A 72,089-nucleotide genomic window follows, 5' to 3' on the forward strand; every position below is an offset into this window, starting at 1 on the left:
CTGCCCTGTCACTGTGCAGGGACTGTGATCATAAATGTGTGTTCATCATATTAATATCACCTCAGATGTGTTCTTGTAGAACAGCTTAATCCTTTTATTTTAGCTGGTGGCTCAAACAGAGCTGGGAGCTCATAAAAATATAAAATCAGAATTCAAAGAGCTTTTAATAACTCATAAATGCAAGGCTTCAAGGCTAAAGCAGCTGGATTGATGCTCACAGAAATCAAAAGCTTGAAATAAACATTATATGTTTTTTAAAGGTCACAAGAGGTCAAAGGTCCGACCTCCTGTGGGTCTAAGTGCGGCCTCATGTTGAAGGGGTCTGACCTGAGCCAGTGTTTGAGATGAACACATCTGCACTGCTATCAGTGTGCCTAACGACAGCCGTTAGCATTTTTCAGTGTTTTAGTCATTTAAAAGCACTTCCTGTTCCTGTGGTGGTTACAGTGACATCATGCAGTTTGTGGTTCGACCTCCAGAGGGCGACAGATCAGCACAGACAGAGAGCTCCATTCAAACTTTGCTGCTATCAGCAATAATTCTTGAAATATAATCATCAGTGTTTGAGCAGTTATGATATCAGGGACAATCTAGACACGTGTGATAAGACTGAACATGTCAAATGACACACCTTAAAAATCATGTGATCCACTTTCAGTCTGCACTTTCATTCATGACTTTAACATGTTGAAATGAGCTTTGAAGAAACATCAGTTTGATGCTAAAATATTCTAATGCTGCCAGAAGAAGAAGAATAAAGTGATGACAGATGTTTATGTTTCAAACAGGAAAATCAGCAGAAATAAATCCCAACCTGCAAGACATTTGGGAGTTTCCAAGGGCACCTGAATAGAGCACACAGTGTTTCGATGATCCTGATTGTGAATGTGCCCTTCAGTGAAGGTGCCTCTTTGCGTGTTTCCTTCCTGCTTAAAGTTTTTTTTATTCAAAATATTTGTGAGTATTTGTGAATATAGTTTACAAAGAAAAAAGAAAGACGGAGAACACAAACTGTTTACAATGAATACAAAATAGAACTTCTCATGTTGGAACATTGTTTTCCTCTCTTATTATTTACCAAACAAGCAACGAGGAAAAAAAAAACAGAAAAAAAACAAAACAAAAAGAGACAAAAAAAAATAAAAATGAAAACAACCCCCCCCCCCCCCCCCCCCCCCCAAAAACAAAATAACAAAAGCCACAACCCGGAGGGATTATGATATTAACTAGCCCTTTCCATAAGAACCACACAGAAGTTAGCTACAACATCACTGAGCTTCACGTTCCCGTTAACACAAACAGACATCAGACCACTATGGAGAAGCAAATCCATTAGTCAGCTGGAACATCCTTAAGTTGAAGTTTAGAGAAGTTTTCCAGAAAGAGATCCCAAATTTTATCAAATGTATCCTTTTGGTTCTGGATGGAGCAGTGGATCTTTTCCAGACTGAGGCATGACATGAGATCAGCAAGCCACTGAACATGGGAGGGCGGGGCAACAGTCTTCCACCTTATCAAAATGGCACGCCTAGCTAGGAGGGCTTCCTGCTTAAAGTTTACTTTCACTTCCTGAACTTCGTGTTTCTGACATCTCCATGTGAAGCTTCGTGTGAAGGTAATGGAAGCAATCCTTAATGTTTTCCTGGCTAACAACAGCAGACTGTTAAACTTCTTCTTCCTTTTTGTTATTGTGTGCATTGGATTAAACATTTCTTTCTACTGTGCCTCTATCTATAGCCTGTATACAAAAGATTGTTGCAGACACCAGGTTCATAGTTTAGTTTGTATGTAAGTATTAAGTTGAGTGCTTTGTCTTCAGTTTCTGCTGTTGTTTAGACATTGTTATTGTTTCTGGGTTTTAAGGAAAAAATACTTCACAGAGAGTCAGTTTAAATATTTTGAATGATGATCTGAAGAAAAATAACAGTGAAGACGTTTCAGTTCTCAGCACAGGGTGGAGTTTGTAGTTTAGCATGCATTTTAGATTGAGTTAGCAGCTCTGTAGACTGACAGTTTTATTTCTGGACTCATGTAAAAAGTTTTGCTGATGGTTTCTGTTGTCTAAAAGCTGATACTGCTCACAGATAAATAAAATGTGTAGAGATACAGGGGCACATTCACCCCTCCTCCTGGGGGAGCCCCTGGATCTGGGAAAGTACAAGGATACAAAGAGAAGAAAATAAGTCTTTTCTGGAGCTAGGAAGGAATCTACTTCAGTTTTTTTTTCAACTCAAGCATAAGTTCCAGTAAAGTCAATATTTGAAAGATCAGAAATGAAAATATCTAAACTGCCATGTGTCAAATGGACAGAATTAAGACCTCTGAACAAAGCAGGAAGAAGAGAATGGCCTGAAGTTTCTCTGGTCTATAATTCGCCTCATCCTGGTCTGTGTGACATAAACGCTAAACCGCTAACAGAAACATAGCTGTGATGATGAGACATGCTAGAGTTTGATGAAACCACTTCCTCTTCTAACACACTCAGCCATGCAGAGACAGCTTTGCTCTCAGTTTGTGGGTTTGCAGGTTTAGATCTGATTCAGACTTCCTGTCCAACATGTTTAGACCTGAATAAAAGTTACTTTCTACACAGCAAAATCTCCAGTGTTAAATTAACACTGGAGAGTGTCTATATGGGTCCACACCTCTGAGTGTTAAATACAACACTGTTGAGTGTTAAATTAACACTTTTGACAGTGTTATATGTTTAAAAGTAACCTAGTCAGTTTTGAAGATTAACAATGACTAACACTGAGCAGTGCTGATTTTCTAACACTGGAAAATAACTCAAAATGTTAGAAATATTTATATTTATATAAATAAATATATATTATATATATATATTTATCCTCATTTATCGAGGATACTTTTTAAAATTAAACTTAAACAACACTGATGATGCTTGTGTATTCTCTGTAACACCTGGCACTGATTATTTAAAAATTATTTTAATTTTCACAATAACCACTGAATGTCTCAGACTATCACCATTTAATGTGAGTGTGTTTACTGAATCATGATTGCGTTTGATGTCCAGTTATATTTTTCAGATCGGTGTCAGAAACAAATTATTCAGGTACACGCGTGCTAATATGATCAACCAGTCTTATTGATCATATTAGCAATTCAGTTTTATTTATGTAGTGTCAAATCACAAAAACAGGTCCCTGATGTATGTATGTATGTATGTATGTATGTATGTATGTATATCTATCTATATATATATATATATATATATATATATATATATATATATATATAATTCAATTCATTTCAATTCAATTTTATTTAAATAGCGCCAAATCACAACAAAAGTCGCCTCAAGGCGCTTCATAGATACAGAGAAAAACCCAACAATCATATGACCCCCTATGAGCAAGCACTGTGGCGACAGTGGGAAGGAAAAACTCCCTTTTAACAGGAAGAAACCTCCGGCAGAACCAGGCTCAGGGAGGGGCGGCCATCTGCTGCGACCGGTTGGGGTGAGAGAAGGAAGACAGGATAAAAGACATGCTGTGGAGGAGAGACAGAGGTTAATAACAGATATGATTCAATGCAGAGAGGTCTGTTAATACATAGTGAGTGAGAAAGGTGACTGGAAAGGAAAAACTCAATGCATCATGGGAATCCCCCGGCAGCCTACGTCTATTGCAGCATAACTAAGGGAGGATTCAGGATCACCTGGTCCAGCCCTAACTATATGCTTTAGCAAAAAGGAAAGTTTTAAGCCTAATCTTGAAAGTAGAGATAGTGTCTGTCTCCCGAATCCAAACTGGAAGCTGGTTCCACAGAAGAGGGGCCTGAAAACTGAAGGCTCTCCCTCCCATTCTACTTTTAAATACTCTAGGAACAACAAGTAGGCCTGCAGAGCGAGAGCGACGTGCTCTAATAGGGTGATATGGTACTACAAGGTCATTAAGATAAGATGGGGCCTGATTATTTAAGACCTTGTATGTGAGGAGCAGGATTTTGAATTCAATTCTGGATTTAACAGGAAGCCAATGAAGGGAAGCCAAAACAGGAGAAATATGCTCTCTCTTTCTAGTCCCTGTCAGTACTCTTGCTGCAGCATTTTGGATTAGCTGAAGACTTTTCAGGGAGTTTTTTAGGGAGAGTTTTTAGGACATCCTGATAATAATGAATTACAGTAGTCCAGCCTAGAAGTAATAAATGTAGTTTTTCAGCATCACTCTGAGACAGGACAGTTCAAATGCAACAAAGCAGTCCTAAATATTTGTTTAATATGTGCATCGAAGGAGCTATCCTGGTTAAAAATGACTCCAAGGTTCCTCACAGTGTTACTGAAGGCCAAGGTCATGACATCAAGAGTAAAAAAAGTATATATATAAAAAAAAAGAAAGTAAAAATCTGGTTAGATACCATATTTCTAAGATTGCCAGGGCCGAGTACAATAACCCCAATTTTATCTGAATTAAGAAGCAGAAAGTTAGAGGCCATCCAGGTCTTTATGTCTTTAAGACATTCCTGCAGTTTAACTAATTGGTGTGTGTTATCTTGCTTCCTGGATAGATAAAGCTGGGTGTCATCTGCATAGCAGTGAAATTGTATGTTGTGTCTTTTGATGATACTGCCTAAGCATAATGTAAACAGAATTGGCCCTAGTGCTGAACCCTGTGGAACTCCATAATTAACCTCCATTTACATAACTCTCCATTTACATAAACAAATTGGATTCTGAGCGATAGATGTGATACAAACCACTGCAGCTCAGTACCTGTAATATGTAATGCTCTAATCGCTCTAATAGAATATTAGGGTCGACAGTATCAAATGCTGCACTGAGGTCTAGCAGGAGAGGCACAGAGATGAGTCGACTGTCAGAGGCCATACGAAGAACATTTGTAACCTTTACTAAAGCTACTTTTTTGTGCTGTCATGGGCTCTTTTCGACAGAAAATAGAGCAAGTGCAATCATATAAATATCTTGGGACTGTAATCAATGAAAAACTGAACTTTGATGAGAATTGCAAATCGGCCTGTAAAAAGGGTCACCAGCGCCTTTACTGCCTCAGGAAACTTGCTCATTTCCACATTGACTTAAAAATTGTAACTTTGTTTTATCGTTCTTTTATTGAGTCTGTTTTATCTTTTTGTTTGGTAGCATGATTTGGTCAGACCTCTGTCACAGAGAAAAACTCACTGAATCAGATAGTGAGATGGTCCAGTCGCCTGATAGGTGAGTCACAGTCCTGTTTAGCCTCCCTGTACTCTACACAGATACAACAGATGGCTTAATCAATTCTTAAAAATGGTTCTCATCCTGTACGGGGTGAATTTCAGCTTCTTTCCCCAGGAGGGAGGTTTCTATTTCCAAGATGTAGAACAAAGTATTATAAAAACAGCTTTGCCCCTGTTGCTGTCACTGAACTAAATAAGGTATGTTTTTTATTTGATTCATATTGTTCAAGTACTATATATGTGTTTTTTGTGAGGTTTTAACTAGGAATGTGTGTTCGTGAAGGGATGCCAAATGCTATCATTTTTCTGCAAAGCAAATTTACCTTTGGGTATAAACAAAGTAACCTTAACCTCAAGGTCAGCTAAAAACAACTTTCACTAACACACTGAGTGTTTCTTTGATCTGTAGTCAAACCAGTTTAAAGTGTCACTACAACAGAAACTACAATAGAAACATAATTTTAATGCTTCGCTCAGTAACAGGACAGAAAGCCTCCAACAAACATTTTTACATGTTTCTAAATTGCAAACTTGAGAATTTCTGATATTGCTTAATCCCTGGTTCCCCACAAGCACCTCCCTTCCTGCTCTTCCTGTTTCGCTTCTCCTTGCTGATCTCCGTGTCAGACGACCTTCTTTAGCACAAACAGCACAGATCTGCCGGACTCACAGCTGGACCAACGAGGCAGAGTGGAACCAGACCAGCAGCAGGTTTGCATTCATCTTTTCTCTCAGACATTAGAGGCAGCTTGTGCTTCTGTAACTTAAAGCACTGAAAGTTCCTTCAGCACATTTCTTCTCTGCTCTCCTTTATTGACCGTCATTGTTCTTGATCAGGTGGAGGAAGTATGTAGTGGCACAAAGACATCATCGTGTCCAAATGACATTATTCCAACACATCTTCTAAAAAAGATTTTTAAGGTTGTCAGTTCTGACATTTTAGCTATTTTTAATAGCAGCCTTAGCTCAGGTGTTGTGCCAGCCTGTTTTAAACATGCTGTTGTACAGCCTGTACTTAAAAAACCTAATCTTGACTCCTCCGTCCTCACTAACTTCAGGCCTATTTCAAAGCTCCCCTTCCTGTCGAAAATTTTGGAAAAGATTGTGTTTGTTCAGCTGCAATCTTTTGTAAATGGACACAATGTTCTTGAGAGGTTTCAGTCTGGTTTTAAAACTCTTCATAGCACAGAAACTGCACTTTTAAAGGTTCTTAATGATCTTTTATTAGCCACTGACTCAGGTGACTCAGCTGTGCTTCTGCTTTTAGATCTGACCGCTGCCTTCGATACTGTTGACCACAGCATTTAAATTTCATGGTTGGAGCATTGTGGCGTAAAGGGCACCCCATTAGAGTGGTTCAGGTCATACCTGTCTGACAGGACCTTCTCTGTGAGCTTTGGCGATTTTATCTCTTCCTCAGCTCCCCTTACTTGTGGTGTTCCCCAGGGATCTATACTGGGGCCAATATTGTTCTCCATTTATATGCTGCCTTTAGGTCAAATTTTTAGAAAATACAACATTTGTTTTCATTCATATGCCGATGATACTCAGATCTATCTTCAATTGAAGGGAAACAGTCCTGCCTCACTAGAACCCTTACTTCAGTGTCTCGGTGAAGTTAAATCCTGGATGGCCTCTAATTTCCTTAACTTTAATGAGAACAAAACCGAAGTGATAATTTTTGGACCAAGCGGTAATCCCAACACTTCTAATTTTAACCTGCACAGTTTTGAGCCTTTTGTCAAATCACATGCCAAAAATTTGGGGGTTATACTTGACAGCAATTTCACCTTTGAAAAACAAATTAGCTCAGTTGTACAGCGGTCTTTCTTCAAACTGAGGCTTTTATCTAAGGTGAGATCATTTTTATCTTTTAAAAACTTTGAACGAGCGATTCATGCTTTTATTATATCCCAGCTGGACTATTGTAACTCCTTATATGCTGGAGTCAGCCAGACCTGCCTGGCAAGGCTGCAGTTGGTCCAGAATGCTGCAGCTCGTCTTTTGACACGTACTAAAAGATGTGAACACATTTCCCCGGTACTTGCCTCCCTTCATTGGCTCCCTGTCCGCTTCAGAATTAATTTTAAAATTTTATTGTTGACTTACAAAGCCCTGAATGTACAGGCTCCCGGGTATTTGTCTGACCTCTTGCAGACTTATACCCCCCTTAGATCTCTTAGATCAAGTGATCTTTTGCTTTTAGCTTTACCAAGGTCGAGGCTGGTTCATAGAGGCGATCGAGCATTTGCAGTCGTAGCGCCTAAGCTGTGGAATAATTTACCCCTACACATCAGACAGGCTCCTACTGTCAATCTTTTTAAATCTTATCTTAAAACGCATTTTTATTTACTGGCTTTTAATACAGCATGAGAGTTATTTGTTATTTGTTAATTCATATTTGGTGTTTGCTTTTAATACTCTAAGTTGTTTTATTATGTATGTTGTATTCTTGTACAGCACTTTGGTCAACGTTCCTGTTGTAATTAAATGTGCTATATAAATAATTAAACTATTAAACTATTCTTGCTTTCTAATGATGCACCATAATGTTTCGTAAAGCCCATCTTGTCGTCTTTCAGTAACCGTTTGAAATGTCCCTCTAGCCCAAATAGTCGAAGAGTTACATTAGTGCGAAGCGCACATTAAGTGCACCACTAAGCGGTGTTCACTTTTCTTTTTCCAGTCAGCTGTAGCTTGTGAACGCTTTGTGCTACCGTAATACACTAAATATCCCCGTAAAACTCAGTCTCTCTTCTTTCAGTAACCATGTGAATTTTTTCCCCTAGCTCAAATGGTCAATGAGTTACGGTAGTGCGAGGCACACATGGTAAAATCTAGGCGGAGTTGAGTTTTCCTTCTGTGTTTAGATTTTTTTAATGAACTTTATTGAACACACAATGAGTGTACAACATACAAACAGATGAAGTATACAAAAGAACAGAACATTTCTGTGTTCAGACAGCTGTAGCTTGTGAATGCTTTGTGCTACCGTAATACGCAAAATATCCCCGTAAAGCGCAGCTTCTCTTCTTTTCGAAACCTAGCTTTCTCTAGCATACCGTAAATGAAGAGTTACAGTCGTTTAAAGACTGCCTGTGAAATGGGCCCGTCGGCTGGCCATTGGTCAATAAAGCGTTAAGTTCTTCTGCTTTGTTTGAGTATTTCACCTTTTTCACTGATGCACTCACTTCAACCCAGAGGTCTCCTCACACTTTCTCCTTATCGTCTTTTTGATGGACATTATGGTAAAAACTCTCTCATGATGTCATTTTATCTCTATGTGAATCCATATTTACTATGAAAGTCATTTAACAACGTTATTATTTGAAAATAAGTGATGTACAGCAGAGTAAGCATTTCTGAGGCCACTGAGAGAAAAGAGGGACACACTGCCTGTGAGCTCACCAACACACACATTTACACTTGGTTTGTCTTCACAGCAAAAAAACACACTTCCTGCTCCTGATGTTCTGCAATTAAAATCTATTTAAGAATTGACACTGTGATTTGTGCTTTTAATTTGATTTTAATTCAACACACAGGAAATGTAATTTGTAGAAACAATGTAACGCAGTGTAACAGAGCAGAAGCACTAAAATAGACTGATGGATTATTCTAATATCAAGGATCAAGGACAGGTATGTTCAGTTCAGTTTTTCTTCTATAACATGTAAACGGCAGCTGCCTGTAGCTGTTAAGGTGGAACCTTTTCTGATATGCTACTTTAATATCAGTGTGACAGCTCTGACCATCAGTCGTTGTCTTGCCTGCTAATTTCAGAGGATTCAGCCTTTACAGAGCAATAAATCAAATACAAAAAACATCCTGTTAAAACTGTAACTGTAACAGTAACACGGTCATTATTTTTATTGATTGATTTATTGATTAACATTCAAATATCTTAGTGAATACAAAATAAAGATTACCACAAAGCAAGAAAGCATAAGACAAGGCTAATCAAAAGGTATTGGCTGAAGCATATGATTTACACCAACACTTTTAACAAAAGATCTTTTAGCATGCAGCTCATGTAGGGCTCAAAGCAAAGAATAAAACAAAACAAAGCAAACAAACAAACAAAAAACAAAACAAAACAAAAAAACTTTGCACCTTAGATTAGTAACTACATTAAATTAAATTTCATTAAAATAATCGAAGCAAAACAACCAAGAGTTTCAGTATTATTATTTTTGCTCTTTTCATTCTTTATTTATATATTATTTTTCTAACACTCTATTTTTAAACATGCTTTCAAACAAGGAAAATGAACTACACCTTTTTAAATCACTTTCATAACTATTTTACAAGTTAACTCCTCTAACAGAAACACATCTGTGCTTTATGTTTGTCCTTATCTTTTTTTTTTTTTTTTTTTTTTTTTTTTAAAGAATTCTGTTCCCATTAAGTCATATTGACTCTCTCTGACTTTAAACAGCTTCTGAGTACTGCGGCAAAGCAAGTTATTTTGTGCTTTATACAGTATCTGTGCCATTTTATATTCAACTAAATCATAAAATAGAGAGCAATAAAGTGTGTATAATGATTTCTTGTTCAGGACATGCTTTGTTTTGTAGAGAATAGCAACTTTTGTTTTCACATGGTTTATATGAGACTTCCAGCTAAGCTTATCATCAATTATCACTCCAAGAAATTAATTTTTTCGCACACGCTTTCAATTTCAATTCCATTAACCCTGATTTTAGATTCATTTTTCATTTGTCTAGTGCCAAAAATAATAAATTTTGTTTTGTTTATATTTAACGATAACTTATTTATATCAAACCAGTTTTTTAATATATTTAACTCCTTTTCCACTGTAGTCAGAAGCTGTTCTAGGTTTTTACCTGAGCAATACAGAGTGGTATCATCAGCAACCAATACACATTTTAACAATTTGGAAACACTACATATGTCATTTATATATAATATAAATAATTTAGGGCCCAGCACAGAGCCCTGAGGAAAGCCACAAATTACCTTCAACTGATTAGATTTTACATTATTGATTTCAACATATTGATATCTGTCATCCAGGTAACTTTTCATCCACTTGTATGCTATGCCTCTTATACTATATCTCTCTAGTTTATTCATTAATATAGAATGATCAATTGTACCAAACAGCTTTTTTAAGTCTATAAAAACACCAACAGTATATTCCTTATTATCTATTTCAGTAGATATCCCTTCTACAACTTCCATCACTGCCATCCAAGTGGACCTTTTCGCTCTAAAGCCATATTGGTTATCACTTAGGAGATTATGCTTCTTAATATATTTATCAAGTCTATTAACAAATAACTTTTCTAAAATTTTTGAGAACTGTGGGAGTAGTGATATTGGCCTGTAATTAGTAAATTGACATCTCTCTCCATTTTTATGGATTGGAATAATTTTTGCTATTTTCATTTTTGAGGGAAACACACCAGTTCAAAAGGACAGATTACAAATGTATGTGAAAGGTCGCAGTATATATTCTATAATACTTTTAACTAATATCATGTCAATACCAAAACAGTCAGTGGACTTTTTATTTTTAAATGTCTTCACAATGTTCATTATTTCTCTATGAGTTACAGGACCAATAAACATGGAGGACACATTCTGAGTAAAATGTTTATTTAGGTCGTTATTTTTTCTTGACTCTGGAATTTCTTTTGCTAAATTATAGCCAACATTTACAAAGAAATCATTAAATTCATTTGAAATGTCTTTAGTTTTATCAAGCACACTATCTTTATCTTTTTTAAAATTGTCTGGATAATTCTTATATTTTGAGCCCTATTTGAATATACTATTTAATAACCTCCATGTTTCTTGTGTGTTACTTCTATTTTGCTCCAATAATTTGTTATATATAATCTCTTATATAGATTATTTTTCTTTTTACATGCATCTTCTACCCCCTTTGTGATCCATGGCTTATTTGATCTGTGATGCTTTTTTGTGATTTTCATTAAAGGACAATGTTTTTCATATAGTGAAATTATAGTTGATAAGAATGCATCATATGCACTATTTGAATCTTCATTTGCAAAAACCTCATTCCAGTTGTGTTCCTTTAAGTCCACCTGGAGGGCAGCAATGGCTCTTGTTGTTCTATGTCGTATCATGTCAAATGTTTGATGCTTTTATTTAGTTTTAATCCCAAAATAATTTTGAAAAATTGCCAAAAGAGGAAGATGATCGCTTATATCAGTTATAAGAAGTCCACCTACTATTTCATAGTCAATTTTATTTGTAAATATATAATATCTATCAATGTAGCTGTATCAATTCATATTCTACTTGGTTTTATAATTACAGTGAAAAGGCAGTTACTATACATTGTATTGATGAAATCTGTTGTTTTCTGATGTCTATTTGGGTTTAGCAAATTTATATTAAAATCACCACAAATTATTTGTGCTTTTTTATCATTTAGGTGGCTAAACATAGCAGAAACTTTTTCATTGAATGTGTCAAGGCATGACCCTGGTGACCTATAGATGCAACTTATAATTATATTGTTAGCTTTTTCAACACGGATTTCAATAGTAACACATTCCAATACGTTATCTATGGTGCTTGACGTACATTCAATCAGACATTTGATTATACTCAGACTGACAGCAGCTTCAGTGCATTTACTTCATGTTTGTCTGATTAGACACAATCACTGCTGCATTTTAGTGTCTCTGCTCGAACTGCACCAAAACTCCTTCATTCACCATCCCAACACTGAGAGGGATGTTAGAGACACAGGGACACCTTCACCTCTCCCCCTAGAAGTTCCCCTGGAGCTGAGAAAGTACCAGAACACAAAGAGAAGAAAAGACGTCTTTTCAGTAGGTCAGAAGGAACCCACTTCAGTTTTCATCCACTCAAGCAAAAGTTCCAGCAAAACAAATATTTGAAAGATTAGAAATTAAAACATCAAATCTATCACATAGATCAGCGGTCCCCAACCTTTTTTGCGCCACGGACCGGTTTATGCCTGACAATATTTTCATGGACCGGCCTTTAAGGTGTCGCGGATAAATACAACAAAATAAAACTAGTACTGGTACCGAAAAAAAGAAAATTTATTCATAACACACGTGAAAAGACCAAGGAAAACCGAGTAAACGATAAAAACGATAACAAAATAACGCTGAAATCCAATAGAAACCCTGAAAACTATACATTTCACACCTGAGCCTCAACTCTCGCGGCCCAGTACCAAACGACTCACGGACCGGTACCGGTCCGAGGCCCGGGGGTTGGGGACCGCTGACATAGATGACCTTTGACCTGAGCAGGAAGAAGAGAACAGCCTGAGGTTTCTCTGGTTTATACTCCACCTTATCCTAGTCTGTGTGACATCAGAAACATAGCAACCGCTTAGACACCCCACTTCCTATTTTTTTTCACAGCTCTCTGAGCCACTAACAGTCACATGACTGTAACAACATGAAGTTGATGAACTTAATGAAACGAGAAACAAGTTCCTCTTCTAACACAGGCAGATGTGCAGAGACATCTTTGCTCTTGGCTCTGTGGGTTTGCACATCTGGTTTAGATGAGATTCTGCTTTCTGTCCAACATTTTTGGACCCAAATAAAAGTTCAGATTGTACTACAACACACAACACAGAAAAAAAGTACTAACCAGGTAATAGTAATTGTCACAGAACACGGAGTGTTCAGGTAACCGCAGCTCAGAACTATGTACAAGTTTTATTTAACTGAGGAATCTTTTAACAAAGCTAAGGAAACGAAAAACTAAGGCTCATGCCACGGGGGGAAACAAGGAGTGTGGAGCCCAGGAGTGCCGTAATCGGGACCGTGGGGAAACTGCAACAGAAAGGGGAGACACAGTTAACAGCATGCAGGTTCCCAAGAAATGAACAGCTAGACTTCATACAGTAAGTTGCCGAGGCTTACAGGTAGAGCAGGACCGTGGAGCTCGGACGGGAGAGGTGCCCGTGAAGGGAATCCTAGGGAGGGAGGCAGTCAGGCAGGAGGACAGGCAGGCCACAGGCTTCCACGCCGAATGCTGGTCACACTGGGAGGAGACTTACGGACTGGCGAGGAGAAGCCGTCAGAGCTGGCTGAAGTAGTCCTCTGGTGATTGCCTCAGATGAGATGCATGTGGTTTGGAGGCGGCACAGCCCGAGGGTGTGGCCACCGCAGCCTCCCACGGCTCCCTGGATGCCGAGCCACGGGTCGTGACAGCAATAATACCAAACGTGTTTTCAAACAACTTCAGTAAAGCATCCTGTTAAAACTGTAACTGTGTTTAACAGGAACAAGGTCATTGAAATCATCACTTGGTGCTGCTGTCTCTTGTGTCTGTACAGAGTTTGAACCAGAAGGCTGAACTCTTTTTCAGTCACATGATGTTTCTCTGTCTCTGCATCTGTTTCTCTGATTGCAGCTGCATTTGAACGAACTGGAACGTCCAATTCTCCAACACGTTAACTCTGCTGATCCTTGGTGTTTAAATAACATTTCTTTCTTTGACTCAGTCTGCTGTCACTTTGTTTTAGAGAGACAAAGAGATTTCAGATTAACTGGTGTTCCTGTTGCTCCAGTACTAAAGGACAATGCATGTCACCGCCAGAGATGGGCAGTTTCTGATTACTTTTTTCAAGTAACGAGTAAAGTAAGGGATTACTATTGCAAAAACGGTAATTAGATTACCGTTACTTTCCCGTAGGAACGCTGCGTTACTGCGTTACTAAAACGGTAATTTTTTAGCAAGAAGCGAGTAAGCGTAAGCGAGTGCGACATTCGTGACAACAGCTGTGTGCAGATCAACAATGGATCATATATCGAGTGCGGGAGAGAGTATGAGTGTGCAGCGTTTAAAGCTTGGAAGTACTGACCTTACTTTGAGTTTGATTACATAAAAAGTAACAAAAACATTAGTGTCCGTTGTGCGTGGGAAGAAAACCTCTTTTAACCGCGAAAAAAAACCCCTAAACTTCCAAGCAAGCACTGGGAGTGCGCTACCACGTAAAGGGAAACTTACAGAGAAACTCGCGGATTCTTCAACTGACCGCTGCGGCACAGCTGCACCAGGGTAAACCTACGCCTATGCCGCTCCTGCTTTACAGGTGAAAATAGAGCAACAGGACCACTAGTCTTTGATGTTATTTATTTTCTGCTGTGTTTTACTTGCATCTATTTGAAAGAGTGAGTGTAAACACACACAAAAAAAATATATTATGTGCTGGAATGTGCAGAAAATAAGTTTAAATGTTAAACAAATTTCTTCCAGTCAGAGAATGTTGCATAGAATTAAATTTTTGCTTGATGCATAAAGTTAAAAGGTTAAAACTAATAAAACAAGTTTTAAAAAGGGACTTTTCCATTTGATTACATTTTGCATGATGGATTATGCGTTACAAGTAACGCGTTACTGCCCATCTCTGCTGATTACTTTTTTCAAGTAACTTGACCAACACTGGTCACCGTGCTGATGCCTTTTCAGAATTGCAGCAAAGTTAATAAACTTTTGGCTAAATATTCTTAATTTTTCATATATATATATTACTGTAGGGGGATCACACTCCCATACCCAGTTTGGGTATAAAACTGAAGACTGACAGTATAAGTTAAGGATGAGGATAAGGATGCATTTGTGGTTTATAAGGTCAGATTTTTTATTATTACACTGAACTAATACCTGAAAAAGTATATAAAAAATCAACCATTATTACCTTATTATCATTACCACCACATTCACATGTCATTGATGTTTTATTTCAAACAGGTCCGTTTTGGATGTATGTGGCTGAGACACTAAAACCTTAATATCAATAAAATAATGTGACACATGACTGTGTTCACAGTTTCTTCTGTTAAAATCGTCTTCTCATGTTTTCATAGAGAGATGATGAAAGAACCTGTAGAAGAATCACCAACTAAAGCAGCTTCCACAGCAGGTAGGAGATCAATGGTTTGTCTGATGAGCTGTATGGATGTAAAGAGACAAGGTACAATCCTTTGCCTTTTTGTAACACTTATTGGAAAAAATTTGTCAGAGCACTTGCACATAGTTATCTATATACTGTCTTTAAAAATGGTCACAAATTCAAATCTGTTGCAACATGTCTTAATCTTTCTTTGGCACATTTTCATAACATGACAACTGTCAGTCTAAGGGGCTTGGAAAAGAAAGCAACTTCACTCAAAATGATCTCCTTGTCATCAATGTTTGAGGGGGATACATGTTTATGTCTCTTCCTTCTTCTTGTAGAAGAGGAGCTTGCCAGGGTGCGGTCAGCTTTTGTTTGGAGGGTGTCAACAGAAATCCTTAAACAGCTCCTTGAGGCCCTTGTAAGTGACGGTGTCTTAAATGAATTGGAGAAAGAATCAATACTGGAAGGGAACCCAGTAAGAGCAGATAAGGCACGTTGCTTCATTGATACAGTGAGGAAGAAAGGGGACAAAGCCAGCAGGATCATGGTCAGACATCTTCAGACTATAGATCTCTCCCTTTTCTCTCAGCTGCGTTTATACTCTGATCCATCTGCTCAACAAGGTGAGTCCACTTTTCTCTGTAGTTTGTTGAGATGTGAAGTGTAAAACCTCAGAATTTAATATAACGAAAAGCAGAAAGCGGGAACTTCATTCCACAACATACATTTGGATTTATTAAAGGGCTGCTCACAATGGAAAAAAAAAACCTTTCCCAAATGGCCATGACGGAGTGAAGATCATTAAAAGATGTATTGGTAGCAGAATAAACCCTGCAATTACCTCTTAAATCCATGCCTGCAAGACCACTCTAACGACAATCATCACATGTACAAACTACAGACTACTGGAGAATAAAAAAAATCTCTTAGAGACATGCTGAAAACAACTCCCTGAAAAGTAATGAGGTGGAATAAGAAGTATGTTGTACTAACCAAGGGTTTTAAGTGTGTTGTACTTACAGAGTAGTAAACTAAAGTATTAACTTGAGAGAAATTATATCACATAAGCGTTTAACTTAAAATAGACTGCTCAGAATTATTTTTTTTAACATAGATTTTTCTTAGCTCTATTTATGTGAACAGTAATCTTATTTAGTTGTTAAAACCGTGAAAAACTAATTGCTTTAAAAAAAAAAAGTAGTGTCACTTGTGTGACTTCTTGAGTGCTTCAGAAACCCATGAAGGAAAAATATTCCAGTCTTCTATTAGTCACAGTGTGCATAATCTCTTTTTGAGTTTATGGCAGGAATTTAATGTGAAATATTGAATTCCCCTCAGATGTTTATTTTAAACAGTGTGGGTAGCAGTTGAAAGACAGCATGAAAGTTCAGTGGGATTTTTTGTGACAAAATTTGGAGAAGTCCAGAGTTGAAAACCTGTTTAGTTTGTAAATGTTCCCATTGGTTACACAAGCCACAAAGCCAATTTTTTATTTTACATATGTAGGTTTAAAAACCTTTAGTGTGACTGCGCAGAAGTTCCATTTATTTAAATTATAACAGAACAGGAGCTTCTTTGGTTTGGTGATGATTTGTTGTATCTCAAGCTGAGCATCACTCAGTGAATGAAGCCAGATGTATTTTTCATGACATCAAGATTGAAGAAGCACAAATAACACAACAATCCAAACAAGAGGAAAAGTAATTTAAGTAACTCTTTGAGACCATTCATTAAAATGTCAGTGGAAGTACACACTTGATCAAAAAGAAAGAGGAAAAGATTTGAAGAAACAAGGCACCTCTTCACATTTGCAAAGTGATATCTTTGCCCGTCCTTCATCACAGAAGCCTGTTTAAAACCAAACACAAAGATGGTAAATGTTGGTATAAGTGATCAGTCGTCACCATGCTCTTGCCCTGTGTACAATCACTAAAAGACACAGATTTGATAATATAATAAAATGACCTAAAACTTGTTAATGGGAAAGCTGGTAAATATATGATCGTTATGTGATGGCTAATATCCATCTGCTTATGTCCAAGAAGATAGACTAAATCATTCACTGTTGAATATAAACAACGTCAGCAGCTGTTTGGTTCTCTCCCATTTCCTCATCATGCTGTTAACAGGCAAAATACTACCTGCTGTCTCTTCTCCAGGCAGATACCCTGAAGCGAAAAAAAACTACAAGAAATATGAATAAACATTAGAATGTAAACAATGTCCGGCATCCAAGCTTTTTGGTTTAGTACTAATGCAACTGAAACAATTTTCTCTTCACTTTAATAGCAGGATGGTGCACTTATAATTAATGAGATTTCTTCAGTATTGTAATTTGAGATCTAAGTACGTTTGAAGAAAAAATATGTAAAAATGCAAAACAAAAAAAGAAGACAAAGAAATAAACAGACTGTTTTTTTTTCTTGCTATTTTTAATGATTTATTTAGAGGCTCTTCAAAGTTGTCAGCCTCGGCTTAAATCTAAGTTGAAGAAGAAGTTCCAGTGTGTGTTTGAGGGGATCGCTAAAGCAGGAAACCCAACCCTTCTGAATAAGATCTACACAGAGCTGTACATCACAGAGGGAGGGACTGCAGAGATCAGTGATGAACATGAGGTCAGACAGATTGAAACCGCATCCAGGAAATCAGATAAACCAGAAACAACAGTCAGACAAGAAGACATGTTTAAAGATTCACCTGGAAGCGATGAACCAATCAGAACAGTGCTGACAAATGGAGTGGCTGGCATTGGGAAAACAGTCTTAACACAGAAGTTCACTCTGGACTGGGCTGAAGACAAAGCCAACCAGGACATCCAGTTCATATTTCCATTGACTTTCAGAGAGCTGAATGTGCTGAAAGAGGAAAAGTTCAGCTTGGTGGAACTTGTTCATCACTTCTTTACTGAAACCAAAGAAGGAGGAATCAGCAGCATTGAAGACCTCCAGGTTGTGTTCATCTTTGATGGTCTGGATGAGTGTCGACTTCCTCTGGACTTCCACAAAACTACAATCCTGACTGACCCTTGCAAGTCCACCTCAGTGGATGTGCTGCTGATAAATCTCATCAGGGGGAAACTGCTTCCCTCTGCTCGCCTCTGGATAACCACACGACCTGCAGCAGCTAGTCAAATCCCTCCTGACTGTGTTTCCATGGTAACAGAGGTCAGAGGATTCACTGACCCACAGAAGGAGGAGTACTTCAGGAAGAGATTCAGAGATGAGGATCAGGCCAGCAGGATCATCTCCCACATCAAGACATCACGAAGTCTCCACATCATGTGCCACATCCCAGTCTTCTGCTGGATCACTGCTACAGTTCTGGAGGATGTGCTGAAAACCAGAAGGGGAGGACAGATGCCCAAGACCCTGACTGAGATGTACATCCACTTCCTGGTGGTTCAAGCCAAAGTGAAGAAGGTCAAGTATGATGAAGGAGCTGAGACAGATCCACACTGGAGTCCAGAGAGCAGGAAGATGATTGATTCTCTGGGAAAACTGGCTTTTGATCAGCTGCAGAAAGGAAACTTGATCTTCTATGAATCAGACCTGGCAGAGTGTGGCATTAATATCAGAGCAGCCTCAGTATACTCAGGAGTGTTCACACAGATCTTTAAAGAGGAGAGTGGACTGTACCAGGACAAGGTGTTCTGCTTCATCCATCTGAGTGTTCAGGAGTTTCTGGCTGCTCTTCATGTCCATCTGACCTTCATCAACTCTGGAATTAATGTGCTGGAAGAACAAGCAACCTCCCAGAAGTCTGAAACGGGACAATCTACACTTAAGCACTTCCACCAGAGTGGTGTGGACAAGGCCTTACAGAGTCCAAATGGACACCTGGACTTGTTCCTCCGCTTCCTTCTGGGTCTTTCACTACAGAACAATCAGATTCTCCTACGAGGAATGCTCACACAGACAGGAAGAAACTCACAGAGCAGTCAGGAAACAGTCCAGTACATCAAGAAGAAGCTCAGTGAGAATCTGTCTGCAGAGAAAAGCATCAATCTGTTCCACTGTCTGAATGAACTGAATGATCGTTCTCTAGTGGAGGAGATCCAACAGTGCCTGACATCAGGAAGTCTCTCCACAGAGAAACTTTCTCCTGCTCAGTGGTCAGCTCTGGTCTTCATTTTACTGTCATCAGAAAAAGATCTGGATGTGTTTGACCTGAAGAAATACTCTGCTTCAGAGGAGGCTCTTCTAAAACTCCTACCGGTGATCAAAGCCTCCAAAAAAGCTCTGTAAGTAAAAATGTACTCATCCTTTTATTTTTGAAATATTGATTCTACTTAACAAAAAAACAATCAAGTGAGCAATTTAAGCAATATAAACATCGTGATGGGTGCTGATCCATTAAAAAACCTTAAAAAATTCAAATGAATGATCATCTGCAAGCATATGATCCTTTTGAATTGTCAGAGCAGCAGAAATTATCAGCATTTCTGAGACATCTGTGGGTTTATCACTTATCAAAGTACCTTCCAGAACTGTTTTCTTTGTACCAAAAACTCATCTACCAGTCCGGTGTTCTGTTACTGTTTACTCTTCAGTTATCATTCATTTAATCTCTGGTGTTCTAAAGTAATTTCTCTGCATTAGTGCACTGCTCAGTTCAATATGGGAGTTAAGTTTTTTCTATATTATTATTCTTTATTGCGCTGGTTTCCAAACTAGGGTACGCCTACCCTCGGGGGTATGGGAGAGGCTGTAGGTGATACGTGGGACGGGGTAATTACCAATTCAAAAAGCCTAAATTTGCACTAATACAGTTTAATGTGGCTATTACATACATGTGTATATACCACCCTCTGGTGTTTAGCAAAACAATTGCCCTGACAAAATACATGGGTGCGACTTCCCCAATTGACTGACGCCTGACTGTTGAAGTTGCACTGTTGAAGAAATGGACAAATGGTTAACCAAAAAAAAAATGCTCTGCCACCGAAACAGCGGCCACTACCACCAATCAGCTCATATCTGAAGATGCATTTGCCAGTGACCGCACAGGTGATTGTTCAACAATGTGTTTGTCAGATTGGGATGCCAGCGCAAATGTATCTGTGGTTACTAGCCAAGTATCTAGCATAGAAGGAGACAGTCATGTGGAAAGTAATGAAGGGTCTGATGTGGAGCCTCAAAGTGGGAGAAAGCATGTCACCTCTGACTGTAACACAAAGAAGCGCAAATATGATGACAATTATATTTCACTGATGTTCACATGTATAAATACTGGGGATTTTCCCAGCCATAATGTGATAATTGTGCAAGTATTGTTTCACAACTCAATGAAACCTTCAGTATTGCACAGAGATTTAGAGACAAATCATCCCCATTTGAAAAATAAACCATGAGAACATTTTGAGCGACAGCTAAAATCACTTTAAACAAGTAAAAGCTGCATTCGAGTGCCGGATCCTATGAATAAAAACAGACCACAAGCATCTTATATGGTCAGTTTTAGAGTGGCTAAAAACAACAAACCCCACACTATTGTGGAGGACCGCATTCTCCCTGCTGCTTTAGATATGGTAGTGAGAATGTTGGGGGAAAAGGCAAAAAAGACAATACAGTCCATTCCCTGTCCATTACAGTCCCTCCATCATCCCTGTGCCCAAGAACAGCAAACCCTCATCCCTGAACGATTACCGGCCAGTTGCACTGACCTCGGTAGTAATGAAGGTGTTTGAGAGGCTGCTGAAGAACATCATCTTCTCCTCCATCCCAGACACCACAGATCCGCTGCAGTTCGCCTACAGATCCAACAGATCCACAGAGGATGCCATCGCCCACGTCCTACACACCACTCTCAGCCATGTGGACAAGAAACAGGGTAACTATGTGCGAATGCTGTTTGTTGATTACAGTTCAGCGTTTAACACAATAGTGCCCTGCAGACTGTTCACAAAGCTGAGGGATCTGGGACTTAACAGCCATCTGTGTGCATGGGTGTTGGACTTCCTCACTGGCAGAACTCAGGTGGTGAGGGTGGGCAGGTGCTTCTCCAACAGCATCACCATCAACACAGGAGCACCTCAGGGTTGTGTCCTCTCACCACTGCTCTACTCCCTCTACACTTCAGACTGTGTGGCCACCCATGGCTCCAACACCATTGTGAAGTTTGCTGACGACACAGTGGTGTTGGGTGCCATCTCCAACAACGATGAGACGGCCTACATGGATGAAGTAAAGAATCTGGCATCGTGGTGCCAGGACAACCACCTCCAGCTGAACGTCAGCAAGACCAAGGAGCTGGTGGTGGACTTCAGAAGGGGTCAGCACAGAGACTACAAGCCCATTATCATCAATGGAGCTCCAGTGGAGAGGGTGCAGTCCTTCAAGTATCTTGGTGTCCACATCTCCTCAGACCTGACATGGGCTGCCCACATTTAGGTCCAGACCAAAAAGGCTAGGCAGCGCCTGTATCACCTACGACAACTGAGGAAGTTCAGGGTCTCTCCAAAGATCCTCAGGATTTTCTATACAGGTGCTGTGGAGAGCATCCTCACACAGAACATGACATCGTGGTTTGGGAACAGCTGTGTGAAGGACCAAAAAGCTCTCCAGAGAGTGATCCGTACAGCAGAACGCTGCTGCAGGATTGCTCTCCCCCCGCTTCAGGACACCTACGCCAGGAGATGCCGGACTAGAGCAGCGCAGATACTGAAGGACCCGTCCCATCCTGGCAACAAACTGTTCCAACTTCTGCAATCTGGTAGAAGGTTCCGCATCTTCCGGGCAAGGACAGAGAGACTCAAGAGGAGCTTCTATCCCCAAGCCATCCGTGCCCTAAACACACACACCCGCCCTCTCACATCATCTATAATTGACTGAGTCAGGACTCTTCCAGACACTAAACCAAGGCACAATGTACATTTCAATTCCTTTAATTTTAAATATGTTTATATTGTCTATCCTGTAAAATAGTCAGATGTCTATTCATAATAATGTACAGAATTCACCTGCTTGCTGCCACTACTGCACATTCACCCAATGTATATACTATATATATATATATATATATATATATATATATATATATATATATATATATATATATATATATATATATATATATAAAACACCCAGCACGCCCCTGCGGGCGGTTTATCCTTCAAGCTCGGGTCCTCTACCAGAGGCCTGGGAGCTTGAGGGTCCTGCGCAGTATCTTAGCTGTTCCCAGGACTGCGCTCTTCTGGACAGAGATCTCCGATGTTATTCCCGGGATCTGCTGGAGCCACTCGCCTAGCTTGGGAGTCACCGCACCTAGTGCTCCGATTACCACGGGGACCACCGTTACCTTCACCCTCCACATCCTCTCGAGCTCTTCTCTGAGCCCTTGGTATTTCTCCAGCTTCTCGTGTTCCTTCTTCCTGATATTGCTGTCATTCGGAACCGCTACATCGATCACTACGGCCGTCTTCTTCTGTTTGTCTACCACCACTATGTCCGGTTGGTTAGCCACCACCATTTTGTCCGTCTGTATCTGGAAGTCCCACAGGATCTTAGCTCGGTCATTCTCCACCACCCTTGGGGGCATCTCCCATTTTGACCTCGGGACTTCCAGGTTATACTCGGCACAGATGGTCCTGTACACTATGCCGGCCACTTGGTTATGGCCACTTGGTTATATATATATATATATATATATATATATGTATATATATATGTATATGTATATGTATGTGTGTATATATATATATATATATATATATATATGTATGTGTGTATGTGTATATATATATATATATATATATATATATATATATATATATATATATATATATATATATATATATATATATATATATATATATAATGTTCTTCCTCTACACCCCCCCCCAATTTTTTTGCACATGTTGAGGAGCGTGTCAGGCTACATTTCACTGTGTGTTATACTTGTATAACTATGCATGTGACAAATAAAGAACCTTGAATCCATCATCAAACAATGCTGTCTCATCAATGCAACATCAGAAAATGTTTTACAGCAGCTACTTCAGCACATACGCCACAGTGAATTTTACGCAATACAACTGAATAAGTCCACGGATGTGGCTCCTTGTATATTTGCACAACATTCATGAAGGAACCGTCAAGGAGAACATGCTGTTCTGTAAACCACTCGAAGAAAGGACAACTGCAGTAGATATTTTTCAAAAGCTGGACACATTTATGATCACACATGGACTCGTGTGGGACAGATGTGTTGGCATCTGCACTGATGGTGCATGGGCCATGACTGGGAGACAAAGAGGTGTGGTTTGTGTGTACAGGCAGTAGCGCCAGATGCTTCTTGGGTACACTGCAGCATCCAGAGAGGCTCTTGCTGCAAAGGGAATACCTGTCCATCTGAAACATGTCTTGGACACCACTGTAAAAATTATTAACTTTTTGAACTCCCACTTATTTGCTGCATTGTGCAGTGAGATGGGCAGCGAGCCTGAAACTGTATTACTCCACACAGAGGTTTTCTTGCTCTCAAGAGGGAAAGTGCTGCCCTGTTTCTTTGAGCTGAGGGAAGAACGTAAAGTTTTCTTCAGTAACCATCCCTTTGAGCTGTCTGAACATTTGCATGATGTAGAGTACCTTACGTGCCTGGCTCATCATCTATTTTCCCGTCTGAACGAACTCACTCTCGGATTACAAGGCATTTCTACAACCATATTCATTGTTTATGATAAAGTTGTGGCCATGATAAAGAAGTTAAACCTTTGGAAGAACTGCATGGTCAAAAACAACACAGAAGCACACATTATCAAACAGTGTAAAGCATGACTGTAACATGCACCTTCAGGAGCTGGCGGCGCAGTTATGCTGATACTTCTCATAGACGGGCAGGTTAAATGATTGGATACATTACCCATTCACCTCCGTGCCTACTTCGTCATCAGTGTCTGAGCAGGAGAGCCTAATTCAGATCACCACAGATGGATCTCCTAAAAGACCCTGCGCACTGAACAGCCTGTAACTTATTTATATGCAAATACAGAAGTGTAATTAGGATTTTAAGGAAATTTAAATAGTTTCCTTCATTTTATGACTTAAGAGATTTCTAGTTAACCATAACTTCTAGTGGACTCCAATATATTAGTTTTTATTGTTTAGGTTGAACAAATGCCATAAATATAATCTTTCTGTATTTTTTCTTATTTTTTTGTAGGCTAAGCATCTGTGAACTTTCAGAGAGAAGCTGTAGAGCTCTGTCGTCAGTTCTCACCTCCCAGTCCTCAAGCCTGAGAGAGCTGGACCTGAGTAACAATAGCATGGAGGATTCCGGAGTGAAGCTTCTGTCTGAAGCAGTGGAGAGTCCACATTGTAAACTGAGAACTCTGAGGTCAGATCAAATATATTCATTTTTTTTCTTTTGGTCTTTTTTTTCAGCTGACAAAATTAAACAGTTAAAAATTTAGCCCATAAATGTCAGCTTTATGAATTGTTGTTTTTACATTAGTTTTAAGTGAAACTGTCACATTTTTAACCTGTTTAACCTCAGATGATAAGGATTCTTTAAAACACACTGCAAGTAAATAGCGCTAAATGTAGTAGTAAGTAGCTCCTTACTGAACCCTGATTACAGTTTAACGAGTGTTGTTTCATTGTTCATGTTTTAATTTTCAGACTGAGTCTTTGTAATCTCTCATTGAGAAGCTCTGACAGTCTTTCTGCTGGACTGCAGAATCTGAACTGCAAGCTGACTAGTCTGAGGTCAGATCAAGACATATTTTGTTTCTCAAAATTAACCAATTAAAGTCCATCCATTTTTTGTTGCATGTTATGAGGTTTCCTGAAGTATTACTGAAAAAAAAGTGATTAAATATATGAAACATATTATTTATGTTCTTGATTAATTTTCAGACTGAGCGCCTGTAACCTCTCAGAGAGAAGCTATGAAGCTCTGTCCTCGTTCCTTAGCTCCCGGTCCTCTAGTCTGAGAGAGCTGGACCTGAGTAACAACAATGTGCACGATTCAGGAGTGAAGCTTCTGTCTGGCGCAGTGGAGACTCCACAATGTAGACTTAAAACTCTCAGGTCAGGATTCAAAAATGTTCATGCACTGTCATTTAAAATCTATATTGTTGCACAAACAGCTAAGCTTAGCAATTGTTAAGTGACCTTTTATTTACCTTTGAGTGGATGATTCTACTCTGAAAAACAGTCATAACATTTTTTATAGTCACGTTTTGTTTTTGTTATCGTTTCTTTTTAGAAAATTACTTTATGAACTGATAAACTTGCATATATATAGCCATTATGTGTCTATGACATACCAATATCCTTTCATGCTGGTAGGACAAAAACTTCCAAATGACATGTTTAAGATTCTTATGGGCATTAATGATATAGAATTTTGGGAAACATTATAGAAATGTCTTCATAGAAATAATCAGTATAGGAGGTTATTGGTGATATTTATTCACTGTTTAATTTTAATTTGTACAACATAATGTTACATTTCTTAAAATTGAGATTTTTATTCTTTCTTAAAAAAACAGAAGTCTTTATTTCAGAGGAACTTCTGTCCACTAAACATAAAATCCCAATTTCTGACAGTATTCTGAAGTTTCTTGCAGTATTGATTGTACATTACACAATTACACACACAAAAAAAAAACGAGAATTTTGAGCCTGACTTCATCATAAGAGGAAGATAGGACAGCTGAGTGAACTTCAGTGACTCAAAAAAGCAGAGAGAGAGAGAGAATTATCTCAAAAAACACCCATGGTTTGAAGGAGAAAATAAATCCTGCCCAAATATCAGTTCTAAGTCATATTAATACAGAAAGTATATTTTCGTTAGAAAGTAGGAAAAAACCTAAACATAATAAAGTTACTTAATTGTTATTCTAACCTTTCCCCTGCATTATGGGCAATGAAAAACTGATGGAATGTTTCATAAGACTGTAACCCATTTATTACAGGTGACCTATTTGTTAACAGTTCTCTCAAACTTTTTTTTCACTTTCTTTTTTCTCCACTAACAATTTTGGTGTAAATATTTCATAAAGGGGAGAAAACAGTTTTTTGGGGTTTTTTTGGATTATTATTTTCAATTAATTAAAAAATAAGACTCATGGTAGGCATTACTGAAGCAGTTCCGACCATGGGTTTGACTTCCCCAAAATACCAGACCAGCTTTTGCTCCTCCCACAAAACAGCTTTAAACCTGTGTGGTTACCACAATAAATGTAGTAGTCTTCCCCAAGTATATTTCATTTTATATACAATGCAGTGCCTCTTCATTCTTCATATATCCATGCATGACATTTTGATAGACTTGGTTTCAGATTTTTTGCAGTTTATTCCTCTTGTTTAAGGTCTGAAGTCCTTGTACATGTAGCAACCCACTCGTTATACTGAGTCTAACCCTGCTTGCCTCAGTTTCGACTTCCTAGTTGGGGTGTTGGGTTCTTTATAGCACAGATTCCACAAATGGTTGTCGTATGGACAGGAATCAGGGATACTAAGAGTAAACCCCTGCATAAACATTAAAGAAAGAATTGACCCCAGACCACTCTTTAGGACAGAAACTGAACATTTACTGAACATAAGGGTAGGACAGACAAAGTACAAAAACACACTTTTTTTTTTTTTAACTCAAATGATATTACAGTTTCATTCAGTAAATGAAATATACTCTTTGAATACCCTTTAAAATGATATTAAGTCTTAGTGGTTAACTCACTGATACCTTATCAGAAATACGCTATGTAAATATACTAAATGCGCTATACTCACATATAGGCCCCCGGCACACTGACATTCACACTCATTACAGGCCAGTTTGTCAGCTGGAAATCATTCTACAATTGGAACAGCAGTGTAGCTGGTGATATCTCAGCTCCAGAGTTTTACTGCCATCTCCCGTCAATTTAACTGTGATTAATATTTAGAATGGAAATTACACATGATGTGAAAAATTGCCACCTAGCAATTTTTAGTAGATTTCTTTAAGAAAAAAAGAGTTTAAAAAGGTATTTTAAGCAGTCTGACAAAATTTGCTATTACATATGTTTTGTTTTATAATGTCTAATAGGCTTTATACAGTTAAGTACAATCACGGCATGACAGAAAGACAAGCTTAATCTCTCTATTAAAACAAATACTATACATGTATGCTCGAATAATAACAAACAGGTGAGATGTTAGAACGCTTTTATTTTAATTTTTAGTAGACAGTCAAGCGACATGCCGGGAGTCCGCTGTTCTCACCAGCTCTAATGAGCCTAATGAGCCTTGACCTTCCAGTCAGCCATTGAGCTGGTGGGCTAACAGACCTCTCCAAAAATATCAGAGCACTTTTGCAAATATGATAAATCGAGCAGATATTATAGGTCTACACAGCTACATTCTCATCTGAAAATATCTTAATAGTTTATTTTGTGTCACAGAAACAATAATATTTAAAACTTTTAGCTGCTCTTCTCCGCTATTGCTGTGTTTGAGTTTTGGACAAAAGTCCATAGGAATTATAAGTACTTACTGCGGAATTCCTATCCGGGCTACATCCAGTACATACACTTCTTTAAAAGCTCTCCACAGCAGTGCAAGGCAAAGCATGCAAACAGCAGGGTAGTCAGGGTACTCTCTCAACTAATCTCTTAACCTACATCACATGGCTAATTTGCGTTCCTTTTCCTCTTTTAGCAGCACAAGGACCCAAAGACCTGACGTCTACTGAATCTCTTTATGTCTTTAATATTTCAACAAACAAAAGCAGGAAAATGCAAAATAAAAAATAAAATAAAAAATACGTACTGAACAAATCAATAGGATAATACATAATAAATAGTATTTGTTCATATATAATCTGTATTCATATGTAGCCTCTTGAAAACAATTTTGATATTTTTAAGCAATATTATACTTATTTTGGCCTTATTTACGCAATGCTATTAAGTAAGTGGGCTCTGGGTTCTTTTTTCAGTGTACATTCGTACTGTATAATTTAACTTACTTTTAATTCACTTGTCTGATTTGTAAAAGTAGTATTACCCACGAAAATGAACAGTAGTGATTAACAGTGCAGTAAATTACACCATACACAATGTAAAGTAGATCTTCGCAACAGTCCTTTAATTAGCCAAAATAATAAAACGGCATGTTTTAATATTCGGGCTAACCGAAAAACAGCAATATACTAACTGTACAATGAATCCCCACATACAGTGTAGACCACTGGTAATAGAAACAATTACTGACCCAAAAACTAAACATAAAGCTCGCACAAATACATCCTACTTTGCAGGCCTATGCTAAGACTTGAGAATTTAGCAATCCAATAAGATCTCCAAACTAAAGTCTTTTCAGTAAAAGGGCAAAAAATGCGTCAACAAATGCGTTTGCGCTGACAAACACCTCCTTCATTTCCCCAGATTTGAAGGATGGGTCAGGTTCGTGGCCCAACCTATTTCAGAATTCATAGCACGGCTCAGCCAGTTCCAGTTTCCGAATATGGTGTCAGCTACTTAGCTGTATTATTACTCTTTCTGGGTCACAAAATGAACTTTTAAGATATTTTCAGATGATAATATCCATCCATCCATTTTCTGCTGCCGGGTTGTGGGGGCAGCAGCCCAAGCAGAGAAGCCCAGACCTCCCTCTCACCAGCCACCTCCTCCAGCTTGTGCGGGGGAACACCCAGGCATTCCCAGGCCAGTCGAGAGATATAATCTCTCCAGCATGTCCTGAGTCTGCCCCGGGGCCTCCTCCGGTGGGTCATGCCCAGAACACCTCACCCAGGAGGCACCCAGGAGGCATCCTTGTCACATGCCGAAACCACCTCAACTGGCTCCTTTCAATGTGAAGGAGCAGTGGCTCTACTGATCCTGGTCCTGCTTTTTCTCCTGATTGGCCGAACTTTTCACCCTATCTCTAAGGGAGATGCCAGCTAACCTTCGGAGGAAGCCCATTTCCGCCGCTTGTATCCGTGATCTTGATCTTTCGGTCGCTACCCACAGCTCATAACCATAGGTGAGGGTAGGGATGTAGATCGACCGATAAATTGAGAACTTCGCTTTTACACTCAGCTCTCGCTTCACCACAACAGCGTTTGCACCACTGCGGCCGCAGCACTAATCTGTCTGTCGATTTCCCGCTCCCTTCTCCCATCACTCATAAACAATACCCCAAGATACTTGAACTCCTCCACTTGGGGCAGGAACTTGTCCCTGACCCGGGTTGGGCACTCCACCTGGTCCTCAGCCGAAAGATGAAAATGTAGCTGTGTAAACTTCAAATATCTGTTCGATTTATTAAGACATCACATATTGGCAAAACTGCTCTGATGTTTTCGGAGACACCTGTTATTCACCAGCTCGATAGCTGATCAGGAGGTCAAGGCCCACTAGAGCCGGCGAGAAAATCGGACTCCTGGCGTTTTCAGATCTGCCACGGTCTTTTGCTTCTTAGGTTAAAGATGACATATAAATCACTTAGATAACTTAAATATGTTGCTTGGCTTTTGGCTTATATTAAACAATGCACATATGTTTTTACTCATTTTACATGAATTTTGACTTTTTAATAAAATAAAGAAATTGAATAAATGAATTTATCTCTTTGCTATTCATAATCTTAGACTTTACTTATTTTTTACTATTTATGCATTTTTAAAATCTGGGTTATGTTATTAAATGTGTATATTCTCTGCACTTGTTATAGATGTTCACATGACCTATAAAAAATTGCCAAGTCCAAATTTCAAAAGGTGAATGTCATATTGACCTTCAGGTTGGGTTGTGGTTGGAAGTCCAAATTGTGGACCTAGTTTGGATGTCGTATAATGTCCAGAATGGACCCAATGGGATCTGCATGTCTGTCCTATGTCCAGTGTTTAGTGGGTTATAATAACTAACAGAAGAAAGAAGAAAGGTTTTATTATATTGACCATACATACAATACACAAACTTCACGTTAGGGAGACAGGAATGTGTAATGTGTAACACAAAAGGGCAGATCAGGAGAAAAAAACAATTTCTGCTCCAACTTATCCCCAAAGTAGTTGGCATGAGGAGAAGACAAAAAAACTTCAGCACATAAAAAGCACAAATATCATCACATCATAACACCATAAACACACAAGACAAGCAATATGGGGGAGTATGCCAATGTGCAAAGCTGCATCTTGGACGCAGCTTTCTCGCTAATATTGTAGTGTGTTGCCTTACTCTGTTAACTTGAAGTGACTATTGTTGTCCATTGGGAATTGTCTCTTATAAATAAAGGTAAATGAAATTGAATGGATGGAAATTGAAAAATGTTATTGTATCTGACAAACAGAAAATCATAGCTCACAGATGGAGTGTTGTGTGTTTTCAGTCTGTCAGGCTGTTTGGTCACAGCAGACGGCTGTAGTTTTCTGGCCTCAGCTCTGAGCTCCAACCCCTCCCATTTGAAAGAGCTGGACCTGAGCTACAATCATCCAGGAGACTCAGGAATAAAGCTGCTCTCGGCTGGACTGAAGAATCCACGCTGGAGACTTAAGACTCTCAGGTATGGGGAAGAGTGTTTGATTGAACAGGAAGAGAGTACTTGAACATATTTATTCTGGATTCAGCTGTGAATGTAGAGAACAGTTAACATAAAACCTACGCTTAAGCTGAGAATGATTTTTGTTGAACAAAATGTGCTTTGCTGATAATCATCCACAGCAGTTCACTTAGTATAGTGTTGTTAGCTACCGTGCTGTTAAATCTTTGTATATATAAATAAAATATTCAAGGATCAGTGTTTGTTGCCTTCTTCACATATTTAGGTTTGTATTACCACAGTCAGAGATCCTGCTGTTGTTCATTTTATTATTTTTAACATTGTATGCTAGCCAACAACAGTCGCAATTAAATTTTTATTGTTATATTTTGATGGAATAGAATATATATTTGAAAATGAATGATTTTCTAATTCTCTGTTTGTCTTCATTAAGTTGTCAGTAATCAGACAATAACTCAGACTGGAAGTAATCTTAATGACATATGATTTTTCCTCTCCCCTCCTCCTTCCAGGTTGGAGCCTGCTGGAGTCCGATGGTTAAAACCAGGTCTGAGGAAGTGTAAGTGTGTTTTTAATGTGATTTATTAAAACAAAGCAGTACACATCCAACCATCTTCTGTCAGGATGCCCGGCTTGTTGACCCAGTGTTTCCAGTTAAGCTTTGTCACCATTGAGTTTTCTATCCCCGTTTCCTGTTTTACTGTCTTAGTTATCTTTCTGTGTGCATTATGTTCTGTTCCACTTCCTATGTATTGTTAGTTAGATTAAGTTCAGCTATGTACTTACGTGTTTCTTATCATCCCCATTATCCAGTGTATTTAATCCGTCAGTTCTCCTCAGTTCCCTGTCTTGTCACAGTCTAATCCATGTGTGTGTTACCCAGTTCAGTTTAAGTCAGCTTATGTTCTGTCCATCCATTCCTTACAATATGCACCATCTACTTCCCCAATCTGCCAGCGAGTCCTGCATTTAGGTCCCCTCTTCTCTCTCACCACACCACACCACGATGCTGATAGAATGACGAGACTCGTGCTGCGAAGACATGATATGAACCCAGTGGACCTCGAATTATACCAATGGCAGCAGGCAGCATTCTTCTTTCTGGAAAGAGAGCTGGGGGTTAATCTGTGGCTTATGCTCCAACATGAGCATGTCTTTGAGGGGATTCATCTGGCTCTGGAGAGTCCTTGAAGGCACTGCAGTCCTCCACCTGCTGCCTCACCTGCACGCGAGCCTTAGCCATGGGAAATAGGCGCCAACCGCTGATCTCCGGCTGCTCGGTCCTCATGCGTCCACCTACTGCCTCATTCACTAGCACTCCCACCTTGTCGTGTCAAAGCGGTTCCGCCTCCCATCTCATCCTGATGGAGGTTACATCATTCAGCAGGTCTGTTGTTTCAGCCAAAGCTCCCGCTGCTGCTGCTGCCGCTGCTCTCGCAAGCTGCAATATCTGGTGGTGAGTGAGTCAGACATTTTTCTTCATTTTCACCATGAGCCAAAGACTCCTCCTCACCATAGACCAAATACCATTTCTTCTACTAAAAAAGCCAGTGATTAGTTATTGTCAACCTATGGTGGACTGTCAAAAAAAATGTCATTACCACCCTGCACCCATAAAAACTGTTTTTCCCTTTTTGGCTTCACAAAGGACATTCTTAAGTCCAGATCTGATCACTTCTCTCGTCCTGTCTCCATGCCAAGACCTGTCTCCCAGCCCCAAGACCTGTCTCTCAGCCTGCTCCTGTTCGCAGTGCCGTTAGGGCCCAGCCAGTCCCTGTACCACTCCCCGGGCAGATAGCACTCAGCATTTCCTTGCACCCTTGCCAGTTCCTCAGGTAGGGGCAACTGACGTCCAGCCGTCACCCATTCCCATGCCTGCTCCCAGGGCAAGGACAGCTGAGACCCAGTCCACTCCAGCACCCATACCTGTTCCCCGGGCTTGGGTGACTGGTGTCCAGCCAGCTCCTGCACCTGTCCCTACACTGAAGCCACTCAACCCATCCCTGCATCCATACTTGTTTCTCGAGTTGGGACGGCTAGGGTCTGGCCAATTCCTCCACCTGTTCCGGTGCCAAGTCTCCACCAGAGGTTTCCCACCTGTGGGTCCTGCTTTTTCTCCACTAGAGAGCTTTGCCAAATCACGCCACCAGCAACCTTCCCACCTGTTAGAGGTGTCCCATCACCTCTGCTGGTCCACAGTGGAGCATCGCGGGTGCTGCCGCTGGCCACACAACCACCCACCTGAACTGATTTGTCTTTGGCACTGGCCACACAGTTGCCCACTCGAACTGATTCATCTTACGTGCTGTCCATGCGGTCATCCACCCAAATTGAGTCATCTTAGCAACTGGTCACGCGGCCGCCCACCGAAACTCATTTATTTTCAACTCATTATCCAGTATATTTAAGTCATCGGTTTTCCTCAGTTACTTGTCTTGTCCTCTAATCTGCATGTGTGTTTTCTGGTTCAGTTCAGTCTACCAGTCATTCAGTTTCAGTCAGTTTATGTTCTGTCCGTCCAGTCCTTGCAATAAACACCATCCACATCGTCAATCTGCCTGCAAGTCCTGCATTTGGGTTCTCTCTTCTCTCTCACCACACCACAACACTGACATCTTCAAACTGTCACATCACTGATTTACATCTCCGATGTCAGTAGTCATCATCAAAGTGTTAATCAATGAACAGATGATGGATGACAGTTGGATTGTGTTTCTTCTCTCCATCAGATTCCTGTCAACTCACAATCGACACAAGCACAGTAAATAGAAACCTCAAACTGTCTGACAACAACAGGAAGGTGACACATAATATTATGGAGGTTCAGTCATATCCTGATCATCCAGACAGATTTGATGTTTGGCCTCAGCTGCTATGTAGTAATGAACTGACTGGTCGCTGTTACTGGGAGGTCGAGTGGAAGGGAAACATTTCTATATCAGTGAGTTACAGAAGAGTCGGAAGGAAAGGAAACAATGATGACTGTTGGTTTGGACTCAATGATCATTCCTGGAGTCTGCACTGCACTGATGGTGGTCCTCAGTTTGTCTGTCACAATTGCAGATCCACAACCATCCCCCCCTCCTCTTCCTACTCCTCCTCTGTCTCTAACAGAGTAGCAGTGTATGTGGACTGTCCTGCTGGCACTATGTCCTTCTACAGAGTCTCGTCTGGCACTCTGATCCGCCTCCACACCTTCAACACCACATTCACTGAACCTGTTTATCCTGGATTTTTATTGTCTTTTCATGGTGCCTCAGTGTGTCTGTGCTGAGTTGAGTATAAAGAGTGTCCTCCTGTTAGAGAAATACTCTACGCATTTTAAGGTTAATGGATTCAATGAGTTGATGTTTTAAACTGTTCTAAATGATTCCTTGTAAACTTCTTCCTCTTCACTCCTTTAAAGATGGAAGCTACAATTATTCAAGGATCCATTCTTAGGAATATTTTAATGTGCCTGAATAGCACTGCATATGCTGTGTTTCACTTTAGTTTGAATGAAACATGAAATCTATCACAAAGGGCCCTGGAGTAGAATCTGGTGGATTTTGGTAATATACATTAGATTTGTTTTGATGCTAATTTTTTTTAAGCTGTTTCATTGTTATGATTTCAGATCTGAATTTTATAAAATGCTGCATCAAAAACAAAGACAGATGTGTTTGTCCACAAATGACAACTACCTCCAAAAGCACCTTTTAAACAACCTTCTGTATTTTGAATACATTGCTCAGTTTGAGCTGATGTTTGATATCATTACTATTTTTCATGACTTTTTCAATCACTATCATATTTTACTGTTTCTATTTGAATTTTAGCTTAGAGCTTATTTTTATTGTATGCATATCTCTAATGCAGCCACAGCAAAACAGCTGCCGGATGTCATGATCCTGGGTCTGGTGACCCAGTGCTTGTGTTTTGATTATTTATTAATATTTAATCTTCTTTGATTTAATGTTTTTCATAGTTTAGTCTTTTGTATTTCTAGCTTCCTAAGGCTACACTAATCCGGATAAATTTTAAAACATTTTTGGCTAAAAACACTACGCGTCCACACTAGTGTTTTTAATCATTTCCGAACAGTTGTTCGTCAACACTGAAACACCTGAAACGCTTATGTTACTGTTTTGCGCATGAGTGAAATGTAAGATGATTCAACCTGCGTTATTTCTGTCTGCCGTTTATTTACTTTCCGGCTATTCATCGCAAAACATCGCACCAAAATGTTGAGGAAAAGCACAGAGTTTTTTAAATGGACTAATAATGAGATGTAGTTGTTGCTGTGAGTAACACAAAAGTACAAAGTTGCAAAACTGATTGAAAATTAAAGAATTTGAAGAAAAGCTATCTGAAGCATGTACAAACTGATATTAATTAATCTTTAATAGGGCTGTCAAAATTGAGAGCAAACAAAACAACTACTGTATAATGCTCTCTGCTATCTTAGTTTAATTAGTCACATGACTGCATCACATGACTAAAATGCGTCATTGTTTCCGAAAGCCAGTGGTTACGCTGTCCACACTGCGACAGCGTTTTCAAATGTATCCGCTTTGGAGAAAGGTTTCAAAAAGTTTTCCTTGACCAAAAACGCCATCTCAGTGTGGACGGAAGGCCAAAACAGAGAGAAAAAGAGTCTTTTTCAAACGAAAATGTATTAGTGTGGACATGACCTAAGTTATTTAGTATTTTGTGATTTCTAGTTCTTAGGTTTTGTTCCTGTGCCTTCCATGGTTTGTGTGTTATGTCTCTAGTGTAGGTTTAGTTCTTTCTCCATGTTTATTCCCAGTTCTGTATCTCAGTGTGAATTACACATATATATTTTATTGTGATAGTTCTGTTTCCCGTGTGATGGTATTCTGTTTGTATGCCATCGGAGTGCCATATGGCTGAGCACACACGGTCTGGGTTCAAGTCTAACCCACGACCCTTTGCTGCACGCCTTCCCCTCTGTCTCTCCTCCACTTTCCTGTCACTCTTCACTGCACATCTATTTGATAAAGGATGAAAAAATGTTGAAGGGCTTGGGTAACTGTTCATTTCATTATATTTTGAAAATGGGAAGCAGGCGCAGTAATTAATAGAAATGTGCGCACATTCATGGAAATGCAAAATATATGTCAATAACAGTTTGTACAACTCTGATGAGCCGTGGTATGACCACCTTTATTCTTCAACACAGCCTGAAATTTCTTAGGCAGGTTTCTTGTAATTTTTTAAAGTAGTCTTCCGGAATAGTTCTCCAGGATTTGTGAATGACATTCTGCTCCACCGTGTTTTACAAATGGCTGTAGACATTCACTGTTGATCCTCTCTCTTGACTTCCACACATACTGATAGTGATTTATGTGTTTTCATCACTCCATCAGACCTGTTGCCACCTGTTGATTTTGACACAGAGTTCCTGTGTAATTTGGCATACCCCGTATTTTTCTCCCCATTTCCCTTCCTTAGCAGTGGCTTCTTGACAGCCACTCTTCCACTGGGACCACCTGTGATTATTTTAAGTGAACAGTACAAGGATCAACTGAAAGTCCAGAGGTATATCTTAGGTCTTTGCTGAATTTATGTTGTATATTTATGTTTGAATAATTAATCATTCAAACATAAATATACAACATATATTTATGTTGTATATTTATGAATTTATGTTGTATATTTATGTTTGAATGATTAATCATATTTATGTTTGAATGATGAATCATTCAAACATAAATATACAACATAAATTCAGAAAACAAACAAAAAACATTTTTCTAAAAATGGTCAATTACAGGGACTGGACTAAATATGAGTGAAAAAAAGGTGGAATGTCCAAAGATAACTATTGCTTAAGAACACTTTTTAATTTTAATTTTTAAGAAGTCTGAACCCTATCCCTAGTTCTTGAGACATTTTATGATTCTACTTCATTTGCTCTCAACAACCTGACTGCCTCGGACTCTAGACTGTACCAAGATACCTTCTGGATTCAGTCCAGCGTGACATGTGAGAGAAACATCAGCCTGACGGTGTGTATGACAGTAAGTAAGAAAACAATGGATATTTGATAACCAAATAACCACCACTGAAACTTGCTGAAGTAGGTGAAAAAAAAAACCTATATAAAGAAATGATATCTGCTCAAACATTAAAGTGACACACTAATGAACAAATAGTTAGGATCAGATCAGATTCTGAATAATAAGTATTTGAAGCAGTTGGCATGATGAGGATCAACCTCTTTGTTAATATTTTTATATCTCTCCTGTCGTATTAACTGTAGAAAAATAAACAGAAAAAAATGAAATCAAATTAGAGAAATAAACATTTCTGATGGTTTTACTTTTTGGAAAATTAAAAATTAAAAAAACAGAGAGTCACTTAATGGAAAATGAGAATGAGGAGATTGTGCCATCTACTGGTAAGAGTGAGTCAGCTGCTGAAGACTTAGTGTCAAAATAAGGACATAAACAGCAAATTCATACAGAAACTTATAAACACCTGTTTGTATGTTGTGAAAAGTAAAAGGGAAGAAGACAGCATTATTAAATTGAGATTGCACCTTTAATTTGGTTTCTAAGCTCAGGAGACTTTGAAGTGCTCTCTGAAGGAGTGCTGCATTGATTTGGAAAGTGATGAGGACAAAAGTATTGTTCAGATCTTCCTTTAGAATTTAAGATAATTTAAGATAATTTTCATCTAAATGGGACAAAGTAACCATTCCCTGGGTCACTCTGAGGAACCACTGTCCATTTCTCTGGTGCATTAATGACAGACCTCTGTCATACTGTGACACTTCCTCCTTCATGTTTGACAGCTGATGTCACACACTGTGGAACCATCCTTTCGCCTACTTGACGGCCCACAAAGATCCTCCGTGATGAACCGAAAATTTAAAATTTTGATTTCTAAGTCCATAATACCTTATTCCAGTCGTCCAATGGTGGTGTGTCATGGCACAGGCAAGCCTCTTTGTCCTATTCTAATGTCTTAGCAATGGCTTTCTTGCTGCCACTTGTCCTGTCAAACCTACAGCTCGAAAATCTTCTCTTCACAGTTGAAACTGAGACTTGCTAATTACGACCAATATTAAACTGTGCTTGAAGCTATTGTCCTGTCAGCCACCTTTTATGCAAGCTGTTAACTTTCGAAAATTGTCATCTGATTCAGTTGTGGCTTTGGCTCTGCCAGACCTCTTCCTGTCAAAGTTTGTCCCAGTTTCTGAGTGCCTTCTGATGGTGAAGGAAACTGTACTCACTGACACCTTTACGTTATTTTCAATATCTCTTTAGGTGTTATTTTTAAGTGTTATGATGGTCTGTCTGTCTTTGATTGTTAATTGCTACTTTCTACAGTCCAATACTGTCCAGCTGTTGCTCACGAGGGTATGGTACCACAGTGGGTTCCAACACTGCTTTTATACAGACAGAGGAGGTTGTATATAATGCAGAAAAGTTGGAACACCTGTAGGAATTAGTAGCACCTTTCAAGGCTTGATCAACCTCCTGTGTTATAGAACAGCTTTCAATTGTTAACCCATGTTGTTGTGTCTCAAAAGGCCTTTTTGTATAATTCTGAAATGTACATTATGTTTCAGTTTTGACCTTACCTTACCTTTCTTTTAAACCTCTGGTATTTCAACACTTACCTTTGTACCATTTCAAGTTAGTCATTGGACTTGGACAACTTGAAATGCAACAAATAACTGGAAAAATTGGGGTATTCTTGAGAAACAAAAGTTTCTCAAAGGTTTAATTTTTGCCTCTGATGGTGGTGTTCTTAATGTCTTTTTTCTACAGATATCTGTTCTTTTTGAATTTTGTGTCCAGCAACATGTTTCAATTATTTGTCTCAGACCCAACAAAAGGCTGCATCGTCATTGGCTGACCTATCTAGGAAGCTTTGAATTGTGAAAGTACCAGATCCATAATGGATATTTACATAATTTCATTTATCTGCACTCATTTATAACAAAGTCTGAATAAAGTTCAGGTGTTGATGCTGCTCATTGATTGGATGGTTGGTTTCATCTCTGCTCTCAGTCTTTACTGCACAGGTGAAGGTAGAAAGTGTTACTGGATTTATAGACTGGAAACAGAGAAACAGACTGCTTTGCAGTAAAAATGCTATTTTCTAAACAAATAATTAAATAAAAACATTTTAAAGAAAGTATGACTGTGTCAGAGCTTAACTGTGATCAGTGTGTTCAAACTAGTTGCTACAACATGGATGTCTGCATACGTCAGCATGTGAACTTTACTCTGCCTCAGACAGACTGATCATTATATATCAAAACATGAATACACACACACACACACACACACACACACACACACACACACACACACACACACACACACACACACACACACACACACAGACAGTCCCTTTCACTGGTCCTGCTTCAGCATTCAAAGTGCTTTATACAACTTGCCTCATTCAACCATTCACTTTTTCTACATAAGTGCTCTAGCTAACAGTAGCATACATTCATACTCTAATAGATGGATCAGAGAGCACCTACAGGTTCGTATCTTACCCAAGGATATTTGGCTGATAACAAGGAGAATTTAGTTCCACATTGATGCAGGCACTGAGTGAATACATAATGTGAGGGTCTGTTCAGTTAAATATTTCTTGTTTGATGCTTGAAAAGCCCCTGGACTGGTTCGACCCTGGTCGCTTTTACACAACACTGGATTGAACCAAGGGTTACCAGCAAATTCCCTTGTCTGCGGAGTTCAAGGAAAAAACAACCTTCTCCACTCCGTAGTTTGTACCAATTTGTCACACTTTCATTTGGCTTGCTCAGAGGCCCTGCCACTTTTCAGTGCCTAATGGAATGGGTGCTGCATATGCTGCCACCTACTTAAATGACATCATCATCCACGTCAGGATGATGGAGGAGGAGGAGAGAGAGCAATATGTTAGCTGAAAAGCTGCTCAGACAGAGTGTGTCAAGCTCATAATCAATAAAGCATATAGCAAAGTGCAACACCGTGTGAACTTTACTTTAAATTAAATAAATCTGATCTGAATTATAATCTGTATAATTTAGGTATAATCTTTATAATCTGAATTAAAGTGTGAATCAAACCTGAATTGTCAGCCTTTATTTAGCTCTGTTAAATAACATGTTGTTACTGTTGATGCATCACAAAGATCAGGTGTAGTGCAAACTGAAACTATGCTGCATGCAGTTACTAGTTTTTCTAGTTTGCTGATGGGAAGTTCTGCGGAAGAACGTTTCTTGAGTGACAACACCCAACATAATAAAAAATACTATAAAAATACTTGAGACAATAACTGCGCGTGTCAAACACAGCAAAGCGAACCTCTGGTGAAATAAAAGAACTGTGACTGCCGCTGCCTTTTCTCCTTTAGTTGGCACCAGAGCAAAGAGGCGGACAGGACGTGTGAAATAAATTACATTTTAGAAACCTAAGTTTTATATTTTTCTATTACCTTTTTTCCCCCACTGCTCTGTCTGCTGTTGAAGGGTTTTCCTTCTCAGAGTAACAACTGGTGTCCATGTGTATTTGATTCTTCATCTTCAAACATGAGTCTTTAAACCCTGAAGAGTGTGACTGTTTTGCATTGACTGATCGTGACAGTTTATCTGAATCTGAAAGCTTAAAAGAGAAACACACAAAAATCTAAATTTCCTGCAGAGCTTGTAACTCCATCACAGTAGTTAGTACAAACTAACCTGTTTATCCTGCACAGTTAGTCTACCTCTGTTTGTTTTGCAACACGCTTCACAATATGAAAAAAACCTAATGGTAAATGGCCTGTATTTATATAGCGCTTTACTAGTCCCTAAGGACCCCAAAGCGCTTTACACATCCAGTCATCCACCCATTCACACATTGGTGATGGCAAGCTACATTGTAGCCACAGCTACCCTGGGGCGCACTGACAGAGGCGAGGCTGCCGGACACTGGCGCCACCAAGCCCTCTGACCACCACCAGTAGGCAACGGGTGAAGCGTCTTGCCCAAGGACACAACGATTGAGACTGCCCAAGCCGGGGCTCGAACCAGCAACCTTCTAATTACAAGGCGAACTCCCAACTCTTGAGCCACAATCACCATAATGTCACATGTACAAACCCAATATCTGATTTAAAAACATGAAGACTTCCATGTAAGCTTTACATGAGCAGTCCTTACCTTTGACTCTAACGTCTCTTCTTCCTTTCCTATCTTTGTTACCTTTCTCCATCTCTGAGTGAAGTTAGCTTTCTTTTCTCTCCCTGTGAAGTATAGCAGCTGGACCATTGGCTAGCAACACACTGTGTGAGAAACTTTACACATACAGTTGTGCAAAAAAAACCCTGTCCCACTTTTAATCCCTGGGTTTGGTGCCCGTCATCTCTTTTTATGGCACATTCTCTGCTAAATAATAAGTGAACAGGACTGCCTTTCATGTGTTCCTGGTACTCTCAAATTGGCTCGATGTTTGGAGAACCATAACCTTAACTGTGTTAAACCAAAAGTGAAAATATAAGAAGTAGAAAGTACAGATATTTGTTTAAAAATGTAGGAAGTAAAAGCAAAAAGTATTTGTACTTAGTTACTTCCCACGTGTGAGTAAATGTAACATCCATTGAAAGAGCATTTCTACACTCAAGCACTAATCAGGTTCAGAGGAATGACTGGAGAGACAGCCGGCTGAAATCTGTTTTCCTAATATTTCTGCTCTGAAGTGTACTAATATAATCAAAAACAAAACAAAAAGGGATTCCCAATAACAAAAGCGAAAAATCTTTTTATGTTCAGATTTATTTTTCTGAATCTCCACAGCAGCAGGTGGAGGAGGTGGTGCCCTCAAGCAGCAGATTCTGTTTGCTCCTTTGACTTTGGTTCTACAATCAGAAGGAAGTTGGTTTACAAAGAGGGAGGAGAATTCAAATGGCTTTCGGACAAAGGACAAACTATACTTTAATAAACTGAGGATGGATGGATTATGCCAAACTTTTAATTTTGTTAAATGCTGAAGCTTAAAAAATGGATTCAGAAGTGAGTGTAAGAGGTTATTTTGTTTGTTTTTGAATGTCACAGCATATCTGAGTGAAAAACTCAAGTCAAAGTTTGTTTCTTTAGCATATTTAAAATAACCTCAACTGACCAAAGTACTGCACAGTCTAAACAGAATGTGCCTAATTAACTGTGATTAAAATGACAATTAATACTAGAGTTGTAGTCAAGATCGCCTAAACCGAGACCAAGACAGACCGAGTCAAGACCAAGACAAAGGTGAGATGAGACCAAGACCGAGACAAAAAAGTCTTTACAGTTTTTCTCAGTCGCTTTGGTGCGTTTCTCAGATCAGAATTGAAATTCTCATAACTATTAGTTCAACCTCCACAACACTCAGTCATTTGTGCACATCATAGTAGCAATTTCTCCTCTCTCTGAACAAACTGCAAATGATTTTGGACATGAATCAGTTGCTTCCATACATTTCCCTGCTGCTTTCTGACATTTCCATTTGCTTATGTCATGTCAGTCAAAAGTAATCATACCTATGGATGCTGAATAGTCGTTCCCAATAAAACTAATAGTCATGCATCCATTGCTTGAGTCATCACACACAAAATTGTTGAACTAGTTATCACATGCCAAATATTGGCCATCTGTCAAGCAAATCCTATACCTTTCTGTATCATTTTTCCTGGAAATGTCTCCGAAATTGAACAATTGATCTCAGGTGAATTACAGCTGTCACTCATGAGGAGGCATGTGAAAGTTTAGTTGTAACCAATGACAAACAACTTGTTCACTGTCAATTATGGATGAATCCTGTGAATCCCCAATTGGCAAGCATATATAAACTGTGCAGGAGCTAGTGTGTACCATTTCTACATTTCTGTGACACAAAATGGAAGGTCAGCACCGTGGAAGAGGGGTGAGGATGGGGGGAGGAAGGGGAAGGGGAAGAGGGAGAAGAGGCAGATATAGGCGGATTCCTAATGAAATAAGGGCTACAATTGTGGACCATGTTGTCAATCACGGCCTCACCATGGAGGAGGCTGGTCGAAGGGTGCAACCCAATATTGGAAGAACTACTGTCAGTTCAATCATTCAAACATTCCGTAGGGAAAACAGGTATGCAAACAGTAATACACTGTACTGTACTGTGCCATCTCAGACACATCACATGTTACTGTACTGTATTTGCAATTTCACAAAAAGTTCACTCTGCACCACATAGGATTGTAAGACAACCTCGCGGAGGCGGAAGAGGGCCCCTTCTTACCCCACAGCAAGAAGAAGCCATTTGTGCAATGGTCATTGCAAACAATGCAATAAAGCTGAGAGACATACAAAGCGCTGTCATAGAGAATTACACGGTATTTGGCAATATTGAATCTGTTCCAATTTCAACAATTGACAGAGTACTCAAGACAAATGAAATCCACATGAGCAAATGGCCCTGCTAGCAGCCATGGATGCAGCATGTGACGACATCACAGCAGGGTCCTGCAGAGGATGGATTCGCCACTCCAGGAGATATTTTCCTCGCTGCATTGCGAGGGATAACATCTGTTGTGATGTAGATGAAAATATGTGGCCAGACAGACAGGAGCGTCTGGATGTGCCAGAATGATTTACTGTACTGTTACATGTGCTGTTTATTGTTCACATTAGTGCACAGCTCTACCAAATGGGTGATTTTATGTTTACATGTATTCTACAGTGCACAAGTGACTGTAGCATATTTTTCTTTTGCACAATTCTGTAGGATTACAAACACTTCTACACAATGGAAATGTGAAACGTACGTATTCAGTGTCTCAGTTACTCCCAAGACTCCCATAACATCTACAGTGACTTTACTGCACATTTCAGATGGCTGTACAGGTAGGCCATAGTGCTGTCATCAGCATTTTCAGGTGTCACCAATTTTTTTTTGCAATGGGAAACACTGAAATTATAAACTATTATAGTGGAAACATGACAATGTCATTTGACTATCTTGTTCATAAAGATGGTGTCAAGACTTTTCATTTTGATGGCACTGACAGTTTCATTGACATGGATACTTGGTTTTGAGGTATGGATAATCAATTCTGTGCATGTGACGTGCTTTTGCAGGCTATCCACTAGGTTTTGCAGTTTGCACTAATTGTTTTGGGAAATGCACTAACTGCTGTGCAAATGTTAATGGTGTTCTGAGAAACGCACCAAAGCGACTGAGAAAAACTGTAAATTAAGAGGGGATGGCAGTAAAAACTCCGGAGCTCTGATGTCAATAGGAGACTGCCATTCTAATTGTAGAATGATCTCGCTGCATTCTTGGGAAGTCTGGTCTTCCGTGTGAACTTACGAGGTCCAGACTAAATAAAACGTGAGTATGGACTCGCGTACTTGAGTATTTGGAAATGGCCTAACAGTCTGCAGTTTATGAACTAACCTCAGCTAACGCCAGCTAACTATGTTAGCTCGTGGCTAGGTAACATACACTCTTAAAAATGCTGGGTTATTTTCATAACTCAACTGCTGGGTAAAAGCCTTGGGTTAGTAGGTTGGGTTATTGTGACCAAATATTGGTTCTGAAATCATGACTCAGGAGTTGGGTTGGTAATGTACCGAGTTCTTCAGTTCACTTCATAGCTTGACTAACTCTGTTAGGTCAAAATTTGCTTGGGGTATTTGCTATTTAGAGATCACTGTATACAGAACAAATAAAGTATGAGATTGGGTGTGGCATTTGTAGGAAAAAGGTAAAAAAAAAAAAAAAAGAAAAAAAAGAAAAAGGAACACAGTCTACCTAAACTGTTTAATTTAATTCAATTATTTAATTTAACCTAAGTGACCTCTGCGTTGATAACAATATCAGTGTTTTTCTTTTCTTTTGTTTAAAAATTACAGGATGTGTGTTTCAGCCCTTGCAGAACTCATAGGCCAGCATAGGTCTACACAATGTCAGGAAAAGGCTTCATTCTATCAGGAAAAAGAATTCAGCACCAAAGGAACCTTAAGAAACCTTTCTTAAGAACCTTAAGAAAATGTTCATCTTGCTTGGTACTAGAAGATAGATTTGTTTCTGCTTTTTGCAGCAATCGAAGGTCTTTTGATGGGTGCTTCAAAGCATTTTTTGTTTTTGATGCAAGTTACCCAAAGTCATGCCCACAGGTTCGGGAATGCCTTCTCACTGTCATCTATCCCAAGAATAGATGAATCCCAGGGCATGAATCAAATATGGTCAAATGAATGAGGGCTCATTTAGCTGTTGTGCTGGCTATGGGTCATTGTGTAACTGATGCCTCCAACATTAACAGGACTCTTACATTAGAGCCTCTTATTGCATGTTTTGTTTGGGCTTCCGGCAATCAGAATCAGGGAAACTTTATTAATCCCAGATGGACATTGAGTTATTTAATTAAAAAAAAACAAAAACAAAAAACAGGTTATACTCGAACCCAGACCGGCTGCTCTCAGTCATGCGATATATGATTACATGCTAATCCAAGTGAGCTAATCGTGCGCCTAAATGTGATTAATCATCAAAATTCGAGAAGCCATAGAGAGGGGATAGCCTAACACAGTGGTTCCCAAATTTTTTTTGCTGGGCCCCCCTTTGTTTTACAAGAAAAATGTTCGCGGCCCCTTCGCGCGCACACGCACACGCATGCACGAACACATCCTCCAACCACACACTCATATTTTGCTCCGTTGTGGTTTATTTCACACCTCAAACATTTAGTAAACAATTAAGCAAATACAAGTAATCTGCAATAAATTACAGGTAGTAAGAAAATTAACTACTAACTCTCTTACGCTACGTCCGCACCTACACAGGTATTTTTGAAAACTGTTTCGTCCACACGTAAACGGCATTTGGAATCACTGAAAATGGAGATTTTTTAAAACTCCTTTTTTGCGTTCACGTGTGGACGAGGAATACAGAGTTCGTCACGCAATGTCAAAGGGATGGCTGTGTGCCATGATATTGTTTACATGAGATGAATTGCAGAATAGCAGATAGAGACAAAATACTGTTAATCTGACTATCGTCAGGTTTTACACGCTTACATATACACACGCAGTTACCGTCCCTCCATTTAGAAAGGCAGAGGCGTCACGGTGTGATTATTTTACGTGTAGTTGTTTTTTTCCTGTGTAATAATATTCAACATTGCTATCAATACATTTTTCAAAAAATGTCTCTCTGTGCAAAATGGGTTCAAAAACATAAACAACTGTTGGATGCTGTTTGTCCATGATTTGAACAGGGGGAACAAATTGCGGCAGGATCAGCCTAATATTATTTGTATCCCACTGTAACTTTACTGTATAAAGAGCTAACATCTCCAAATTTTCATTATAAGAAGTGTTTGTGAACTAAAAATTAAAAGAGTGACATACAAGAGTGACCTGTCCATCATGCTAGCAGTGTCCAAGCATTCATTTGTCTTTTTCTTTCTTTTTTTTTTTAAATTCATACCCCCCCCCCCCCCCCCCCCCCCAAACACCTGCTATAGCTGATGCTATTCCAGGGATGGACATATGAAGGATTTTATTTACTTTTTTAACTGATCCCCAGTACTAACTGCAGGTAAGGTGAAGCTAACACAGCCTGTTTTGGTTTCCAGAGTTAGAGTACATTCATCAAATTAAAGTGGCTGTCATAAGTTGAAAAGATGTTATCTCAGAGTTTACTTTTAAAGTCAGAGTTTGTGAAGCATCATTCCTAGAATAGGGCCCTGGTCAAATATGACTCCAAGATTCTCCACAGATTAACTGGAAGCCATGGTAATGGCAACCAGAGTAAACATCTTGTTAGATATCATACTTCTAAGATTTTTAGGGTCGAGTACAAAAATCTGAGTTTTATCTGAATTTAGAACTAGTGATTGTGATTATGTCAGACTGCAAACAGAGGGTGAAACAGGTTGTTTGCATGGTGAGCAGTGAGTTGATCTTGCAACTGTTCATTTAGCTAAACTTTAAACTCTGTGTGTGAAACACTCATTCTTTGTTTTAAAACTCAAAAATATGAATTCCAGACAAATCCAGTCAGATGTAACAAATGAGTTTTAGTTTAACTGCCTAAAACTAATGTGTGAAAGACTTATTTATTTCATTTCTTAAAATCTTAAAATCCCAGTTTTTGTAAGGTAAAGACCGTACAATAACACTGAGAAAACCCGAACAATCAAGCAGACCAAGGTCTTTGGTGACAACGGCAAGAAAAAACTGCCTTTTACCAGGAAGAAAATGTCAGGTTGCAAATTTTGATGTCGATATGATAACCTTATCCATACAATGCTGCAGAAAGACAGCAAACAGCAAAGAGATACATATCTGTATGGGCATATCTGACCCTCCTTTCTTGTCCATAACACATTATCCAGCTGCTGGATAACTTTCCACTCTTTGTCTTTTGCTTCGTCAGTTATAAGTTTTAACTATGGGTATTTTCCCAATTTTCCAGATCTCAATGATACAACAGGGATTGATTAAACGTGTCACGGTTCTGGGTCAGTTTTGATCCACTATTTTGAGTTCTTATGTTTTGGTTTATTTTTTTCATTATGGATTGTTTTTGGTTTCTCTGGTGCTTTGATTATTATGATAAATCTATGTTTTAGTTATTCTGGTGAGGGATTAGTTCTTAGGGTTGTGTCTCAGGTTTAGTGTAGGTTTAGTTCTGTGTCTAGTCTGCGTCTTTGTGTAGTGGTTTCTTGTTTCCTGTCTTATTGTGAAAGTCCGGGTCTTATGTGAGTGTATTTAGTTTTGCCTCCCTTGTCTTGTCTCGTCTCGTCAATTACTTCCAGCTGTGTATCTACCGTGTGTTTTCCCTGCTATCAACCATCATCTACCCTCATCTACTTTCCTTCATGTTCAGGTTTGCAGTTTTGTAGTTTTGTTTTTTCCCAGTATAGTTTAGCTTTTGTTCCATTCTTTCATTGTTCACCGTGTGCTTTATATTTTCAGTAAACCACCTTCACATATCAGCGAGTGTCTGCATTTGGATCCTCCTTTATTTTTCCCTACACGGCTCATCCCACTTGCCGTGACAAAATGTGTTTGTCAGACTTTTACTCCAATCAGTATGTCAGTGTACACATTGGTACACCTGGTGCAAGGCCAGGTGCACAGTAAAAACAGTAAAAACAATTAATCCTCCTGACAGCTTTCAGAATCAGAATCAGATTACTTTATTGATCCCTGGGGGAAATTATCTTTTGTTACAGTGCTCCATTATAAACCAACATTAAGACAAGACAGACAATACGCTAACTAAGAATAGTACAATATATACATATATATACATACTTACATAAGTCACTCATAAATAAATAGCTGGAAAAGAAACATGTGTAGTTGTAGCAGTAACCAGTGTGTTAAGTGGATGCGTTGTACAGGGAGATGGCCACAGGCAGGAAAGATTTCCTGTGTCGTTCAGTGGTGCTTTTCGGTAATCTCAGTCTCTCACTGAACGAGCTCCTGTGACTCACCAGCATGTCATGGAGTGGGTGGGAGGTGTTATCCAACATTGTCTTTATCTTGGACAGCATCCGCCTCTCCGACACCACCTTGAGGGAGTCCAGCTCCATCCCCACAACATTGCTGGCCTTACGGATTAGTTTATTGAGTCTGTTGGCATCTGCTACCCTCAGCCTGCTCCCCCAGCATGCAACAGCATAGAGGATCGCACTGGCCACAACAGATTCATAGAAAATCCTCAGCATTTTCTGGCATATGTTGAAGGATCTCAGTCGCATCAAAAAATAGAGACGACTCTGGCCCTTCCTGTAAAGTGCTGTGGTGTTTTTAGTCCAGTCCAGTTTATTGTCAATGTGAACTCCAAGGTATTTATAGTCCTCCACAATGTCAACACTCACCCCCTGGATTGAAACAGGGGTCAAGTGTTTCCTGGTCTTCCTGAAGTCCACGATCAGTTCCTTGGTCTTTGCCACATTGAGCTGCAGATGATTCTGCTCACACCACGTGACAAAGGAGTCGACCACAGCCCGGTACTCTGTCTCATCATCCCTGCTGATGCATCCAACCACCGCAGAGTCATCAGAAAACTTCTGAAGATGGCAGGTCTCCGTGCAGTGGCTGAAGTCTGTGGTGTAGAGGGTGAAGAGGAAGGGGGAGAGGACAGTCCCCTGTGGTGCCCCTGTGTTGCTGACCACCTTGTCAGACACACACTGGGAGACGTACATATTGTGGTCTTCCTGTCAGGTAATCAACAATCCAGGACACCAGAGAAGCATCCACCTGCATCGCTGCTAACTTATCACCCAGGAGGGTCGGCCTGATGGTATTGAAAGCACTAGAAAAGTCAAAAAACATGACCCTCACAGTGCTCGCCGGCTGGTCCAGATGGGTGTAGACATGATTGAGCAGGTAGATGATGGCGTCCTCAGTTCCGAGACGAGGCTGATAAGCGAACTGAAGGGGATCCAGATGTGGTCCCCTTCAGTCCCCTTCAGTCCCCTCTGTCATGTTTCCTGCCAAAAATAGGCTATAAAATTTGTTAATGAGGGTTTTTTGGAACATTTTGGATAGTAGGCTGTCAGAGAGAGAGAGTCACGGGTGCAACAACACCTTCACCCATTGACCGTAGGTACTCAGGTGATATGTCAACAATTCTCAGAACCACCTCAGCTAGCTTTATGGGTGGCTTTTTAAAAAATTGTTGGGATTGAGGGAATGCAGTTAAATCAGCCCTTAAAGAGTTCATGATACTAACAGCTCACCTCTCTGCAGCAGACACCTGCTGGGCTTTTTTTTTTTTTTTGTGTCCCGTTTGGATCTTCAGACATCAGAATTGTTGTCTTAAGGCCAAGAAAGATACCAAGCGGATTTCTTTTACCAAGTGGATCATCATGGCCTTGCCATTTGGTCCATTTGATTGACCTTTATTATAATTATGAATTTATTTTATTTTCGGTTGCTACAAACGGGACAGACATGACTGGGGGATAGGACAGGGAGAAAGAATGAAAGAAAAAGAGGGAGAGAAAGAAAACCAAAGGGGAGAAGAGACGGTGAGAAAGGGGGGAAGAAAGAAAGAAAAACAAACAAAACACCTGGATCACCTGTATGGAGAAAAAAAAAACAGAAGAGAAAGCAAACAAAAAAAAGAGCAACATAATACAAAAACAGCACCATCACAATAAACTAGCTAGCAGTAGATAACAGTAGATACTAAATATTAAATGATATTGTGCAGCACGCAAGATAGACAGCGCACAATGTGCTTCGAGGCAGCAGCCAAGAAAGGTGTAGTCCGCGTCTGTGAACACCCGTGTGTACACCTGTGTGCATACCTGTGTGGATCAGCATGCTTGTATTCCAAAGGTTTCTCAGTGTAACGATCTGCTAGGGAGTGTGGGGAGCCATAGCCCCGTCCACCAGGGTATGAAGCAGGCATGGAGGAGATCCAGGCCCCAGATATCCAGAGGCCCCAGAGTACAAGGACCCGAGGAGGACCACCAAAAGGGGGGGAACCGTGCCAACCTCCTGGGAAGAGCTGAGTAGAGCCCCAAATCAGAGGTCACCCAGCAGCTACTGAGCAGAGGCCAGAGGGGGTTGCAGTGGCATGCCCGCGGGCTCTGCCGACAGCCAGCTGTGCCAGAGAGGACCGAGCTTCAGGCCCCGAGGCCAGAGGCCTGAGGGCATCCCACCCCCCGGAGGAGGCCTGACCGAGCCACAGGCGCTAGGCCCTGCCAATTGGCCACCAGGAGTGAGCCGGTACATACATGAGCACCCAGACGCCAAGGACCACCAACACACCAATGTCTGAGGGCATCAGCCACCGGCAGGGAGTGTGGTGAGGGGAGATAGGCCTCCGTACTTTGGAGGGCCTGAGATGTACCCAGAGAGGTTGAGTCTAAGACCCAACCTGACATATAGACACAGACGAACAGGCACACGCGGACACAAACGTGCATTCCCACCCCCTTATACACAACCAAATACTCGGCACTCACCCAATGTGTAGACAGACACAAATAGACACTGCACAGACAGTCGCACTCCCCAAACATACTCTATATCCCAGGTCCAGGTACCCCCGCCCTCAGAGGGGCAAGCCGCACCTAGAACCAGGAGATGTAACCCTTCTCTCTGGGGTGGAGGCAAGCGGACCACCTCCTTATCTGCAGTAGCAGGGAGGCCCCGCATCCCAGACCTCAATCTGATGGCCAGAACCTCCTCCCAGCCCCTCAGCCCTGACAGCTAACAGAACCGGGGTGAGTGAAGACCGCAAACCTCCCTACACCCGCTCATATGTAGTGTTGCTGTGTGCTGTTCTAAAGTGCATTTAAAACTCAGGAGAGCATGGTACTTACTTCCTCTCAGAGAGCAGCACAGCTCCTCCCAAAACCCCTTAGTGTCTAAATGCATTTAAAATTGAGGGTAGGGCACCAGCGCCAGAGGTGGGTTGGAATACACCGATCATCCTCTGGATGCTGTAAAACGTGTCCACCCCCAAGGCCCTATATGTATGTGTTATGTGAGAGTGTGAGTAATGTGGATGTCTAGGTTGCAGAATAAAATTGAGGCACAGGCGGCCAGAAGGGGACAGAGGGGGGAGTGCCTCCCCTGCACCCTGGTGACATACCTGCACCTAGGGTTGCCAACTCCCTGAAAAATAAATAAGGGACACCTTGTGGCCAGGGCCGGGCAACCCAGTTGTCTTCACCCTTCCCAGTGTGGTAGCTCTTTTTTTTGTGTGTGTGAAATTATTTTTTAACCATTTGACTTGAATTTGATTTAAGCAGATGCATATTCTTTGTGATATGACCATATGGGAAACAAATGATCATTTAGCCATTTATTTTTAGCTCAAAATGACAACATTAACACAGTAAAACAGGTCTCTTTCTTAAACAGAAGCCTGTCATGCTTAACTTTTGAGAATACAAGTGTTACAGGAAAAATGATTCTATGTTTCTTTACCTTCTTTTAAATGTACAAAGATGCCTTTTGTCTGCCCTCTCCCTATGGTTAGATTAGTTTAGAATTATCTTTTTAGACTTTCCCAGCAAACACATCTTGTTTCTGGGACATATTGTTTTAGATTGTTTTATCTTCCCTAGCTCTCTGCTGACGAGACTAGCACCATATATGGAGTTGTTTTATTTTATCTGTTTATTATTTGTTATCCTGTTCTCACTGTCTCTGTGCTCTGTGCCTATAAAAATTACCAAGCCACTGTGCATGGTGTGAGTTGTCCTTAGCAGCTCACCCGTGTACACGTTTGATAAAGAAAGTAACTTTGTCTCATTGTGTCTTTATTTCTCCTGGGTCTTTTACAGAGTTTTCCCCCAACATTTCTTGGTCCTTCGGAGCCGGAGCGCCTCCATCGTGTCCCATCTCCGTGACCAGTCCACGTTGTTCGTCTGTCGACAGCCCACACACTAGGTGTGTGGTCAAAGACCAAGGGCGTTAAATTCGAGTCTTGGCCAACGTTCTTAGAAAGCGACCCACGGTGGTGGGGCCCGATCGAGGTGAACCAGACCCGGCGACACTGACCAGGTAGATACAGACACACTGACACAATCTTGCGTAAAAACGTATTTTAAATTCAGGGAATTTAAAATAGCGAAAGTAGCTCGTCGCGACTGGAAGCTCCCCACTTCTGTGGGTTTAAAGTAGCTCGTCGGCTGGTAGCTTGGAGCTCGTCGACTGGAAGCTCCCCACTCTTGTGGGTTAGGTTTGGAGCTCTGGGTAGCTCCCCCAGCTGGGTCAAGGGAATAAGTAGCTCGTCTACAGAAAGACTGGCAGCTCCCCTTTATTATAAGGGTTCCGATCGCGCGAATAAGTGTGAATGTGAATGTATGCGTGTGTATTGTTGTAACTAACGGAGCAAGCTGAATTTTCACGGTCCGATAAGAGACTGAGCTGCTCCTACTGTTTTTTTCTTTTACTGCTATTCACTGACGTGCTGGTGAGTTGAGAGAACGGTCGAGTTCCGTCTCGTAAAGTTCACACCGCTTTTGGAAATAGTCCGAAAGTAGAAGGGCGTGTGAGCAACCACTCTCGTCTCTAATACCAGCGAAGGTGATAGCAGCTGTATTGTGTATATATTACTTAAACAAAAATAAGTAAATACATAAATAAGACGGGTAATCAAGCAAGTGAAATTAAAACTCACTCCTGCTGACGAGCAGTGGTGAGAAAAGAAAAGTCCAGACGCCGGACAAAAACAGTGTCTGTAAACTGAGAGATTTAAGAAAACAAAATATAAACAGTCGGGAGAACAGAATCCAACTGCCAGTTTAGTAAAACCAGAAGACGAGACACTGTGCAGTTCCCACAATCCTTTTAGTAAACCATCACCCATTCCTGCAGCCGCATCTGCAGCAACACCCATATCAGGAAGAACATAATAATCCCTTATTAGGTGAAAACTAGAGATCAAAGTAGTTTGAAGTAGTTTAAAAGGGTTGAAAACAGACCCCACTGAGTAGATATAAATATAAAAAGTACGAAATAAAGATAAACAAAGGGAAAATTACAGTAGAAATTATCTTTAGAGTATTTGAAATTAATAATAGCAAGGATAACAACCTGTAAAGTGATATTAACAATGAAACACAGTTGGCATGATGACCATGCCCAGCATGTATAAAATGAATATAAAGCAAATAATTCACACGAAAATATTTTAATAAAATAAATAAGGTATATTAAGGCTGTGTCATTGTTCAGCCAAGGACAGTGTGTGAAAAGGTAACTGTCTCCACCCTGGGAAAAGGATGATTCTGCAGGTCATCTGAAGCCCTTGATGGATACAAAATAAAATATAAATAATATATTATAATAGACCTGCCTGGTCCGCCATGCAACAGAGAGAACAAATGTGACCGCAGATTGGATGAATTCTAAATTATCTGTTTGCTGAATAAGATGATCCTAACTAACAAATTGGCTCAGGAGTAGTATAGTGGTACACACTGATAAAATATTATAATATGCTATTGCTGTTATATAAGACAAAGAGGATAATATTAACAATGACATAATATTAATATGAAGAGGCACCTTAATCGGTTATGATGTGAGGTGGATAATTGTTAAGCAGTAGTCTGCATCAAGCTTAAGGTTTGCTGAAACTCAGTGTAATGACATGTGAGATGAAGACAATACGGAGAATAACTAAACTAATGAAGTGCATAGAGGCACTTGACCAGCTTGAAGCCTATCATCCTAGAATGACACATTGCTGAGATATAGAGCACACCTATAATAACAACCAATAAGCAAAACCCTGTAGACAACAGCTAAAACTACAGGATTGAGAAGCTGAATTAAATATGTAGACACTGCTAAGCTGATGAGCATGTTCCACATTTTCTTTTCTTTTTATTTATTTGTTTCTTTTAGAGCAGAAGCTGCTGTAACACACCCAAAGAAAGACTCTAGGTCTGACCAACCGTCTCAGTCGTGGGCAAAAAGATGTCAGTCAATAAAATTCTAAAAGATAATTTGTTGACAAAAAATATATCAAGAGATAAAAGATAAAACAGTCCAGTGTCCCACTTATGAATTGTATAAAAACACACAGTCCCAAGGCCAGAGCCAGCTATGCCACACAGCCAAGTTGCACTCCACATGTTGCCTTTAACAGGGTTAGAAGTTGTCCTTGGAGACCCACCACCCTGCAAGCATATAGTCAGTGGTCACTCAAGCCTCTGCAACCCAGCTGCCTTTAGGCTGTGGCATATAATAGGCCCTGGCCTGCACAAAGAGACAAAACAACACACTTAATATAAAATTCATAGCGCAAAACCCATCCATCCCAAACATATCTGATTTCATCACATTACATACCTGCACAGAGAGACAAAACAAAACAGCAGTGTTTGTAGTGTGGGCTATAAGAAGACCAGTGTATCAGTGCAATCAAGTACACCTGCCTCTAATTAGTCCAACCCCATTCCAGCCATTGGCTCACCAAAAATGTGACACACACAAAACCACTCCCAACCCAGTGCAACTTCACACAATAATATGGAGCTGAATTAACACAGGCACATTAGTCTACCATGTTACAAGCTGCATGCTATTACAAGCCAACATATGGAGACTTCTGCCTTGTTCGGGTGGCAGCATTTTTCTTTTTTTCTTTTGTGTCCTGACACGTTTATGTTTTTTGGTTTTGTTTGATTATTTTGTTGGTTTTGGAAATGAATTTAAACGAACTTGTGACCATACTTGAGAATCACAGTGACACATAGTGATTAGGCATATGATTGAAAAATGCCTAGGTTTAGAGCTGTGAGCTATGAGCTGTGAGCAATGCAAAGTTAAATATATATATTTGTATAAATGGGAAACAACCGTAACTTGAAAGTTTGAAATGTGTGAGATCCATGCATTGTTTGAAGAACTAGAAATTATCTAAAACTGCCTTAAGTGAAAATGTAGAGTTGCATCTATTCTCCCAAACAAAAAAACAAAAAACAAAAAAAGGGAGAAGCATTCTGTAACTTAAAAATAAGGCTGACTGTTGACAACAGACTAAAACACTAATTCGCAGGTGGCTATCAGGAACAGAGAGGCGAGCAAAGTCACAAACACCAAGGCCGCAGACAGCCACGCAGAAACAGCAGATAACATAGAGACAACGCCTGCTAGAACCGTGGAGAGGAAGGTCACTTCACACGAGATTGTTGCGCATGTGAAATACACAAAGATAAACAAATAACCATTTATATAGACAGCCAGTATGTTTTCTCTGCTGTGCATCATTTTGCAAAAAATCTGGAAAACCAGAGGAATGATTACACCAACTGGCAAACCAGCATGCCAACCTCTTACAACGCCTACTGACTCTTTCATTACTACAGGCAACAATTTTGCTGACAGAGCAGCAAAATAGGCGGCACAACAGGCAAACATCACATTGATGGCAGTAAACACACATCAGATTCCACTGGATGTGTTGAAAAATGAACAAAAAGCAGCAAGCACAGCAGAGCAGGCAAAATGGCTAAAACACGGTGCAGTTCTGACAAACGACTTAATGATGTGTTATGGCAAGCCAGTGTTGCCAAAATTCCTCCACAAAATGGCGGCATTAGTGACTCATGGCTGTACGCATTTGTCAACGGGGGGACTGACCAGTATTGTCAACTCTCATTTCTACACTGTAAATTCTACACAATACTCTCATTTCTACACTGTAAATTCTACACTGTAAATTTTGAAACCTCAGCAAAACAATTTGTCAGAATATGCATGACGTGTCAAAAATGTAATGCTCAGGGAAACCTGAGACCACACAATCCATATGGACTTTATTGAGCTAAATGAATGCCAAGGGTAAAAATACACCCTAGTGGTTATAGATGTATTCTCAAAGTGGCCAGAAATCTACCCAGTGAAAAAGGCAGATACAATTTCAGTAGCAAAATGTATGTCTAAGTTGTAGGAAAATAAAGAGATGATTGTAAATGACGAAGAATGTAATGATGTCTATCAAGTGTCTTGCAGATCACAGCCCGGTGACTGGGTTCTGATCAAAGTGCTCCAAAGGAAAAACTGGAGCTTGCAAAATAGCGGAACGACCATCTTGCATCCATCAGAGCCAGTAAGTGAAGCCATCTAAACACAGCTGACGGCAGGCTTGCCCACTTGTTGTGATCTCGCCCGGTGGAGGGGTCAGCTTTCCTGGCCGGGGGGTCTACTCGCGACAGGAGGGTGTGTCCCGTCGTCATGAGGTGGTGGCTCTTAACAACTGCAGCGGCCCTGACCATGGCCGGGCTCCTCACCTTTGCTTCCGTGAGGGACAACAAGTCACGTTATATGGAGAAAAGGCAGACACTGTATGACAAAGGAAAGTACACCAAGTTTCCCCATGGCTATGCCACTAATTTCTGGTGGCAGTTTATGAACACTACAGCTTACTTGAATAATAAAACTGACTGCTATGCAAATACATATACACTTTCTGCCCACCAAGGAACGAGAGGAAGTGTATGGACTGTTCACTCAACGAAACCTGTGCCAGTAACGCGACACTGATGAGCCTCAACTGTCGCTCCAACTACAGCTACCGAATGATACTACAAACAAAGACTCATTACCAGACAGGATGTGCACGGACGGCACCAAGCAGTAAAGGAACCAGAGTTTCGCATCTGAGGAGGAGTGAAATTCTTACAGAGCTTGATCCCCGGCATTGGAGTTGCCGAGGTGCGGGATCATGTGGAAATCAACCGATATGCTCTGCTACGACACATCAACTTGACTAAGACCCTGGGAACCGCCTTAGCAGGAGAACAGCAGGCCATCAGAACGATGGTGCTGCAGAACAGACTGACACTAGACCTGCTAACAGCATCACAAGGAGGAGTTTGCAAGCTGATCGGGGAAACATGTTGCACTTTTATCCCTGATGGATACGAAACTGGAGGAGACATTTATGAAACTTTGCAGAATTTGTCCATTCTGCAAAAATATGTCACTGACCACACATCTGGAGCAGCTACACCGCCATGTCTAAGAGTAATGATTTCAAAGATGATAACAACTACAATGACTGCTTATGTTGCCGTGCCTAAAGAAGAACAGCATCCCGTTGCAATTCTGTTAGAGGAGAACTTGTAATAACTGCTAATGAATGACGTGGTGATTAAAAATGACTTCTGCCTTTTTCAAGTGATCATGCACTGATTAACACATTAGTAGTTTATGCAGGTACAATATAAGGTTTTCATCCTTTTATTTTTTGAAGTTCTCATCCTTTATTTTTTGAAGTTTTCATTTTAAATATGAAGTTTTCATTATTTTACATATAAAGTTTTCAATTTAAGGTTTGCATCATTTTAAGTATAAGGTTTTCATCCTTGTATTTTTTTTGAAGTTTTCATTTTACATATGAAGTTTTCATCATTTTTAAATACAAAGTTTTCATTTTAGTTTTCATCCTTTTATTTTTTGTAGTTTTCGTTTTAAAATATAAGGTTTTTATCTTTTATTTTTTGTAGTTTTAGTTTTATTATTTTTTCTTGTTTATTCCACTTGTTATTTCAATTACTATGATTTTCATTTACTATGTTTTTCTTTTTATTATTTTCTTTTGTTTTATTCTTTAGACCAGATGACTTCCATTTCTGCTATGCTGACATTTTGAAAATTAAAAAATTGCTTAAGATACTTAATAAATAACCTTCACAGACAATTGTTGTATACATTTAAAATAAGTTAAAACAGGAGGGAATGTTACAGGAAAAATGATTCTATGTTTCTTTACCTTCTTTTAAATGTACAAAGATGCCTTTTGTCTGCCCTCTCCCTATGGTTAGATTAGTTTAGAATTATCTTTTTAGACTTTCCCAGCAAACACATCTTGTTTCTGGGACATATTGTTTTAGATTGTTTTATCTTCCCTAGCTCTCTGCTGACGAGACTAGCACCATATATGGAGTTGTTTTATTTTATCTGTTTATTATTTGTTATCCTGTTCTCACTGTCTCTGTGCTCTGTGCCTATAAAAATTACCAAGCCACTGTGCATGGTGTGAGTTGTCCTTAGCAGCTCACCCGTGTACACGTTTGATAAAGAAAGTAACTTTGTCTCATTGTGTCTTTATTTCTCCTGGGTCTTTTACAGAGTTTTCCCCCAACAACAAGTAAATCTTTCTTTAAAAGAACTCTGTCCTGCTTAACTTAAAATTATATAAATTAATAGAAAGCAATAGAACGAAAAATATTCTTGTAACTGTGCACATATAGTGCATTTAGTACAATTGGCTTCAGCTGAGGTATTATTTCAGCTTTTCTAATGCTAATCAGCTGCTCCTGTTTGTAAACCCGCTTGTTCCCATGATTACGCATCTTAACTCATCATCATTATTCATCTATATATTACTTTTATGTATTAGTGATCTATTTGTTGTAATCATCTATCCTTGCAGTTGTTTATTACACAAAATAAATTTCATTATCACACTTCTGGCCACATAGCGCTGATATTCACTGCACATGCCCATATTAACCTTAACCAGAGGGTTTAAAAAAAACAAACCAGTGTTTACATACCATAACTGCTTCTGCCGTGGCCTGGTGGACAGAAAATTGGTTAAGGGTTCCCCGAGCTTTCACGCCCCTCATGTTCTTCATGTGCCCACCACTAGAAGCATGCCTATGGAAAAAGTGCGCCGGCACACAGTGCAGTGCGCTTTATAGGTGTTATCATGCACTTTTCCAGCCAGGTGTTTTCCTTTTCCCATTCCTCCCTGTACTTTTGCAGCCTTTTTTTTCTTTCTCTGAACGAACAAACATTGCTGCTCTAATGTTGGGCTAATCCTGGGCAGACACTGTGCGATTTTTTCAGTCGCGCGATTCAGCTCCTGCTCAAACTGTACGATTGACTCGCAGAGGTTAGAAGTTCATAGGTCACGATGATCTCACACTATACGGCCCAATGCTCTGATGCGACCTCAGTGCTCACACTGTGCGTACATAAAATGAAGGTTATAACAGAAATTCTGTCGCTCGCTCTCCCTCTCTGTCTTTCACTCACACAGACACACCACCACCATCAACTTTGCTAAATTGCTAATGAAAAACATTGATCAGGCAGTTGTGATTGAGCATCAGTGTAGATCCAACTATTTTCAAGGTTGTTGTGGTCGTGATAATTTTGTGAGGCCACATCGAAAAGGCTCGGATGAGCTTTCCAAAGTTCTACAAGTTGTGCCTCCATCGCTTGTGTGCAGATCACACGCTGCACTGCCGTGCTGCGCCGTCTTTTTCGCTGACATTTGTGTTTGCGCGTGCGCAGTGTGACAAACTGCGGTGACACCCTCACGGCGGTCGCGACCAAGCGATTGATGATCGGGAGCTGGTCGTGAGGTGTTAATCACGTCTCGTTACCCCACGTATACTACACGATGCACGACGCACGATGAAGGCCAAAATCTGGCCGATCGCCAAAACGGTCGCACGACTCAAAAATCGGCTCAAAATGGGCCAAAAATCGCACAGTGTAATGCTGGGCTTACACTGTGCGATTTTACATAAACCTATAACAGCCGATGTTCTGACACAGTAAATAAATCACATCAACACAACACAGAACAAAGAAAACAAAAGTAGAATAACTGAAAGTAATGGTCAAATTAACAAAGTAGGACTGTTTTTTTAACAGAATGAGATTTTGGAGCACTGAAGCCCCGATTTTTGAGTCGTGCGACCGATTTGGTGATTGGCCCGATTTTGGCCTTCATCATGCATCGTGTAGTATACGTGGGGTAAGGAGAAGCGATTAACACCTCACGACCAGCTCCCGATCATCAATCGCTCGTGAGGGTGTCACCACAGGTGCTCACACTGCTCACGCGCAAACACGTAAACGTCGGTGAAAAAGATGGCGCAGCACGGCTGTGCAGCCTGTGATCTGGACACAAGCAATGGAGGCACAACTTGTAGAACTTTGGAAAGCTCATCCGAGCCTTTTCCATGTGGCCTCACAAAATTATCACGACCACAACAACCTTGAAAATAGTTGGATCTACACTGCTGCTCAATCACAGCTGCCTGATCAATGTTTTTCATTAGCAATTTAGCAAAGTTGATGGTGGTGGTGTGCGTGTCTGTGTGAGTGAAAGACAGAGAGAGGGAGCGACAGATTTTCTGTTATAACCTTCATTTTATGTACGCACAGTGTGAGCACTCAGGTCGCATCAGAGCATCGGGCCGTATAGTTTGAGACCCTGCACTCTAAAAAATATTCGTTGTGTTTGTCGGTAGAACTTAACAAAAAAGCATTTTTCTGCTAAAAAAAGTAAGTTGCCTACATGTACACGTTTCAGTGAGTTGAATAATCAATGTTAGAAGTCAGTGCAACACAAAAATTAAAAAACAGCTCCTTAACTTAAATGTTTGAGTATATTGAATAAAATACTTTTGTCATCAATCAACAACAGAAAATATTAAGTTTGTGTAACATGTAAAAATGAGTTTCAACATCCTTCCTGTTTGAATTGAGACCATTCAGACAGACGAGGGCAACCCCGTAGCATATGTTCGTATCGTGCGCAACAGTTTCTGGATTCTTGTGGCTTCGTGGGAGAAGAGGTGTGTTTGCCCTCGACTGTGTTCGGTGAGTTAAGTAAGTACTGAATTCTAAATAGATGAATTACAAGTTATATTTGTACACTCTAAAATGTCATATTAAAAAAAACTGAAATTTGATGGTTTTAATCGTAATTTAGCAGAGTAGAGTTGTTGTTGTTTTTTTAAGTTTAGCTAGCCGTTTCTTTTAGCTAGCAAACGTTCCTCACAAATAAAAGAGTACAGATACAATTAAAACATGTCACTTGTCAGGGTACATTTGGTTAGCTGATAGACTATGCCGACAGCAGAGCATGTTCAATTTGAACCCGTATATGTTCAAATTAACCGGTCAGTAGCTGCCTGCATTTTTATCATGGTGTCAGAGTAAATTCATGTTTCCACAAGATGGTCTCGGGTGAGGTAACTAATTACTGACAGAGTCAAATGTGGTGAATTTATCCCTGACTAAAAGTATTTCTATCAATTGTGTTGATGTTCTAAGCTCGACTGGGAATTCTGCCTGAGATTAAAGTTGGTTGACCTAGCAAAAAAAAACAACCAAAAAACAATATTGTGTGTGTGTGTGTGTGTGTGTGTGTGTGTGTGTGCGCGCGTGCATACGACTTGCATTTGCTTTCTGTAATTGTAAGCATAATGTAAAGTGTGGGATTGTGGCATGTCCACAGTGGTATTTAAATAGTTTAAAAGAAATTTCTCTTGCACATTTGGATTTGACACCTTATTACAAGTTTAAACTGCAGTCTGTAGATGTCAATTTTAAAATTCAATTTTGTTCAGTCTTTATGATTAATCTTTTTCAGTGTTGCATTGTAGTGTTTTAGAGAAGGTTTTATACTTAAAATAGCTTGTTAACTCAAAAGCTTCAATAATTCTTTGCATTACAAAAGGTCGCAGTAAATTTCAAAATGCATTGGACTTGCAAAATTTGCAAGTTTGAAACATCAAGAAGGAATGAGCTCTTAAAGCATTACAGGCTTAAACATAGCCATGGTGGACTGTTTATACCTTGCCTGTACTGGGATTGTTACTGCTCATTTGAACATGTGCTTCTCATAGGAACCGAAAACACACTCCTCACTCATTGGATGACTTCAAGCCTGTGCTGATACAGAGGTGTGTCAGTCGTTTGAATGCAGGAGATGATCCTCTTGAGGAACATAATGAAAATCCATTGTGTGAAGATGTAGCAAATGAAGAGGATGAAGAAATTGGGGAATTGCCTAATTTAATTGAGAAACATTTAGCCCACCTACTACTAAAACTGGAAAGTATATATAATGTACCTCGCAGGTGTATTGATGAATTAGTTGTTACAGTTACAGTTATAGTTCATGTCATTCTCTGATTCAGGTCCTATTCATCAAAAGCACAATTGTGCTGTTGATGAAATTTAGGTTACATTTACTTTTAGTCACTTTATCCTATTGCTAGCAAAGTGGGCATTTAAAGCAGGCCAGTGTGTAACAGTTTAAATTGAAGTTACAAAGATTAAATCTTTATTTCTTTTAAAAACATATTTAAAATAAATATTTGGCACAATGCAAGTCACATAAATGTAATAGTTTTGACTTTTCACCTAATAAACTGTAAGTTTAAGTTTTGTTTTGCTTTTTTTATTCTCCAGAGTTCGGTGGAAATGAAGAGAGAGGTCGCAATCCGTTGCCTGAAGGTGTACCTGAAAGAGAAGGAAGAGGATCTCTTCAGAGAACAGCTGGTAGGTGAATCTCGCATTCTTTTGTGTTTTATTTTTAAATGGCACATAAAATGCTGACATGTTTCCATTTAAACTACCTACTTGCCAGGATGGTGAACAACAGTTCCCAGAAGAAGTGGTAAAGATTGTAGACACCAGACGAGCAGCAGTGTCTCTCCCAGCTGTCGCTAAAATTGTGATTGAAGGAACAGCAGTACTGGAAGACCTTGATGTGCCCAGAGTGTGTGCCTTAATGATGGGGCTTATATACACTCTCAATCTGAGCTACCCAAAACAAGTAAAGAACACTCTAGAGGTATTTCTGGAACTTGATGGGCTTAAACCAGTCCACGGGTAATGTCTGTTAAGTGCAAACTTCTGTCATGAAACGAATGTGAATTGGACTGTAGTATTCCGATGTGCCTGTTACGTTTTTGTATGCAGTCCCAGATGAGTGTAGTTTTGAGAAAAGTTTGTAATACATATAATCTTAGCTTTGGATTGTTCTGTTGTTGAACATTAAAATCTTTTGTCATTTCCTTGATTCTGCGACAAGTTGAACAAGTTGATACCAATTTAAGTTAATGTTAATGTACATGAAGTACTTTTTTTTTTTAGTCATTTATAATTAAAGGGCTGCTGTAATGTCTCATTTATGTTGTATTGACACAGAAGTGTATTACTTTGAAAATGTTTTGTAATAAAATAATCAATTGGAATAAGTGAAATGGCTTTGTGTGATTTTTAGAAAAGCTACTATAGAAACCTAAACTAATTGGCATGGATAATTGTGAGTAGGATACATGTAAAAAAGTTCGTTGGTGTAACTCAACTAATGTAATTTCTCAACTTAATTTTACCAGAAATTTTAAATTAATATTAGGTTGCATAAACTTAATTATGCTTGTGGAGGTCAAGGTAAATCATGTTGGTTTGTTAAAGAAGTTGAGTTAGCCAAACCTAAAAATTACTTGCTGAATTTACTTAATAATATGCAAAATTTGTAACTTAAAAAGCTGAGTGGAAATTGTTACCTTACTTTTTTAAGTTGAGGCAACAAAATATTTTTTAGAGTGTGCATCGTGACCTACCAACTTCTAACCCCTGCGAGTCAATCGTGCAGTTTGAGCAGGAGCTGAATGTACTGTCATCCGAGACTTGCACCGCAGTGTCGGCGTTTGTTTCCCTGTTGGCCATGCTTCTTGTTGTGGTCATCTGTTGTCTTCCGGTATTTTCTCCGCAAGCGACCTTTCCTCAACCAATGAGATGAGCGGTAATCTGAATTGTCATACTCGAATTGTCATAAGTGTGCTGTCAGCTCATTGGTCACAAAGCAGGAGAGGGGCTGGGAATTATGTTTTCAAACAAAGCGTTAATTCCATAAACATTTATAGACTACTTTTGATTCTCACTGTATTACGGGACAAAGTGCGTCCCTTATTAGCTCAATACGGGACGTGTACTTTTGTTTCGAAATACGGGACAATTCCGTTTTTTAAGGGACGGTTGGCAACCCTACCTGCACCCCAAGCCCTGCGTGTGTGGGTGGGTGTGGTAGAGTGGGAATAGGGAGGCAGCTGAGGATGGAGAGGGAAGAAAGGGAGGGGCAAGCGGCCCCTCTCTGGGGCCAGCTCCCCCGCTGACCCCAGTAGGCACCCCACACTCTGGAACCCAATAGGGCAAGGGGGCCCAGGCCCATCCGGACCGAGGGCCCGCAGCAGCAGCAACGCCCAGCCCCACAGAGTCTGAGGCAGCCCACCTGACTCCACCCCAGAGAAGACTGCACCCACCCCATCATCCAATCATCTCCCAAACTACACAAGACAATAGACACCCAGGTTGAGTTCATTCTCCACCTCTCCTAAATCTCTCCCCCCACCTCCAGAGTAAGCTCTTGTAGTGAGGAGACCACCTGCAAAGACATAACAACCTCCCCACCAGTTAGAGAGCCCCCTAGTTGGGCCGATGAACCAGAGGTCCCCTGCACTGGGGCTGAGCCCCCCTGCACCCACCCGCCCACTGCTCCGGCGACACAACAGCCAGGACCCAAGCCGCCAAGGCCCGGCCAGCACCCCAGACCAGGGGGCGGAGCACCTCCAGACCCCCAAGCCTCCACGCCCGTCCCGGATCCTCCCAGGCTACCAGGCCAGTAACCAATGTCCACCAGCACAGACCCTCCCCCATCTCCGCTGTATGCCTGCTGGGCTTTAAAATTACTGAGATCCTTTAAGACCGGTTACCCTTTAGGACTCACAGTAGGGTTCACTTTCAGGTTGGTTTCTGTCAAAAAAGGAGGAGCACAGTTTTAATTGAAATCAGTTAAAGGTCCATCTGAGTTGATTAATAAGTTGAAGATGATGATTAGGAAATAAACAGTTTTTTTTAGTTTTAGTACATCACCACTGTAGATTAAAAACCACATAATCAATGTATGATTCAAGCACAGACTTTGTCTTTAATGGGAAGGGATTTATTAAAAAAGTTACCTTACCTTTCACTAATAGTCCTTGGATAAACTGAAATCATCTTATATGCAAAGAATATCTGTGGTGCTTTTCCATGTATCTGCTGACTTAATGAAGGCCCAGTTTAGATAACCACATATTTTAAGTGCTGTCTTATGCCAGTGGGTGGTGGGGGTCAAAGAGTAGCTACTGGTCTGTGTGTGTTGTTTTCTTTAACATTTGGTCTTCAATCCTCCAGAATGAGCACACCACAGTACAGGAATAATAACCTGTTGTCTTTGGTGTCCTCCCCTGCTGAGCTTGATGTTTCCATCCAGTGTGTTGATGTGTTTGGTTAAAGCCTCTGCTTCTTCAGTTTTGATTTTAAATCATCTACATGTCTAAACCAGTGGCTATATGCTGTGTCTTTGAAAGAGCCTACAGCTTTAATTTCCTCTCCCTCCTGCAGGTTGGCTGCAGTAGGGGACACCTCGTTACTTTTGCCTGTGGAAATGTTTGTTGTGTTTGTGGTGGTAAGGAAGAGGTCTAACAGGGTGCAAAGCTAAACAGGGGTGAAGCTGAGTCTTCCGTGTAAGGAGCTGTCTCTCTGTAGACACTTTCTGATGGTGGCTACTGCCTCAGTTGTGAAATGTGAGCTGATAGTTTAAAATGTGGACCTTGCTGATGAAGTCCGTGGAGAGTGATGAGTAGTGTTTCCCATAAGTAGAATTTGTGGTTTATAAGGTCAGATTATTTTATCATTATACTGAACTTATAACTGAAAAAAGTCTAAACATAAACTGTTATTACCTTATTATCATGTCATTGATGTTTTATTCCAAACAGATCAGTGTTGGATGTATGTGGCCGAGACACTAAACCTTAACATAAAGAAATGAATGTGATGTGATACATAACTGTGTTCACAGTTTCTTCTGGTAAAATCATCTTCTTCTTGTTTTATAGAAAGATCATGGGAGAACCTGTAGAACAACCACCAACCAAAGCATCAGCAGGTAGGAAATCTGTGGTTTGTCTGATGAGATGTATGGATGTACATGAGGTAGATTCCCTTTTTGTAACATTTTTTTTTTTTTAGAAAAAAAAGATATTCTGGCATTTGTTAGAAAAAAAATGTCAGAACATTTAGACTTCATTATATATATGCTTGCCTTTAAAACAAACAGTCTCTATCATTATAAGTACATCAAAATCAAATGTTTCGAAACATGTCTTAATCTTTTTTGGCACATTTTTATAACATGAGAACTGCCAATGTTGTCTGCCAAGCCTGGCAGAAAAAGCAACTGGACTTTTTTTTTTTTACTTTGAACCCACACACCCTAAAATTCAGTATTTGAATATGAGATGATGAAGTTTTAATTCAACAGATTTAGAGTATTTTTCACATGATTGAGATTGAGATGCATGTTTATGTCTCTTTATTCTTCCTGTAGAGGAGGAGCTTGCCAGCGTGCGGTCAGCCTTTGTTTGTAGGGTGTCACCAGAAATCCTCACACAGCTCCTTGAAGCTCTTGTAAGTGACGGTGTTTTAAATGAATTGGAGAAAGAATCAATACTGGAAGGGAACCCAGTCAGAGCAGACAAGGCACGCTGCTCCATCGACTCAGTGAGGAAGAAAGGGGACCAAGCATGCAGGATAATGATCAGACATCTTCAGAGTATAGATCTCTCTCTTTTTTCTCAGCTGCGTTTATACTCTGATCCATCTGCTCAGCAAGATGAGGTCATGTATCTCTATAAGAATGGTCACCACCAGTTTGTTGCGATGTGAAAGTGTGAAACTTCAGAATTCATTGTAAGAAAAGGGGGAGGAAAAGAAAGAAAAGCCATAGTTGTTTGACTTGAATGCTTCAGGAAAAAAAATGAAAACAAAATGCCATATTTATATAGAATAATGTAAAGCATTTATTTTTGTGTCCAGAAATGGTTTACATTATCTGTCTCCTTTCTAATTTACAGCAGGAATTATATTTGAATACTGAATGTCTGTCAGGTGCTTCTTTTAAATGGTGAACATAGCAGTAGGGATACATTATAACACTTGAACATTGTACTATTTGGAAACAAAGTTATTTCTTTTGGTTTTTTTCTGTTATTTCTTTCTTTTCTTTTTTAAATTCAGATGTTCTTCAGGATTGTCAGCCTAAATTCAAGTCTAACCTGAATAGGAAGTTCCAGTGTGTGTTTGAGGGGATTGCTAAAGCAGGAAACCCAACCCTTCTGAATCAGATCTACACAGAGCTCTACATCATAGAGGGAGGGACTGCAGAGATCAATGATGAACATGAGGTCAGACAAATTGAAACAGTATCCAGGAAACCAGACAGGCCAGAAACAACAATAAGAAAAGAAGACATCTTTAACGACTCACCTGGAAGAGATAAACCAATCAGAACCGTGCTGACAAAGGGAGTGGCTGGCATTGGGAAAACACTCTTAACACAAAAGTTCAGTCTTGGCTGGGCTGAAGACAAAGCCAACCAGGACATCCAGTTCATATTTCCATTTACTTTCAGAGAGCTGAATGTGCTGAAGGAGGAAAAGTTCAGCTTGGTGGAACTTGTTCATCACTTCTTTACTGAAACCAAAGAAGCAGGAATTTGCAGCTTTGAAGACTTCCAGGTTGTGTTTATCTTTGATGGTCTGGATGAGTGTCGACTTCCTCTGGACTTCCACAAAACTACAATCCTAACTGACCCTTGCAAGTCCACCTCAGTGGAAGTACTGCTGATAAACCTCATCAGGGGGAAACTGCTTCCCTCTGCTCGCATCTGGATAACCACACGTCCTGCAGCAAGCAGCCAGTCAGATCCCTCCACACTGTGTTGGCATGGCGACAGAGATCAGAGGATTTACTGACCCACAGAAGGAGGAATACTTCAGGAAGAGATTCAAAGATGAGGAACAGGCCAACAGAATCATCTCCCACATCAAGACATCACGAAGCCTCCACATCATGTGCCACATCCCAGTCTTCTGCTGGATCACTGCTACAGTTCTGGAGGATGTGCTGAAAACCAGAAGGGGAGGACAGATGCCCAAGACCCTGACTGAGATGTACATCCACTTCCTGGTGGTTCAAGCCAAAGTGTAGAAGGTCAAGTATGATGAAGGAGCTGAGACAGATCCACACTGGACTCCAGAGAGCAGGAAGATGATTGATTCTCTGGGAAAACTGGCTTTTGATCAGCTGCAGAAAGGAAACTTGATCTTCTATGAATCAGACCTGACAGAGTGTGGCATCGATATCAGAGCAGCCTCAGTGTACTCAAGAGTGTTCACACAGATCTTTAAAGAAGAGAGAGGACTGTACCAGGACAAGGTGTTCTGCTTCATCCATCTGAGTGTTCAGGAGTTTCTGGCTGCTCTTCATGTCCATCTGACCTTCATCAACTGCAGTCAATCTGCTGGAAGAACAACCTACATCGTCCTGGTGGTCAAAAATTTTTAATGCACCAAAACTACAGCATGTCCACCAGAGTGCTGTGGACAAGGCCTTACAGAGTCCAAATGGACACCTGGACTTGTTCCTCCGCTTCCTCCTGGGTCTTTCACTTCAGACCAATCAGACTCTCCTAAGAGGTCTTCTAACACAGACAGGAAAGAGCTCACAGACCAATCAGGAAACATTCCAGTACATAAAAGAGAATCTCAGTGAGAATTTGTCTGCAGAGAAAAGCATCAATCTGTTCCACTGTCTGAATGAACTGAACGATCTTTCTGTAGTGGAGGAGATCCAACAGTACCTGACTTCAGGAAGTCTCTCCACTGGTAAACTGTCTCCTGCTCAGTGGTCAGCTCTGGTCTTCATCTTACTGTCATCAGAAAAAGATCTGGATGTGTTTGACCTGAATAAATACTCTGCTTCAGAGGAGGCGCTTCTGAGGCTGCTGCCAGTGGTCAAAGCCTCCAACAAAGCTCTGTAAGTACAATTGTACTCATCCATTTAACATCCAGTTGTGTCAGTAACTTATTTCTGACATATTTATTTGGCAAACAATAGCTTTTACTTGGGTGGCGTGTCGTGCATTAAACAAAGCATTTCCATTGTGACTTAGTTATAATCAAATTATTTGAATTACTCAGTGAATCATTGCAGCCATAGAATCATCCTTAGTTACATTTTATTAAACTTAGAATTCTGAGTGCTTCTTTGGATGTACTTAGAATTGCTTCTTCACTCACCTCTTTCCACTTTCTGTGTGTTCATGCACCACTGTTGAATGTAACTTACTAATAAAATCCCTACAAAATCTGTCTACTGCACTGTGCCTTGGTGTTCCACATTGTGATTTTTGTTTGTATTTTGTTTGTTTTTTTGGCCTGTGCTTTCCCCTCACTTCAAACTGGTTGAAGCAGATAGTCCAGCACCTCAGTTTATCCTCAATCTGAAACTAGCTGTTTTAGCTATTTAACCTTTAAACACACCTCCCCTTGTCATCCCTCCTATTGTTGCCATAAAATTTAATCTTGATTTTAAAAATAAACCACCAAATAAAACAACAACAACAACAACAACAAACAATCCAAGTCAGACTTCATGGCACCAAATTCTTAAGGTTTTGTCAGCCTTTGATGACAAACTGCACCACAATCTAAAACAGGCTTTCTCATCATTATTATTTTTTTCTTTTTTGAGCTTAATTAGGAGTTAAGCATTGATCTCAGTCTGTAGTTCAGCACCACTGAAAGAATAATAATTTCCTAACAGCTTATAAAACAAATGATCGGCATAGTTTTCCTCAGTGTGTTGCATACCTATTTTGTAGATTTATGCATCTATATTGTCTTCCTGTTCATCTTAGCCACACACAGAACAGCTCTTTTTGTTGCAATTGGATCTAGAACACAATTCAAATCAGGCAACATCTCCTAACCTGGATGATTTTTAAAGTGGATTCTAGGAAGTTAAAAATTGTCTTGAACTGCTTGTACGATGATAGCTGTCCTTTATGATAGCCTTGGTTGCCCCACATAGCCATGCAAGGTGGCTCTCTCCTTGGGCAAGAAGACCATCCAGTCTCACAGTTTTCTTTCCCCTTGTTGGCTGATGATGTTCATTTTGTTTGTTTTTTAGCTGACTTATAGTCATTCTCATCATTGTCTTCAAATTACAGACTCCTGACTGCTGCTATAGATTACCCAGCTTAACAGGTGACCCATTGTTTTGAAAGTTGAGTTGTGATTCCAGTGCCTGGGACTGAGTCTGCTCAAGACCATTTCCTCTGTGTCATTCTCCTCATTTCCCCCTCCCTCCCTGTCTTCTCTATCCTATACAGTGAAGACAAAAGTGAATACCTCAAGTTCTGAAAACTCTTCCCTTTCATCATCTTCCACATGATCTCTCTCATCTTTTTTTCTTTTTTGCCTGTCCCATTTGGTTCTTTAGCCATCAGAATTGTTGTCTGAAGACCAACAAGGATACCCAATGGATTTACTTTGCCAAATGGATCATCGTGGCATTGCCGTATTGGTCCATTTGATCGACCTTTGTTTTTATTATTTATTATATTTTATTTTCAGATGTTACAGACGGGACAGACATGAGTGAGGGATAGGAAAGGGAGAGAGAAAGAGGAAGGGAAAAAAACAGAAGGGGAGAGGGACAGTGAGAAAGGGGGGGAGAAAAAAAATCTCCTGGATCACCTGTTGAGAGAAGAAGAATAGAAAACAAGCAAAAAAAACAAAAAAACAAAGCAACATACTAAACACAACACCATCGCATTAATCTAGCTAAGTGTAAACAGCAGTAAATACTAAATATTCAATGTTGTTGTGCAGCACGCAGGACAGACAGCGCACAATGTGTTTTGAAGTAGCAGCCAAGAAAGGTGTAATTTAAGTCTACGAGCAGTGAACATCCGTGTGCATACCTGTGTGGATCAGCACGCTAGTATTCAAATGGTTTCCACATGTAATGGTCTGCAAGAGGATGTAGCGAGCCATAGCCCCGTCCCCCAGGGCATGAAACAGGCATGGAGGAGATCCAGGCCCCAGACATCCAGACGCCTCAGAGTGCGAGAGCCCAAGGAGGACCACCGGAGGGGCATCCGTGCCACCCTCATGGGAAGGGCTGAGGATCCCCAGACGAGGCGTCACCCAGTAGCCACCGAGCAGAAGCTAGAGGCGGCTGCACCGGCGTGCCCGCCGGCTCTGCCGGTAGCCAGCTGTGCCAGAGTGAACTGAGCCGGAGGCCCAGAGGCCCCCCACACCCCGGAGGAGGCCTAACCGACCAAAACAGGCGCCAGGCCCCGCCAGGTAGCCACCGGGAGTGAGCCGGTACATACCTGAGTGCCCAGCCCCGGACACCAAGAACCACCAATGCACCGACCCCTGAGGGCATCAGTCACCGGCAGGGAGTGTGGTGAGGGGAGACAGGCCTTGGAGGGCCTGGGAGTTCCCAGAGAGGTGGAGTCTAAGACCCGACCTGACATATAGACACAGACAAACAGGCACACACAGACACAAACATGCATTCCCACCCTCATGCACAAATATACAAACACTCAGCACTCACCCAACGTAAGGATTGACATAAATGGACATGTACACACAATCACACTCCCCAAACATACTCTATACCCCGGGTCCAGGTGCCCTCGCCCCCAGAGGGGGAAACAGAACCCAGACCCAAGAGATGTTACCCTTCCCCCCGGGGTGGAGGCAAGCAGACCGTCCCAGGGTCCGCAGCAGCAGGGAGGCCAATCGGACAGCTAACATCTCCTCTCAGCCCCCCCGCCCCAATGGCTAGCAGAGAACGGGGGTGTGCGAAGACCCCATACCTCCCTCCTCCCGCTCATGTATAGTGTTGCTGCGTGTTGTTCTAAAGTGCATTTAAAACAAGGGAGAGCATGGTGCTGCTGCCAGAGAGCAGCAGGTGTTAGCACGGCCCCTCCCGAGAACCCTCAATGTCTACATGGATTTAAAATTGAGAGGTGGGCACCAGCGCCAGAGGTAGGTTTGAGTACACAGACCGTCCACTGGACGCCGTTAACGTGCCCACCCTCAAGGCCCTATATATATGTGTGTGTTATGAGAGTGTAAGTAATGTGGATGTCTAAGTTGTGAGATAAAATTGAGGCACAGGTGGCCAGAAGGGGACAGGGGGGGGGGGGTGTCTCCCCTGCACCCTTGTGACACACCAGCACCCCAAGGCCCTACCTGTGTGGGTGAGTGTGGTGGAGCGGGAAGAGGGAGGTAGTCGGGGATGGGGAGGAAAAGGAGGGAGGGGAGGATGCCCCTCCCTAGGGCCAGCTCCCCCCGCTGACCCCAGTAGGCACTCCCGTCCTCTGGTACCCACCAAGGCAAGGGAG

The 72,089-nt window shown here is 40.4% G+C and overlaps 1 protein-coding gene across 1 annotated transcript; it reads left to right on the plus strand.

The window, feature by feature from the left end:
• The first annotated feature begins 1,571 nt into the window (after positions 1-1,571).
• LOC146546951 (NLR family CARD domain-containing protein 3-like) lies at positions 1,572-36,132 on the plus strand. The gene is made up of 14 exons (XM_085265360.1): positions 1,572-1,615; positions 5,123-5,197; positions 5,302-5,397; positions 5,773-5,910; positions 14,727-14,820; positions 15,057-15,112; positions 15,427-15,711; positions 17,537-19,328; positions 24,248-24,421; positions 24,706-24,792; positions 24,943-25,116; positions 30,406-30,579; positions 31,089-31,135; positions 33,306-36,132. Exons 5-14 carry the CDS (start codon positions 14,789-14,791, stop codon positions 33,848-33,850), a joined length of 3,366 nt encoding a protein of 1,121 aa, XP_085121486.1. The 5' UTR covers positions 1,572-1,615; positions 5,123-5,197; positions 5,302-5,397; positions 5,773-5,910; positions 14,727-14,788; the 3' UTR covers positions 33,851-36,132.
• Positions 36,133-72,089: the final 35,957 nt, after the last annotated feature.

The sequence above is a fragment of the Mchenga conophoros genome, linkage group LG23, assembly GCF_057382185.1.
Source record: "Mchenga conophoros isolate Kocher_MC1m ecotype Shallow Benthic linkage group LG23, M_conophoros_male_GT1.1, whole genome shotgun sequence".
NCBI lineage: Eukaryota > Metazoa > Chordata > Actinopteri > Cichliformes > Cichlidae > Mchenga > Mchenga conophoros.

Coding starts and splice junctions, on each gene's coding strand:
- LOC146546951 (XM_085265360.1), top strand. CDS start 14,789: ATGAGGATAAGGATGCATTTGTGGTTTATAAG. Junction 24,422..24,705: donor TGTAAACTGAGAACTCTGAG/GTCAGATCAAAT, acceptor TTTAATTTTCAG/ACTGAGTCTTTGTAATCTCT. Junction 24,793..24,942: donor TGCAAGCTGACTAGTCTGAG/GTCAGATCAAGA, acceptor ATTAATTTTCAG/ACTGAGCGCCTGTAACCTCT.